Consider the following 72,089-nt stretch of genomic DNA (forward strand, 5'->3'; position numbering starts at 1 on the left):
CCTCCCAGTGTGAATGTATTCCCCAAACTAGAAGACCCCTCAATTCCAAACTATTGGGATTTTTATGGACGATTCCTCACATGGGCCTGGTCAACATTAACACCATTTCCAGCCCCTCTCTTCTCTCTGGAGAATAGAGCAAAGGGCTGAAAAATCCCAAGCCTCTAACCGTTGTCTTCCTGGAGACCAGCCCCCATCCAGGATGCCACCGGAGTCTCATCAATAGAACAGAACATCCTACCAACTGGGAAATTCTGAAGGATTTAGTACCTGCTGTCAAGAACCAGGTACAGAGACGGGCACCTGGCAAGCTCAGTCGGTAGAGCATGTAACTCTTGATCTTGGGACTGTGAGTTCAAGTCCCATGTTGGGTATAGAGATTACTTACAAAAATTAAAATAGATAGATAGGTAGATAGATAGATAAATGAGCCAGGTACAAAGGCCAAACATTAGATAGAACAAAAGATGCTCTCAGTGCCCTTATCACACAGGAAATTATGCAGGATTTAGGAGCTCTGTGCCAAGAGCCAGAGGACAGAGACCAATATACATAATTTTTATTATCCCACAGGAGCCAAGAATCATGAACCAGTTCTCAAAGATTTCCTTAGAAAATCTGCCGTTGATATCACTGCATTCATTTTGATATCTGCTGTTTGTTTATCTGGGCTTCTCTGCTGGAGCATCTAGAATAATCCCCTCTAACATCCAGCACTGTCCATGTCTAAAATCCTGACTGTTGTTCAGACAGAGTCCAGTGTTTCTTATAATAATACTTCAGTGGGTTCTTTATGAAGAACACACACACACACAAACGGACTGGTTGAGAACATCTGAACCCAGAACCTAAAATTTAATATAGATACATTTTTCTGGAGACATCTGTATAGATCTCTCTCTTTTTTTTTAATGTTTTGTTTACTTTTGAGAGAGAGAAACAGAGTGCAAGCAGGGGAGGGCCAGAGAGAGAGAGAGAGAGAGGCAGAGCGTGAGTGGGGGAGGGGCAGAGAGAGAGGGAGACACAGAATTCAAAGCAGACTCCAGGCTCTGAGCTGGCTGTCAGCACAGAGTCCAACTCAGGGCTCGGACCCATGAACCATGAGATCATGACCTTCTGGGTATGGGGCGTGGGGAGCCATAGTATCCCACTGTTACACAGGAGAGGTCAGAATGGCTGGTGGCCTGATCTCCCTGCTGAGCCGCCCGCCACACTTTCCTGGGTGCATAAAAGACAGACACAGGGGCAGCTCAAGGCTCCAGTCCCTCCTTGCTGGCTTACATCTCCCACACTCCACCAGGAAAGTGTCCAGGGTTGTGATATAATGAGGAAGCTGTTCATCAAATGCCTTCTGAAGAATTTTCCTCTAGTTCCCTGGGTTGTGTCTCCTTCTCCTCTTCCTCCTCCCCCACCTCTACCTTCTCCCCCTCGTTCTGGCAGCCTTTCCTCTAGGAAGAAAAAGGTTTGAGGCCAAAATAGGGAAGTCTCAACAGACCGCGTGGAGAAGGAAAGGGTCTTCACTGCTTCTTGGGATCAGAATCCCATGGGCAGAGGACGAGTAGAAACACCAAGGCAGGTGAGAAAAGTAGGGCAGGAAACGGCTGAGCAGAAAGCTTGAGGGAGCTCCCAGCGTCCCCGGGTGCCGCCTGGAGACCAGGGAGAACATGGAGAAGAGAGAACTTTTAGTGCCTGTAGCGTCCCTGAACCCGCCATCTTGAAAGAGAAAAGGGAAAGAGAACCCCCTTGAAGGAAACAGCCCTGGTCGAAACCAGGCCTTCAGATCAACTTAGTGTTTACCTCCAAGGAGAGTGAATTAACCCCCAAGCGAGCACCTCCGCGGACAGCGGCCTGTTACTTTTTTAAGGATGCAAAGGAAAGAAAAATCTCCAAGCTTATAGGACAGAGTAACACATATTGTACGACATATGCTTTTCTTGTCTTTGGCTGCTGACATGCTTTAAAAGACTTTGCTTCAGAGCAGACCAGTTAGAGCCACTGATGTGCCTGGTGTGGTGAACTCAGTTCCTCTCTGGTTTCCTGTGGGCTCTGCCGGGTGAGCCTCCAGGAGCGGGCACTCCTCTCCGGCTGTAAACCGAGCGCCAGGCTCTTCCTCTCTGCCCTGTGTTTTCCGTGGGGCGTAATTAGGGCTCTTTCCTGCCCCACCCGCCCACTTGTTCCATTTGCCCAAGCTGCTCTGCGGGGCAAAGGGCAGATGGCTGGGGCCGGACCGACAGCTTCTCGAGTGGAAGGGCAGATGAAGGTGAACTAGCTGCACGTGGAATCCAGGATGGATGCGTACAGATTTTAGACACACTACCTGCGAGGACGTAAAGCGTTTCTGGAGCCTCAGAACCTCCAACCTGGAGGATGGAAACCAGAGCTACACCCTCACTATCCTACTTGGGTCTTAAACTTACACCAGTTCCTTTAGATCTAACAGCAATATCTGAGCTATTAGCAGTCAGGAAAATCTTCGAAATGTAAAATACAGGACTGATGACCACAAAAATAGCTAACACTCATTGGGGACTGTCACACGAAGGGCCTGGGCCTCCGGCTTCACTTAAGTCAACCCCCAACAACGCTATGAGTAGGCACTGCCGTCGTTTTGCAGGGTCAAAAACCGAGGCAATCAAGAGAGTGAGTCACCCAGGCAAGATCTCCCAGCTACTGAGTCAGGCTTTGAACGAAGGCGCTCCCGATCCAAAGCCCTCCCAGTCTTCTCCGCGACAGTACTGCAATTTGCATGAGAACGTGGTTATATCAACCGCGCATTATCCCGTCACATCACGTGATCACGGCCACGTTACCGAATGCTTGCCACATGTCACGCCAGCTTTCAACCCTCCGTATACACTTCACTCCATCCTGCTAAATGCCAGCAAGACGGGTACTGTTGTGACCTTAGTGTTCCCGATGAGACCCAGGGACTCGGGAAGCCAAATCAGCGATTTGCCCCAAGGTGGCAGAGGGAGTCAGGGGTGAAAACAGGGTCCGCGCTCAGAGACTGACCCCTGAGTCTCCGGACCTACTGATGAAGTTAATATGGTGTCCACGGACCGAAACCTCCCCGATCGGCCTGTTTGAGGAACCCATCAATGTATTTCCAAGATGACCGACCCGGGGCGTATGAATTTTATTTCTCGTTTGGGCCCCAGGAATTCACCTGCACAAAGAGCAAGCTCACCCCTTCGGTCCAGGCAGAAAGCATTACCTCGCTGGCTCTTAAGCATACCGGAGCTGAAGCACGGACATGGATGGTGAAGGAGCTTTCTAATTGTCCTCTGATGAGGGCACTAGCGAAATGCATCAGCCTCTACGGGGTCCTAGTCTAGCCAACCTGACTGACACCTTACACGGATCACTTGGCCACACCGGACGCCCTAGAGAAAAGAAAAGAACTGTTGCTTGACTTGGCTTCAGACGTCACAGCCTCAGTCTCCCTGCGTGTAAAACGACATTACTTCCAGGGGCGCCTGGGTGGCTCAGTCGGTTAAGCACGTGACTCCTGATTTAGGCTCGGGAAATGATCTCACCATCACGAGGTGGAGCCAAATCACGAGATGAGCCCACGGCTGTGCTCCACGCTGAGCACGGGGCTTGCTCGGGCGCCTCTCCCACATCCTCTCTCTACCCCTCCCTCGCACTCACGAGCTCTCTCGCTCAAAATAAATAAATTGTTTAAAATGAGATTCCTTCCAGAGACCCCGTGCCCTGGCACTCCATGTGTCCCGTCCGCGTCACCTGTAAATCCCCACAAGGATTCCTTCTGGATGTGGCAGAACCACGGGACAGTTTTGCGCGGCGGTCACTTCTTGGTTGGCTGCGTGGACGGTTTGTCCGTGCTACTGACGGCCCCCACTGCGGCCGCGCACACCACCCCAAACTCGGTGATTTGAAGGCTGCACCATGTTCTCCTGCCCGGGCATTCTGTGAGCTGGGAGTTTGGGAAATGTCACGGCGGGGCCTTTCTCTGCTCCCTGACGTCTGAGGCCTCAGCCGCGAAGGCCCGAGAGCTGCGGCCCGACGACACCTCCAGGCAGGCTCCTCCGCGCACGTGGCGCGGGCGGGGGGCGGGGAAGACTGAGGCCTGCGGACCTGGCGCCGCTTCCGGCGCGGCCGGGGCTTCCGGGTGCCGGCGTCCCAGAGAGCGAGGGGCAAGCGCGTCACTTCCGGAGCCCCGAGGGCCGTGTAGTCCACCAGGTCACGGGCCGCCCAGGTTCAAGAAGAGCCCTCACGGCAGGGTGGCCGGGTGGCGCTGAGGAGCGGCACGGGATGGGGGGCGGTGGGTGGCCCCCCGCTGGAAATCTGCCCTAACGGGGCCGAGAACATAAAGGGGACATCGCAGGACCGACCTGCCTTAGAAGAAAGCCAATGCCCTCAGCTGTACCAAAAACGAATGAATAAATAAAAATAACGCCTTTGAAGACCAGCAGGCTTTCCTGTATTCCGGCACCTGCTGGTTTCTCGGTGAAAGCTCGCAAGGATACAGTAAGAGCCAGAGAAATGCAGGTAATGAAGTCAACTATGTTCTCGAAGCAATTGCAGGAGACCGAGTCATCTCAGGCCGCGGCATTAGTAGCAGAGAGCTCTGTGGATGGCCTGGAATATGCCCTTAGGAGCCTGAACAGGGCATTTGCAGAGGCTGCGGGACTGGAATGACAGACGGGGAAGGCGTGGAAGGCTCAAGACACACGCTCCCGGCAATGGGTTTCACCGACTCCGTCCGAAGCAGTGGTCATTACTTAATACAAGCGTAACACTCTATTAAATACGGAATTATGCTTTAGTCATTGTTAAGCTCAAGTTATATGTACGTATGTATATTTTAGGAACATGCAGTTTTATAGTTTCTGCCTGCTTATGTGTCCTTACCCCTTCTCTGGTAACAGATGGTCGGGTGCGCACTGGGAACTGTTGATCTCCTACCGGGTGGGGCTGACAAATCCAGAGCCCCCCACCATCCCTCCCCAGGGCTCATGACCCAGCATGGCCTCGTGCAAGATACGGGCAGTGATAGTTTCAGGAGAGTGTGTGCGTGTGTGCGTGTGTGGAGGGGAGAGGGGACCACAACTCATTCTCTAGGATTTCTGTGGCCACTGAAAAAGAGTCTCTTCCTTGGAGACTGTGTGCTAAAGATCACATGTGTGGGAGCCCGACAGTGACCACAAGAAAGCGCGGTTAGGGACGCGGGGATGTGCCTGCACACGGGGCTCCCTGCGTGGGCAAAGCATGCCTGCAAACAGGGTGCTCTGCCAGGAGGCCTGCACACAATATCCAAGTTTCATGGTCCGCTCGCAAACGAGGGAACATGCCGTCCTTAGAAACAAGGAGGAGGCTGGAGTTGTGAGCAGGCCTCTTAGTCAACATGTTGTGGTCGCTCCCTCCCTTTGCTCCCCGCTGTCCTTGAAATGTGTTTGGCTACTGGCCCTTAATTGGTAAAGGAATGCATCTTGTAGATTTCAGTTTGTATCCAGTTACCGGGGTATAAAATAAACCGCAAGAGGGGCTTGCGTAGAATTGTTCCTCCAGCCGGAGTTGTGTCTGTGTCTGTCTTTTGTGTGTGTCTTGTCCTTTGTGTCATTTCGTCCGCAACAACATGAGGCTGGATCTGGAGAGAGGGCGACAGACAGAGACAGAGGATAAGGACATGCCATTGACTGAATATTGGGAAACAGTTATGTTTGGAACCACAGCTACCCCTTGGACCCCCCCAGTTAGCAGAGTGAATACATTCTCTTTTTAGGACTCACTAGTTCTGACTAGGATTTTGTCACTCACAACCCGAGGTCCTGACTTACACACTAGAGTATAGATAACGCTGCATGACGTGGGTCCGCCTTTCTCATACAGATCTTTTGTCCTCATGTGGTCTCCGGATATAGGGCTCCTCCAGAGTCCTTAGAGATGGTGATCTAGACCAGAGGGTTCCCACATTACCCCCCTCATGGTTCTGAAGTTCAGCCTGGGCAGAAGGGCAGGCAGCAGTCCTCTCTGGTGGTTTACACAACTTCGGAATATTCTCCTGGCCTTCAGTGGAACTGACAGCATCACAAACATCCCATGCATTATTGGCAGGACTTTGGAGGACCGAGATCAAAAAGAAAGGGTCAGGGAGTCAGTCTCAGGATTGCATACAGCAAGAAAAAGGCCTCAAACTATCGAGCTCCTGAAAAATGGAAATTTCCTTTGTTTTTCCCTGGCACCAATTCACGCACACACATTCGTGCACACATGGCGATTGTTTTTAAGATGCTTAAAATTTTAAGTACTGAGATCTCCGCCCTGCCCTTGAATATGATGTGCTAAAGGGCTTGGGGAGAGCCTGGGTCCTCCCAGCTCACGGGCTGGCTCCCCTTTAGCCCCACTATGGAGATAAAGACCTCTGTTTGCGTTGCTCTGTTGCAAAGAGGTTGCTTTTAACGAAAACTCTTCTTGCCTTTTCCTCTCTCTATATCATTGTTTCTCTGTATTCACTGAAACTTATGTTTTTTTCTTTTTAAAAAATTTATTTATTTATGAGAGAGAGGGAGGCAGAGACAGAGAGAGACAGAGGATCTGAAGCAGGCTCCATGCTGACACACAGAATTTATGTTTTAAGGGGCATATGTATTTTGTTTCTTGTGCTTATAGCTGCCTTATTTTAATGCAGTAAGATAATTGGTTTATTTTGATGGCCACCACACAACTCACACTTCTGGTTTTCTCAGGGACTACTGATTAGGTCATATTTTTCCAAAACACATACTATTTGAGATATATATATATATATATATATATATATCATATGATATATGATACATATATATATATTTTTTTATGTAGACTCTGCATCCAACCTGGGGCTTGCCTGAGATCAAGAGTCAGGTGTTCTACCAGCTGGGCCAGCCAGGTACCCCTGAAATTTATATTTTTAATAAAGATATGTTTACATATATTCACTATATATATGTAAAACAGTAGTACATATAGTTGTATATAAATATACATTTTTTCTGTTGCTAAAAAAACAAATTCAACCAAGTAAATTTGAAAATCTAATGTCTTTATTTTCATTTCATCTTATCCAGCAAGTAGTGGGGAGCCCCAAGGGGCTACAGAAAGGGAAAAGCAGGAAAAGGAAGTCAGAAACAGAAAAAAAGGATTATTTGGGGGTAAGGTCACCTTCCTTTGGGGACAAAAGGGTCTCATTAGGTGGATAACTTCTCCCTTTGGGGGATGGAGAGGGTCCATGTTAGCCTATCGGTGCTGACTAGAAAATGCCTGACTGACCAGTTACAACTACATTTCTGGGGGAGGTTGAAACTATAATTAGGTCAAGCATTGAGCCTGTTTCATGACATGGCCCAACATAAGTGACGCCATTTTGGGTCTATGGCTTTCTTTTTTTTTTTTTTTTCCTTTTTTTTTTTGTAGTTTATTTATTTTTGAGACAGAGACAGAGTGAGCACGAGTGGGGGAGGGGCAGAGAAAGAGGGAGACACAGAATCTGAAGCAGGCTCCAGGCCTTGAGCTGTCAGCACAGAGCCTGATGTGGGGCTCGAACCCACAAACCACGAGATCACGACCTGGGCCGAAGTCGGATGCTTTAATCAACTGAGCCACCCAGGCGCCCCGATGGCTTTCTTTTTAACACGATATGTGTATTTACTACACATTAAAAGCTGTCAACAACACCAAAACTCCCAAGCTTCTTGATCTAAAATTTCAACTCTTATCCTAGTGCTTTTTGTATTTCTTTCACGTTTGTAAATAATATGCTTTTTCTGTTTATCATTTTAGACATTATCTTTTGACTTCCTGTTACGGTACATGAAAATTTGTGTCTGTTGTTCTCTCCCACATTTTTATCTCTTTCCATTCTACCAATATGGTATGTCACAATTTTTTGACCTTATTATGACTATGTCGGTATTGTTCTTTGCTGAGCCAAGGAGTGTGATGTGACGTATGTTTCCCTTCTTGTACAACTGTTTGTTCTTCCTGACGTTCATTGCCTTATTTTGGTCACTTGCTTGGTTTTCTATGTACCATACATACTTTTTTTTCCAAGTGTGCCATCAGTTCTACCGGGTGCCTACCATATTATTCTCCAAGTGCTCAAATGCATTAATACATAACCAATCCCTGTTTTCTCCCTGGAGCCCTCCCTTCTGGAATCCTCTGGTTTCCGGTCCTCACTAAACTGATTGATCTCCGGGCCGGTTGCATAGCTGTCATCTAGGGACTTCCCTTGGCCACATTCAGTGGCGTTATCAAGGTTGTCTGTCTCTTTCCATTGTCTGGGTTGTCCTCATTTCACACTTATACAGTAAATGGTTATATGAAGCCACCCTTGCCGTGGATCCTAACAAATGGAGGTTCCAGCATATGCCACCTCAAAATACGTTTCTTTGCATATAGATTATTTTGAGCTAAAGACCTTTGAGAGTCAGCAGATGCAGGAAAAGCTCCAAAAATGGGGCTCGAGTTGTCCTTTTGTAAAGGAAATGTACATTTATAAAGGATATTTCCATTTGTCAAGAGGTTATCTCCCTCAAGTACCGGGAGGAGGTGGATCTTAGCAACTCTTACTAGTGAAGAAGACACCAGCTTAAATCTGCATAACAAACCTTACTAAACCACCATTTTTTGTCATACTTTTCCTGGTCACCTTTTTATAATTCGCCTCCCTTGCCCAGAAGCCCCAACCTCCTTTCCCTTTGTTGAGCCTCAGGTGGTATATAAGCCCAAATCCTAACCACCCCCTTGGGTTACTCATCATTGAGTGCTTCCATGTGTGTTGGCAATACGTATTTGAATAAATGTGTTTGTTCTTCTCATATTGACCTGTCTTTTGCCTGTCAATTTACAGGACCCCAGCTGACGAACCTAAGATAAGTGAGGGAAAAAGATGTTTTCCCCTCTCCAATACTAGCCCTAGTGAAAAGTGACTTCTTTATTCCAGTGTCCATATTCCAAACCCAGGGAAGTTTTCGATTGGCTTTGTGTAGGTCATTGGCCCCTTATTGACCAGAAGAGATGAGGGTGCTCTAATGGCCTTGTGATTGGTGTCCCCTTTAAGACAACATGGAACCCAGGAGGAGTGGGTATTCCCTGAAAGGAGCCCATCCCACCCACCCAAGTGTCCACTGTAGTATTGAACCAAGTAAAGACAGCTGGAGAGATTACCTTGGGGGCCAGAGAACCAGAGCTCCGTTCTTGGCTGTACTTCCCAAGTGGTTGCATGACCCGAGGAAAATTGATTGGCCTCTCTTCATTGTCCATTCCCTTCAAAAGAGGGATCTAGATGAGAGTTTGTGATATAATCCAGGGTTCTAAAATCTTACCCTGTTGTCCAGTAAGACCTTATATTATAAAGGGTGCTCTGCCTTGAATCTAGACATAGATCACAAAACAATAATAGAAAAGCAAAGTAGAACCAGAAACTAGTCCAAAACAATAATTAAACACAGATTAAGTTTTTACTATGAGTCAGGCATTGTTAAAATATTTTATGTGGAGTATCACGTTTTTGTTTTTTGTTTCTTTTTTTTTTTTTTTTTTACAAATAGTTTATTGTCAACTTGGTTTCCATATAACACCCAGTGCTCATCCCCACAAGTGCCCTCCTCCATGCCCATCTCCCCCCTCCCCCCACCCCCATCAGCCCTCAGTTTGTTCTCAGCATTCAAGAGTCTCTCGTGGTTTGCCTCCCTCCCTCTCCCCCACTATTTTTCCCCTTCTTCTCCCTCATGGTTCTCCGTTAAGTTCCTCCTAATCCTCCTATACGTGCGAACATATGGTATTTGTCCTTCTCTGTCTGACTTATTTCGCTCAGCATAACACCCTCGAGTTCCATCCACGTTGCTACACGTGGCCAGATTTCATTCTTTCTCATTGCCATGTAGTATTCCATTGTATAGATGAACCACAACTCCTTGATCCGTTCGTCAGTTGATTTAGGCTCTTTCCATGTTTTGGCTATTGTTGAGAGTGCTGCTATGAACATTGGGGTCCATGTGCCCCTGTGCATCAGCACTCCTGTATCCCTTGGGTAAATTCCTAGCAGTGCTATTGCTGGGTCACAGGGGAGTTCTCTTGTTACTTTTTTGAGGAACCTCCACACTGTTTTCCAGAGGGGCCGCACCAGTTTACATTCCCACCAACAGTGTAGGAGGGTGCCCGTTTCTCCACATCCTCGCCAGCATCTAGAGTCCTCTGATTTGCTCATTTTAGCCACTCTGACCGGTGTGAGGTGGTATCTCAGTGTGGTTTTGATTTGTATTTCCCTGATGAGGAGGGATGCTGAGCATCGTTTCATGTGTCTGTTGGCCATCTGGATGTCCTCTTGGGAGAAGTGTCTGTTCATGTCTTCTGCCCATTTCTTCACTGGGTTGTTTGTTTTTCGGCCGTGGAGTCTGGTGAGTTCCTTATAGATTTTGGATACTAGCCCTTTATCTGATATGTCATTTGCAACTATCTTTTCCCATTCCGTGGGTTGTCTATTAGTTTTATGGATTGTCTCCTTTGCCTTGCAGAAGCTTTTAATCTTGACAAGGTCCCAATAGTTTATTTTTGCTCTTGATTCTTTTGCTTTTGGAGATGGGTCAAGTAAGAAATTGCTGCAGTGGAGGTCAAGGAGGTTGCTTCCTGCTTTCTCCTCTAGGGTTTTGATGGTTTCCTGTCTCACGTTCAGGTCCTTTATCCATTTTGAGTTTATTTTTGTGTATGGTTTGAGAAAATGATCTAGTCTCATTCTTCTGCATGTTGCCGTCCAGTTCTCCCAACACCATCTATTAAAGAGGTTGTCTTTTTTCCATTGCATGGAGTATCACATTTTCTATTTCCATGAATTCTTATTCTCTGATTGATCCAATTTCAAAGCATCCTGTTATATCTCTGTGACTCAGTTTCCTCATCTGTAAAAGAGGGGTAATAATCTCAGCTACTCAGTGAGGTTTTGGTGAGTATTAAGTGGGGTGATGCCCACAAAGCCCTGAGATAATATAATAATCAATCAATATATTAATCAATCAATATCATTATCAATCAATAATCATACGTGTTACCAAGATTATTATTAGCTGTTCTTTTTTTTTTAATATTTTTATTTATTTCTAGGATAGAGAGAGACAGTGTGAGCAGGGGAGGGTCAGAGAGAGAGGGAGACACAGAATCCGAAACAGGCTCCAGGCTCTGAGCTGGCAGTCAGCACAGAGCCCGACGTGGGGCTCGAACCCACGAACCGTGAGATCATGACCTAAGCGAAAGTCGGACACTTAACCGACTAAGCCACCCAGGCGCCCCTATTATTAGCTATTCTTCTTGTTGGTTTTCCCAATAGTGGGCATCTGTTCAGTTATCTTCCTCCATCTACCCTCTCTAACCCAAAAGTGTGATGAAATTTTTTTTTTTTTTTTTTTTTTTGCCTACTGGTATTTCTTTGATTTGATGTGTCATTCTTTTTAATTCCTCTGGTCACTTTAGGGTAGAAGTGACAATTAATGCACTCGGGCAATTTGCCACTGTTAACCATCATCTACCAGTTTTTGGCTTTTGGTAATTTAAATGTTCTTCTTTCTTTTTAATCTTGTTCTGTTTAACCCATGATGTTTCACAAAGGCTTACAATTCATTGTGTGAGCTTTCTCTTCCTCGTCAAATAAAGCGTGAATAATCAAATGTAAAATTCCCAGCACAGTGTGTGGAACAGAGGAAGGGCCAGATGAAGATGAGCCACACTTCCTTCCTTATTTTATCCTCTGTATCCTAATACATCTCGTGATTTCTGGCTCTAGGTAGCCATAAAGAAGCTCCATTCTTTACTGGACAGGATGGTAGAAACAGGGCACCTCCTCTCACTTTGTCTCTGAACAGGTAGAATTTCCGCAGGGTTTATATTGTGGATAGAGACAGCTGGTGGAGTTGTGTGTGAGGGTCTTCTAGCATATGGTGCAGCTTAAAACCATTGGTGAGGATTGCAGGGACATAAGTGAACCAAAGAATTCTTTATTGGAAGTGTTGTCCAAAAAAGGATAGATCAGGGGCCCCTGGGTGACTCAGTCGGTTAAGCATCTGACTTCAGCTCAGGTCATGATCTCACGGTTCGTGGGTTCGAGCCCCGTGTCGGGCTCTGTGCTGACAGCCAGCTCAGAGTCTGGAGCCTGTATTCAGATTCTGTGTCTCCCTCTCTCTCTGACCCTCCCCTGCTCATGCTGTCTCTCTCTCTCTCTCAAAAATAAATAAAACATTAAAAATTTTAAAATAAACAAAAAAGGATAGATTATATCAACAATGAGCATCTAAGAACTCTTATCATTGGTTCATTCATTCATTCATTCTGCAAATTTTCACTGAGTGATTGCAATGTGCTAGGAGCTGGAGATACCACAGTGCACAAGCCAGATGAAGCCCATGCTTCCTTGAGTGGCCTGTTCCACTGGTGTAGGCTAAAATAGCCTTGCCTACCATTGGGAACTATTTTAGCACTGTGTGTATGTTATGCCAACTTAACAGCTCTTCCTAACTCCCTTCGCTATTGCCATCCATCCCTCAACCCCCTGCCACAGCATAGAGACTGAGAGAGCCAAATCACGTTTCCCCGGCTTCCCCTGCAGTCAGGGTCATTAGCTGCTTGACATCATTTTCTACAATGTCCCTGAAGGAGTTGTCTGCTGGGGGCTTCTGGGAAGGATAATGTAGCCGGTGCTACCTCTTCTCCTTCTTCCTTCCCTGAACTTGAACACAATGCTTAGAGCCTCAACAGCTTTCATGTCGGAAGGACCATGAGAGTTGCAGGGATGAGAAGCGGAACCAAGACAACAATGCCTGCCTCTGCACTTCCTGTCACCTGACACTCTTATTCATTTCAGCCACTGTAATTTAGGTTTGTCATTAGTCATAGCTGGAAGCATTCTTAACTGACACACCAAGATAGCAATCGACATAACCCCCTTTACTTTTCCTTTCCTTCTGAAGATGAAACTTCACAAATGTTCCCACATGGAATATTCTTTTATAAACTCAAATTGCCATTGGATGGTCATCACTTAATATTTTTTACATAAACTTCTCCCGCTTAGGGATTTTTATGGAGTAGAAAAACCAATCTGGCAGCAAAAAGTCCTGTAAAGTTCTGTCGGCTTCAAGTTCAGATTCCAAAATAGGGCTTGGCAGTTCCAAGAACAGCACATGACTTGCTTTCTTGAGCAGTGGTGTGGGGGTGCTGCCTCCAGCATGGGACGAGAACGCAGGAAGTTTCCTTTAAGCATCTCGGTCAAAGCGAAGAACACAAATGCCCACCTAGATGCTGACATCATCATCAACTCCCAACCCCACGAGGTTTGCTGATAAACCATGCCAGGCCTTGCAAGATTATCGTTCCTAATGGACACTCAACTCGGAAGTCCACAGAAACTCCAAGTGCAGCAAAAACTAGCGTGATGATAGAAATCCCAATATTAGAGAGCAGGGAGTGAGCGCATTACATCCCACAAGCCAAATGTGACCCAGCGCCTGTCCTTGTAAAGCTTGTGAGTTAACAGCACCTTTTCCATTTATAAATGGTTGAAAAGTAATCGAAAAAAGAATAATATTTTGTGACATGTGAACATTATATAAAATTTCAATTTCAGTGTTCCTAAATAAAGTTTTATTGGAACGTAGCCATGCTTATTCATTTGCAAATTATCTAGGGCTGCTTCCACGACACAATGGCAGAGTTGGACAGTTGCTACAAAGAGTCTGTGGCTCACAAAGCCTCCAATATTTGCTCTTTGGCCCTTTACAGAAAGTTTCCCTGGCCCATCACAGAATTCAGGGCCTGAGCAACGACCTGTTCCACAAGAAACATCTATCATGTATCGAATCTCAACGTCATGGGGTGCCAGAGTGGCTCAGTAGGTTAAGCATCGGACTTTGGCTCAGGTCATGATCTCACAGCTCGTGAGTTCGAGCCCCATATTGAGCTCTGTGCTGACAGCCCAGGGCCTGGAGCCTGCTTCAGATTCTGTCTCCATCTCTCTCTGCCCCTCCCCTGCTCACACACTGTCTCTCTCTCTCTCTTTCTCAAATATGAATAAACATTAAAATAAAAATCTCAACCTCTGATAAAAGAGTCAAAACAGAGAAAAGATTCTCCACAACACAGAAAAGTCTCCTCAGTTTCTTAAGGCATCGTGTCAAAACCCTATTTAAAAATCATGCCAATAATATATAATTTTGGAAAATTTAGAAAATACTGACAAGTATGTAGATAATCTTATCACCCATGATAACAACTATTAATATTTTGGGCTTTGTTCTTCCAGTATTTTTCTGTGAATAAATATTCCTACAAAACCTGGCCACAAACTCTATACTAGTATTATTTCACTTGCAACTGATAGGAAACTTACCTTAAATAGGCTTATGCTAAAAAAGAGTAGAAGGAGGAAGGGGCGGGTTTTGGCTCATGTAACGGCAACATACAAGAGTATTACTGCTTTAGGTATGGCTAAATCCAGAGCTTAATGTAATAGGGCTCTTTCTCCATCCCTTGTTGCCACTTGCTCCATACATATCTCAATACTGGGAGAGCTCTTTCCTCATAGTGACAAAAGGGCTGCAGATGTCCCCACTATACTTCTAATCCACACAACAGCAGCTCCCTATGGGAGCAAAGAGCATTTCTTTCCCCCTGGAAGAAACAAATATGAGTCCTTCCAGTGTCATTCGATGTTTTTGACACCATGAGTTTTTTAAATTTGCTGCCTGATACATGATCCTTTAGACGCCCCACACATCTTTTAAACCCACCTGTTGGAGCAAATGCTCATCTCAGAATCACAAAAATAAGGTTAGATGGGGTCTGAGAAATCATCCAGCGCATTCTGTTCCTTTACAGGAAAGAAAATTGAGATGCATTAAAGATAAGTGGTTTCCCATTATCATTCCAGAAATCAATGGTGGGGAGCCAAATCTAGATAGTTCTGGGATTGACTGCCTTCCACCCGCTGCTTTCTCTCAGATCTCACCCCTGAAGCAAAATTTGAGGCTAGAAAAGCAGTTACCTAATGGAGTGGGCCTGCCCAGGTATCCTGAAAATTAAATGAGTCAGAGAAAAAGAGCAATCTGATTTTCTTCCCTAGTCCTCAATTTGCTTCTAAAAACGGGGAGAGGGTGGGGTAGACGAAGCCACAAAGGCTCCAGTTTGTTTGTTCCTCTTTAACTAAATATAAAAAATATGCCTTGCTCATTAATCAGAGCTGCAAGCCCAGTAAAACATCCAACAATGTTAGAGATTGTGGCTCTCCATAGATTTTTACTTAATCTTCAAATTACACAATTTGTTTTTTCATTTGTATATTTGTGTGGCAAGGCTCCCGTCGTCCCTGAAATCTTAAAAAGCTGAGCAGGCATGAAGGAGGAAGTGCCATCGTAGGAAGGCAAATTTACTGACAAGGGCATCGGAGGGCTCAGAGCCCATTTGCAGAGGAAGAGACGGAATCTGATTGCGGACTCCGTGAATCTGCTGATGACGCGGCCAGCGGACGGTGGGCCGTTGAAGGCACGCATGCTTCCTATATCTGGATCCTGCAAGCACTCACTCAGTGTCCGCCAGACATTGCACGGAAGACCCAGAGGACACGGATCTACGTCCCTGGCATTGGGAGCTTACAGTCAAGTGTGGAGAGAGATGAGCCCGTGGACAAGTAGCTTCGGGCACCCTGGGTGCCGTGGGAACAGGGGAACGCACGGCGGCGCGGAGCCTCGCTGCAACTCCCGGCGGGGCCTGTGCGGAGTTGCTTCCCCAAGGAGGCCGGGCTGGAGCAGAGCTGGGACGGGCGCGGCAGTTAGCCAGGGGACCCGGAGGGAAAGCCCGGCAGTGGTAACGACGCACAGCTCTGTGCACACTACCGGCGGGACAGGTGTCCAGAATTTGGGGAAGAGTGAAGCAATCTAATTTGCTAAAAATAAAAAAATAAGGAAATGCTGAGTTCTGGTCTGGACCTACACAAAATCGTGAAGTCCTTTTCCACACACACCACCTCCTCATCTTTCACTTCCCTTTACGGCTCTCAGCTGACCTCCTGTATCCCATTCGCCAGCTCTTGGCACTCTCCTTACCAACATCTGCTCTTAGAAAGATCCAAGGCTTGTTGATACTAAGGTGTAGATGACTGATAGAACAGTGCTGTGATTTCGTTGATTGGTATCATTTTTACAGTGGACACAATCCCAGACCAAGGAATACATTTTGCGTTGTCCCCATGGTTGGACAAGGTCATCCAGAGAGTGGAATTGCCTGCCGGTGGCCCTGGGCAATCAGAGGCTCCTCCCCTCCCCCGCCAACCCAGTCTTTGCAACGTGAGTTGGCCCACAGTGGGAAGTGTTCCAGGGACAGAGCCTGGAGAGAGTAAGGCGCTGTTGGTACCGTCTGGACCGTATGTGTGACTGAACTGAATTAAGGCCTTTTTATAAACTCTTAAGATTTAGCAGGTGGGGGGGGGGGCGCCTGGGTGGCTCAGTTGGTTAAGTGTCCGACTTCAGCTCAGGTCATGATCTCACGGGTGGTGGGTTCGAGCCCCACGTCGGACTCTGTGCTGACAGCCAGGTCAGAGCCTGGAGCCTGCTTCAGATTCTGTATCTCCCTCTCTCTCTGACCCTCCCCTGCTCATGCTGTCTCTATCTCTCTCTCAAAAATAAATAAAACATTAAAAAAAAAAAGATTTGGCAGGTGGGTGCAGAGATCTGATCGTCTTGCAGCCGCCCATGTCAAGCCTCGTAAGTAAGCTGTCATGCCTATTAAAAGTGCCGTGTGGAGTGGCCTCCCTCTTCCTCTGGCCTCTCCTTGCCTTCTGTGTCCGGGATCAGTGTGGGAACTAGCCGGAGGTCCCAGTGTGGACAGCGTAAAGGCCCCAGTGGGGGAGTCACAGGAGCGCCCCGTGCCCTCCAGACAGCATCAGGCTCTCTTGCTGCTACCATGTTGGCACCTCTCTCCAGGCCTCTCCTGGCTTCTCAGCCTGGGTAAGCGTCGCACCTTGGCTTCCCCATTCCTGCCTTGACCCTCTGGACCTCTCCGCACTGGTCGCGCAATGTCAGTTTGGGCCTTGGTTTAACACCAGTCTCTGTCCTCACAGCATTTACTCACCCTGTGCTGTGCCGGGGGACATGGGGCATCTCACCAGGGCCGGGAGAGGCACTCTGTAGGGCAGACCATGTTTCTCCTAGGCTCGGCTCATTTCGGAAGATCAGCTATGGCTCTCACAGACTCACTGAGTTCCTGGGAAATGATTTTTTTTAAGGGGATACTTTCCATATGGCCTAGAGGCTGGATCCAAGTTGCCATTTACTAGCTGAATGACCTAGTGCTGGATACTTTAAACCCTCTGTGACTCAGTTCCTTTGTCTGTACATTGGGAATAATAATACATATCTCAGATCGGTGTGTGTGTGTGTGAATTAATTAATACATAAAGAGCACTGAACAGAGCATTCTGTAAGTGCCTCATTATCACACCTCACTGTGTGTGATCTGCAATCATCATGATTAGACATCCTTGTCTTCATCATCATCATCATCACCATCATCACCACCACCACCACCACCCAGTCACGTCTTCACATTTCTTCTATTAAAAAAACTGATCTGGGCGCTTGGGTGGCTCAGTCAGTTAAGTGTGGGACTCCTGATTTCAGCTTCAGTCATGATCTCATGGTTTCGTGGGTTCAAGACCCACATCAGGCTCTGCACTGACAGCACAGAGCCTGCTTGGGATTCTCTCTCTCTCTCTCTCTCTCTTTTCTCTCTGCTCCTCCCCACCCTCTCAAAATAAATATAAACATAAATAAAAACTATCCCTACTTGATTTTGGAATAAAAAGTTTTGTGCTAATTCAAGGACTTCATGTAAATACGAAGCAACGTATGCTCAGATACAATGCAAGAGGGAAGCAGTCAGAGATAAGGATTTCTCAGATTTTAATTTTTATGGATATCAACAATGGTGGTGTAATGTTTGCAAAGACAATGAATAGTCAATGAACTTAAATGACATTTCTCCAAAAAAGATATACAATTGTTTAATAACCACGTACAAAGATATTCAGCATCCTTAATCACTTCACACCCATTAAGATGGCTATTATTAAAAAAAAAATAGAGGGGTGCCTGGCTCAGTCAGTTAAGCATCTGACTTTGGCTCAGGTCATGATCTCACAGGTCTGTGAGTTCGAGCCCCATGTTGGGCTCTGTGCTGACAGCTAGCTCAGAGCCTGGAGCCTGCTTCAGATTCTGTATCTCCTTCTCTCTCTGACCCTCCCCTGCTCTCTCTCTCTCTCAATCTCTCTCTCTCTCTGTCTCAGGAATAAATAAAACATTAAAAAAACTTTAACAAAATAAAAAAATAGAAAATGACTTGCTGGCAAGGATGTGGAGAAATTGGAATCCTATGCATTGTTGGTGGGAGTGTTTTCTGCTGTGGAAAACAGTGTGGCTGTTCTCCAAAAAGGTAAGAATTACCATATGATGCAGCAATTCTATTTCTAGGTTTACACCCAAAAGAATTGAGAGCAGAAACTCACAAAGAGGTTACTTACACACCTATGTTCACAGCAGCATTATTTACAGTAGTCAAAATGACGAAGCAGCCCAACTGTCCATTGATGAATGAATGGATAAACAAAGCGTGATCTTTCTATCTACCTAAAATGAAATATATAATTCAGACTTAAAAAAGGAACTTTTTTTTTAAAGTTTATTTATTTATTTTGAGAAGCAGTGAGAGCGAGACAGAGAGAGCGAGCGAGCATGAGTGGGGTAGGGGTGGAGAGAGAAGGAAAGAGAGAAAATCCCAAGCAGGCTCCACACCATCAGCACAGAGCCCGATGTGGGGCTAAAATCGCCCGCATGACCTAAGCGGAAACCAAGAGTCAGACGCTCAAACCTGACTGAGCCACCCAGGCACCCTTAAAAAGAAGGAAATTCTGGCATGTGCTACAACATGGATGAATCGTAAAGACATTATTATGCTAAGTGAAATAAGCCAGTCACAAAAAGACAACTACTGTGTGATTCCACTTGTATGAAGTCGCTGGTGTGGTCACATTCAGAAAGGAGCCAAAGACAGAAAGTAGAATGCTGTTTGCTAGGGGGCTGGGGATGAGGGAGAAGGAAGAATGGGGAGTTATGGTTTAATATTTCCGGGACGCTTTTGTTTTGTTAAGATGGGTAGTAAATCACACATGGGTAGACCAGAAAGCCAAAATCTCTGCATGTGGTCACATCCTTTATTTGGCGAATATGTATATGGTGCTTATTATGTGCCAAGCGTTACTCTAAGGGTTTTGGACATAGTTCATCACTTCATGGGGATTAACAACCTCATGGGGAAGGTACTCCCAGGAGCCCCCTTTTATAGGCGAGGAAACTGAGACATGGAAATGTTCAATAATCGTACAAGACCATGTGGCTAGTATGCAGCCAAGCCAGGCAGTCTGGCTCCAAGGTCTAGGTCTAGGTAAGTACATTACCATTTTCAGAGGCCTCCCACTCAGCTTTTGGAGTAACAATTAACATTACAGCAAACCACAAAATCCTGACCGTGGTGAATTATTTGAAAGGATCTTAGGCAGAGTCTGAACAGCTGTGTTCATAAATATTATCTTGTGGGAGTAGGTAGGGCAAGGTTACTGGCTAATTTGTTTCGTGGTTAAAGGACTTCAGTAAATTCTATTTTATTATACCACAAGAAATTAGTTTTGGTATTTTCAGCTTCTGGAATGGACAATTTTACTCATCGCTGCTCATAACCTTGTTTAGATTATAATTAGGCACAGCAATTTTAAGCCATTTACTTTGTATGAGTAACGTGGCTCAGAATACGCAAGTCATGGTCTATGGCTGCAGAAACTGCCCCACTAAGTTAAAATTTGATTTGGATAAAAGGTTGTTTGTTTTGTTTTGTTTTTAACACGCAGCAGAGTTTGGGAACATTTTTATTATCTTTTGTGAATCATGGGTTGCAGAATGATGGGGTCAGAATGATCTGACCCAGGTTCAACCTCTGCATTAGCATTTACTGAGCCTCTGTTTCCTCATCTGCAAACTGGAGGTAGTAACCTATCGCATGCGTGAGTGCGAGGATTAAGTGAAACGATATGCAAAATAACACATAAAAGGATTATCAAAGTGCCTGGCCTGATGTCAGCTGTCAGTAAATGCATTGTATTAATCACCGTGGCTCTTAGAATTTTGCTGGAATTCCCAAAGACCTGTGATCCTTTGCTCTGAGATTCAGAAAAGGGGAAAGTGATTCAACACTTTGACGCTGCCGTAAGTATACTGGAGCCATCTAAGATTCCAGAGTGTTTTCCACGTCTTTCTTTAGTTACGAATTTGTTTTAAAAGGTGCCAAAACATGCCACATACAAATCTGTTTCACTCTGGAATTGGGTATATTAGAGAAAAAAGTTCACCAGGACTTTGACTCTCTTCCTTTTTCTTCGGAAAAAGGGTCCCTCTGAATAGAAAACCAGGGGCAAAGAAACTTGTGAGCGCCTTTTTACTACTGGGCTGTTTATTTTTTCCTTTTGATAAACACTTTTATCAGAGGATTAATCTTGTCAATAACGCACATATTCCGGCTCCTAAAGTACCCTGTGACTTCTGAGTAAGCATAACCCCGTTCTGCTGACCTAGGGGAAAATAAAGATTTGGAAAAAAAAAAAAAATGTACCCAAGGTAGTGGAAGGGGCCCTGGGCCGGCAGCAACGTCTGGATTCCAGTCTCGCCCTCCCATGGCCATGGCCCATCCGCGGGTTCTCGTCCCGGCCAGAGATGGGGGTCCTTCTGCACCTTCGCCGTGGAAGGGGATCAGGCACCTGTCCCTTTCCCCCATCATCCCACGCACCAGGTTTCTGCGATTCCCACTCAAAGCGCTTTCGATGTAAAGCGCCAGGGAGGTGGCGGGATCCGTCCAAGCGCAATTCCTAGGGCGTCTCCCGAGGAGCAGCGCCGGGATCCGAGGAGCAGCTTCCCACGCTCGGCGCCGCACCCGCAGCCCGAAGCAGCAGCACACGGTAGACCCCGTCTGGGCGCGCAGGCCCCGCCCACCTCCGCCCGAGGCCCCGCCCCTCTCCGCCGCGGCCTCCCATTGGCGGACCCGCGCGTCAGTCGGCCCCGGGCTCCCGGGGCGGGAGAGCGCCGACCGCGGCCCCCACCCCGCGCCTCGCGAGCCAGCCAGCCGCGGGGAAGCGATCCCCGGCGCCGGCGGGCGGCCGCGGCGTCTGACTGACCCACGGAGGAGGCTCCGCGCGCGACCGCAGCGCGCGGCCGGCATGGCGGCGCAAAGAAGCCCCCCGCGGGTGCGCGCGCGGGCGCGGGAGCGGGAGGGGCCGCGCGCGCCAACCGCAGGTGGGCCCCGGGCCGGGGGCGGGGAGGGGGCCCCGCGGGCAGTCCCCGGGGCTGGGGTTCGAGGCCTGCGCGCTGAGGGTTGGAAGGTCCGGGGCGCCCCAAGGCAGGGGGCTGCCCCCCAAACACCCCCGGCAGGGTCGGGGCTGCCGTCGGGGACGGAGGTCGCCGCGCGTCTGAATGGGCACGCGCCCTCGGGAAGCAGATCTGAGTCGAGGCCGCGAGCGACCTGCCCGGGCAGGGAGGGCGGGTTCCTGGGAGGAGGGTGGGGGCTCAGCGCCCCCTTCTCGGTGTCCCCTCCGAGAACTTGATTGTTGCCGGGGCGGTGGGTGCGGGGGACGTTGCCGCGTTTCGCGCTTTGCCGGCGGAGGATGTGGCCCACACCTTCGCAGCGGTCGAGACGTGCTGAACAGCAGAGAAAAACTGGCTTTTGAACAGAAATGCCACCGAGGACAGGAGCGGCCGCACACGGTGGCACAGGTCGCGCGCGCAAGCCTGGCGGCCGGGGTGGGGGCGCGGCCCCTGTGTCCGGGCGTGTGGGCGCGTCTGCGTGGGTAGCTGGGGTGGGAGTGAAGGGGGTTTTCCTCCTCCCCCCCACACCCCCCTCCGGGTGCCCTCCGGGCCCAGCTCCGAGGAAGACGACCGTGGCCGCTTCTCAGCGCTGAGCACATTCCCCGTGTTTGTCTGGTGGCCCCCGCAGGGGTGTGACCCTCCCGGTGATGTGGGGGAGCGCCCCTGTTCACAAGCGCAGGGTTCGGGCTCCAGCCGCCGCAGCGTTTATGGGAGGCTGGCAGGTGCCAGTCCTGGTTATTAAATGGAGTGCTCGGTTCCAGCAGGAGCTTTTGATTCACACGGCAAGCTGCTGGGTGTGGTGGAAACAGTGCTGTTCTGGGAGTCTGGACATGAGTTCTAGACCTCATTCTGCCCAGGACGCTGTGCCCAGGAGCCACAGCCGTTGGGGTAACTGGTCCCTAAGGCCCCTCCCAGTCTAGACTTCTGTAACTAACTTACCTCCCAGCCTCAAAAGTTTGGAAATTGGACTCATTTTTCCACCTTTCTGCACCTTGAATTATTACAGAATTAGCCAAATATTTCCTGTGGGTGCATTCATTTGAACCTCTTATGATGTGGATTCCCCCCCCCCCCCCTTGCCGTATTTTAGGAGAGAAAGCAAAGGTGGAAATGGAGTTGGGCTCAGCAGGAGAAAGCTGGTTTGGGAGGCAGAAAGGTGCCTACTCTGGGCTTAACCTAACAACCAGGCATTTTTCCTTCCGATGCATCAAGTTCAAGGTGTGCCAGCACTGGGAGCTCAGAGAGAATTCTTTCCTCAGCTCCAGCCTGTGGGGACCGCAGTGCCTGTGCACAGGGCAAGAATGTGATTCAAGGATCAGGTTATGGAAAACTTTTTTTTCCCCTCCAAAACATAACCACATAACCTCTGAGGATTTAGGAGCATAGTTTCCCTTCTTTACCAATCATGTTTGGGGGTGAAAACGCTTTCGAGTCAATTGCGAAAGCTAGGATGGGGGCAAGTTATTTTTACCTACCCCTCTTTTGGTAAGAGGGAGTCGTAGACTCACTTCCGAAATCATAGCAAATGCTAATAAGTAATACTTGACAATGAAAACCAAATGGACAGCAACCAGAGGAAACCCACAGAACGGGCAGAGAATGGAAAGCATTTTGGGTAGCCATTTTTACTAATTCTTTTTCAGTGCTTGGTTATTGAGCATCATGAACTGAACATTTGTGCACCATATTATGGGAAAGACACTGTGAGAATTGGAATGGGAAGTGGCACCCCAGATCATTTGGTGCAATGCCCTGAGGCCCCAACAAGGCCCAGGAGGAAAGAGGAAGCAGGGGAGACCCACCCTCTGTAAGAGAAGCTCAAAATCCTTAGCATACCTTTGGCAGTCTGGTGTTTGAAGAGGGGATGTGTGCCCCACATTCTTCCTGGCTCCTGGTGCCTCGGGGTCAGCCTCAGGGTCATTAACTGTTACGACTGGTTCAGACTCTGTTGTGGGTCTTCACACAAAAGCCTGCAGGTTTTCAACCAGGCCACCTGGACCCGCAGGACCCCATGGTGGTCCCTAGGCGCTCGCCTGGGGTGGCAGGAACGCCCAGTGTGGAATGGGGGACCCATCAGTCATGTGCCCTCATTCTAGCGACACAGAGTGCAGCTCTGTCCCTGCCCCGTTCTTGTTTTATGTGCTGTTCTGAGTAAGATTTTGTTGGGGAAAAAGAGTCTAATGCTAAACAGAAAGTTTCCAAATAATGGTAATGGCCAATATGTTTGAATTTTGCTGTTGTCTTTATTACATGTAAATAGCTTAGTGCCATGCATAGTGCATTGTAAGCTCTCAAAGGTTAGCTCACTCAGAGGGTATTATTAGTGTCATTACCTTATACCATGAGGAGTTATTTTTATCCCTTTTTTATCGGAACCAAGTCATGTGCAAACCTGTACAAGATTTCCCACTTCCCACCTAGACCTTTCTACTAACAAAAAGATGTGTTCCTCAGTACCATGGAATACATTATTCCAAAGCCATTCAAGGATGACTTTATGTACAAAGCAGCTGCTTTTGATCCACCGAATTCTGTCTTTGCCTCGTTCCCTTGGGCACTCATAGGTACCACACTCGGTAGACAAGTGAGTTTACCTGGTGAGCACTTCTGTGTTTAAAGGGAGAGGGGGTAGGTCAGAACAGCTAAGGACCAGGCAGCTGGGCCCTGGCCGGGAGAGCGATGAGAATCGGGGTGGGGGGGCGGGGAGTGCGCATACATTCCCTCCTCAACTCAGACTACAGAGGGTGCTAGGAATTGTGATCTTATTCTAGAACCAGTGCCTTCCAAGCCTCTGCTCTCAAGGACTTAGACAACGAGCAGAGGGGGTGCTGGCAGTGGCCAGGGGGTGCCAAGGAGGAGAAGGGGTCCTTTGTGTGCTAGTTGTAACCTTAAAGAGAAATATTTCCCTTCTTTAAAAGATAGGTCGAAGGCCTAGGAACAAAAGCAAACAAACAAAACCCAAACGCTACAATTAAAAACACACGCGACAGAACGCCTAAAACCAAACGGTCCATAGTTGGTATTCTCTTGCCAGCCTGTTTGCCCCACTTTTACCCTGTTTGCCCCATCTGTGAGATGGATTAAATGCCAAATAAAATGTAAATTCTGGCACTGAGTGTTGTGGCTAAGTAGAAATCTTTGCCAATCTTTGATTGGCACAGTTATGCATTTGAAAATCACCTTTCCCCTGGCTCCCCGGAGTGGGTGGCCACCTGTGGCACCCCGTGGTGTCCTTGCCACGGGAGCGGTGGGCATTTGAGGTCTCCTCACGGTGCTGGCCACAGAGACACTGCCCGTGGGTAGTCTTATGTAATCTTTACAACCACCACTCTGAGGCTCGGAAAGGTTATGGAATTTGCTCAAAGTTTCCAGCTAAGAAGTGGTGGCCAGGATTCCAGCCCCGGCAGCGTGGCTCCACCCAAAACCAGTACTTAACCACCCGCCTCGTCTGCCTCCCGAAACACGGCTCAGGCTTACACCTACGAGTGCTCTCTTCCTGGGTCACTGCCCCGCATTGTGGCTGTTCTCCATTAAAGCTGGGTTCCCATTGTATGCCCTTGTCGTCGCTCCCATAACTCACAGGTCTGGGGTGCAGGAGAATTGAGATTATGACAAAGTCATCATGATCCAGCTGAAACTTGCAACATACACGGTTGCTTCTTTGTAGCTATTAAAGCCCCTTCACCAACGGTCTCTGAGCAGAGCGAGTTGGTCACTGGGCTGGTGTATTTGACCTTTGCCTCCGGTCCACTTGATCTTTTGGCAAATGTTCAGTTACTTAAAACAATCGTTCTTAGAACTGAGGTGGGACACACACTTACTGATGTGTAATTCACTTAATGCAAGAACATAGAAATGTTATTTCACGAGAAATCAACAGAGAAAAGTGTTTGTTAATGCACTCGTTTTTGACTGTAATCTCTTGTTCTGGTCATGCCACATTTTTGTACTTTCTCATTTAATTGGAGCCAGAAGAGACAGGTGGCGTCGTGTTTAAAATAAGACAGGGTGTTTTGTTCATTTCTAGGAAACTAAGGACTATCGTCTGTTTGTACTGTTGCTGGGATTCTCAGGTAATAAACAAAAATCTCAGACACTGTAGCATGTAAAATGCCATGCTTGATAAATCTCTGAATTAAGAATTTAATAGTGAGCCTTTTGTTGTTGATTTAGCCATATATCTATGACTTTGAGTCTATGTGGGACTGTGGATGATAGGTATATAGTAATTTAAAATACTGTATTAGCTCTCTCTCCGCTTGCCCTGTAATTGGCTTTTATGAATGTTAGGGTTAGTCTTCGAGCCAAGGGAATAATAATGTAATTGAAAATTGGTTTCTCAAGAGATCCCCATCTCACTCCTCCAATTCAGAGAGAAGTGGGATCTGATTCAAAGTCAAGGGTTAACTGTCAAAAGGAGAGGCATACTGCCCTCTCTAGTTCCCATTACAGTGGACATGAGCCCCCGCTCTCTCTCTCCTGGGACAGCCTCAGTAGGTACAAACAGGAAGGAGGTGGAGAGGGGAGTTGGTGGTGGGAGCTCATCGGGCAGGGGTCTTTGAACAACTTGTGTCTCTAAGTCAGGGCAGCGAGTTCCCAGAGCCTTTGGTCCCCCAAGTTTAGGAGAAGCGAACTGAATCCCTTCTTGCCTGGTAAAGAGAGAATCGTTCTCTTAAGTCTTAGAGTAACACCTGGTCCAATGTGGGCAGAATTGTGCACCTGTGACAGGAAGGCCTCACCGCTCCCGGGAGCGGCAGGGAAACTGCGTACTCTGTGCTTTCCTGGCCCCGTGTCCTAGGTCCTTAGGTAGGAATGCCCTGGAGGAAGCAGGATGGCTTATAGGAAGGGGGAAGTGGAAGAGATGGCGAGCCAGTGCCGGCGCGGATTCAATATAATCAGGCACCATCTAGATATAAAGGTCTGGATGGTGCTGACGCCAGCTCTTTGTCATTTTACTGGGCATTTGAAGATGAACTTGGGGTTCAGTTTGTAGCTGAGGATGAGGTTGGCCCCTTACCTTGAAAAGCAGTTGTAGCCAATGGAATTATGAATAGAAGGGGGGGGTGCCTCAGTTTTGCACCTGAAGCAGCGTCAGACTTGGGCATGTCGATGCCTTCTCTGCAATCTGAAGCAGAGAGAACAGTCGCTCGAACCGAGAGAGTTTATGAGGTTCGTTTCACCCACGATGTCTCCATTTTGTTTTTTAAATATTTGTCAAGCTCCCTTTTGGTAAACCCAGCTGACTGTTGGGACAGAGGCCTGGCACGGCAAATGCGCGTTGGCCTGTGCTGTCTTGTTGTTTTCGCTTTAACATTCCAGCATTGTCGCCCATTTATGCCTCATTGGTTCATTCATCCAAAATGTGGAGCCGGTAACCTGTGAAGGTACAGTGCTCCTTCTCGCTCCCTCCCAGGCTCTTCCTCAACCTTGCTTTAAAAAAAATCATGGCGTGTTTTAGAAACTGGTCACCTCCAGGGAAGTGCTGGCGTGAGAGTCTGTAGAGCAGAGCACGGCTTCTAAGGGTCGGAGTAGTTGCTGGCATTGTCACCGTCTCGTGTGACTTCTGTACGTGTTCAGGGCATCTTTCCTGTGGTGCAAGTTGTGAGTAATGTTTTTGTTTTTGTTTTAAGGTTTATGTATATTTGAGAGAGAGAGCGTGAAGGGGAGGGGCAGAGAGAGAGGGGACAGAGGATCCGAAGCAGACTCCCCACTAACAGCACAGAGCCCAATGCGGGGCTCAAACTGACAGAACCATGAGATCATGACCTGAGCCCACGTCAGACGCTGAACCGACTGAGCCGCCCAGGTGTCCCGTTTTGAGTAATGTTTTTTTTTTTTAAATGTTTATTTCTGAGAGAGAGAGAGTGAGAGACAGCGTGAGCACGGGAGGGTCAGAGAGAAAGGGAGACACAGAACCTGAAACAGGCTCCAGGCTCTGAGCTGTCAGCACAGAGCCCGACGCGGGGCTCGAACCCACGAACCATCAGATCATGACCTGAGCCAAAGTCCGACGCTCAACCAACTGAGCCACCCAGGGGCCCCTTGAGTAATGTTTTAAGTATAGTTGAACCCACTTGCTTCACAACTACTTAAAATCCTGTGCCTTGTGCCCCAACGTGCCTGTTCCTCCAACATAACTCGGAAACAAGTTAACATGAAGAGCCCTGTGGTGGATGACAGGAAATGGCAGTTAATGGCCTGGCCTCCCTATGTTCATTCACAGAGGAGGAAACTGAGGTGGACCAGACCATGGGCTCCTGACTCTTTGGTGCCTGTTCATCCCACTGCCCTGAAGCCATCCCACTAGGTGGCCACTTCACATTCTCATTTCCTGCTTCATATTTTCACAAGTGTAATTAAGGGAAGAGAAAACACACTGGTGGCTCACCGTTTCTGCACACGTCTTCCCAGTGGACCACCAAGATAGAGGCCGTTAGTTAGGATTAGGTATGGTGGAATAAGACAACAACCCCAAATAAGTGAATCAAGTTTATTTTTCTCATGTCACAGCTCAAAGGTGCACCCCCTCCCCCTTCCAGGCCCGGAATGGGCTCCATGTTGTCAGGGGCCCACTCCCCCATGTCATTTCCACCGTGCATGGCTTCCATGACCAGCTACCTCATGGTCCAAGATGGCTGCTCACCCCCAGTCACCGCACTTACATTCTAGCTAATCGGGAGGAAGGACAAGGAATACGCTCCTCTCAGCAGAGCCTTCTGAAAATTGCACATAATGCGTCTTAGTCAGAATTCACTCACACAGTTACACCTGGCACCTGGCGAGGAGGAAATGTAGCCCGTATTCAAGTAGCCATGTAGGCAGCTGAAAGTCAGGATTTTAGTTCTGTGGAGGAAGAGAGAACAGATACTGAGGGAAACTCTCAGTGTTTGTCATGGAGACGCATGGACCGGGTCCTGATTACATGGAATCCTTTTACTGATTCAACAAATATTTATTAACTGTCTCCTCTGCGCCTGGGCACCAAGAAAGCAGAGGGAAAACAGACACAATCCCAGTCCTTAAGACGCTTACCTAAGTAGGGAGACAGACACTGTTCAAACACAAACACGGTTGTGTAAACCGTGCTAAGTGCTGTGAAGGGAAGAGACGCTGTGTGCTGAGGGAGAGTAACGGGGACTTGAGCAAGCGCGGGGGGTGGGAAAGGGTCAGAGGCTTTGTCCCAGGAAGTGACATTGGAGCTGACAGCCAGAGAAAGAGTCGAGTGGAGGGTATGACAGGCAGAAGAAAGCAGGGGTGAAGGCTGGCGGGAGGCAGGGTGGGCTCTCACGGAGGAACTCCCAGCCAGTGCTCTTGAGCAAAAGCCACAGAGGGGACAGAATGGGGAAGAACCGGGGTCAGACTGCATGGGGCCCCGGAGGAAGGGGGACCGCCATGGCGTGCCGGCCTTGAGGATGTCCTGGGACGGGGAGTTTCAGTGCTAACACAGGGAGGGTCCCAGGCAGGCCGGGACAGGCTGGCCACCCTTGCTGGAGGCCACATTAATAATCAGGTTCCTTGCATTTTAATTTCAGCGAAGTCCCTTTTTAGACAGGCGTAGCTCCGCCGTGGAAAAACAACCAGCTGGTAAAACTCGCCCCCTCCTGTTGGCTGAAAGGAGAGAGGCACAAAACACGAGCAACACGTCTTTCTTTCTTTTTTTTCTTTTTTATGTTTACTTGCTTATTTATTTTGAGAGAGAGAGAGAGCACGCACAAGTGGGGGAGGCGCTGAGAGGAGAGACAGAATCCCAAGCAGGCTCCACATATCAGCACAGAGCCCGATGGGGGGCTCAAACTCACGGACCTCAAGATCATGGCCTGAGCCAGGATCAAGAGTCAGTTGCCCAACTGACTGTTCCCCCGAGGCGCCCCACTTCTTGTGACCAGTGAGACTTTAACCGGCATGATGTCTCCTAACGGAAACCTTGGGAAGTGATTGGCATGTGCTAATATGTGACTTGAGAGACCAGACCGGCTAAGGACGGAGGAGGCCTTACTCCCAGCAGGTCTCAGCGCCGGCAGTACGCTGGGGTCACCTGGGGACCCAGTGAAAGATGGGGGCCTGGGCCTCGGCCCACAAAATCAGAACAGGCACAGGCGGCCCCGGGGCAAGGGAGATTCTCTGCCCCGTCCCAGAGCCCCCGAGACCGGGCATGGGTGCGGATTGCTGGGCACCTCGCAGAACACAGACGAGGCTTGTGGGGGGCCCCGCGGATCTGTACCCCTAAGTGCCCCGGGCAGCAGGGACGTTGCTGGGCCAGAGGCCTGAGTACGTGTCTGTAGGGTCTGATGCGTTTGTTTCGAAGGTTCCTTTTGTGGAGAGTGGAGCTAAAGGGCCGCGTAAAGGTGGAGGGGGAGGTGGGGGGAGAGGAGGAAGACCTGGAGAGGACGGGGGGCTCCGCTTTGTGCCGCCGTCAGGGGTGCGCCCATCTCCGCTTCTCGGTTCCAAAGGTTTGTGGGTTACAGGGTGAGGCTGGTTCCTGGTTCTGGAAGAGCCGGCTCCGATGGCTTCTGGCTGGGATGGGGTAATGGAGAGGTACCCTGACCTCTCACACCTCGTTAGAGGCCTTTCCAGCTCACTTCACGGGCTGCTAGGATCCCGTAAGAAAAGCCAAAATAATAATATTAATAATTAATAATTAATAATAATAATAATGGGAGGAGGAGGAGAAGAGGGAGAAGAAAAGCCAGATTTTAAATAGGAGATGACACACACATTGCATGTAAAAAGGCAACAAAACTAACCAAGCAAACAAAAACCACCACTGGCTGTGGAGTGGAAAATGGCTTTGGAAAGGGAAGCCAATTAGAAGGATTAGTAACCATTAGCAACAGAGCCCAAAAGGTTCTGATTAATGGAAAAAATCACCTCAGGGCGAAAGTGAAAGGTGGCTTGTGTGAGTGTGCCTTGAGTTCTCTCCTGGTCACATTTCATAAATGCCTGGGAGGTGGAAGACAGCCTTCATCTTTAAGGGTCTAAGAGTTGAGGGGCGCCTGGGTGGCTTAGTCGGTTAAGCGTCCGACTTCCGCTCAGGTCATGATCTCAGGGCTCACGTATTCAAGTCCCATGTCGGGCTCTGTGCTGACAGCTCAGAGCCTGGAGCCTGCTTAGGATTCTGTGTCTCCCTCTCTCTCTGCCCCTCCCCAGCTTGTTCACGGTCTTTCTCTCTCTCTCAAATATAAACAAACATTGAAAAAGTTATAAAGGTTGAGAGTGTGCGATCAAAGCCCTGGCGGGTTGAGGCAGTGAACCAGATCCAGGAACATGAACTTGAGCAGGGTTACGTGTCTACTCCTAATCTAAAAAGCACAGAGCCTGCACGCAGGCTCTGTGTGCTTCCCTTGCCAGGTTCTGGACGAACTAAAAGGTGGCCATGAGGAGTCAGAGATTTTTAAAATGTCAGCTCAGTGATAAAACCTGCATGCCCCGCTTGTGTGGCCCGATGGGCTTGCTAAGCCTTGCCCGAGCTGAGCTCACGCCTGAAGGTCACTCCCTGCCGGCAATGGAAGAGGGGCTGACCTGAGCAGTTTCTCCCAAATCTGCCCTCAGACCAGGCCCTTGGGAAGGAGGCAGGTGAGAGAGGGCTGGGGCAGGGGCCGGAGCCAGGTGTCCAGGAAAGATGTCCGGCAGGACATCTGAGTTCAGTGGGATGAAAGAGCAGACCCCCCCTCCCCCTTCAGAGGTTGGGAGACTTACTCCAGCAACAGGGCTTTAAGTTGATGGCAGACTAATTGCGTCAGGCTTTTGTTTCTCAGCTATAAGATACTGACTAATACAGTCTCAGGCTGTGTGCCTACTGTGCATCATCTAGAATCAGGTTCAGCAAAGCACAGTCCATGGGGTGAATCTGGTTCTATGGCCTGTGACCTAAGAATGGTTTTGACTTTTTTTAATGGTTGGAAGGAAAAAGAAATCAAACATGGGAAACTTCTATGAAATTCGGCTCTCAGTGTCTGTAAATAAGGTTTTCTTGGAACTCAGCCTCACTGCATGTTGTCTAACGGCTGTTTTTCGGTCAGGGCCCATTTGGGTACTTGGGACAGAGACCAGATGGCAGACAAGCTAAAATGCTTGCTCTCTGACCCTATACAAGAAAACTGGCTGACCCCCGACCGAGAATGAGGGAGTCGTCATGTTTTTGAATTGTCTCCTGGGTGGGTCACGCCAGAACATCGCGTTCTGTCCTGTGGTCCCACTTTAAGTGTGGAATGGGTTCAGAGGAGAATGACCGGGACGATGAAAAGATCCCTCCCCGCCCCTCCGCCCCAGCCTGGGTCATAGGACTGATTGAGACAACGGGAATGCCCAACCTCGAAGAGAAGCAAGCACAGTGGAAATGATAGCTGCCTTCTACGGTTGTGCTTGTTAATTGTTTTGAATTCTTAGAAGAGAATTGCTCCAGGAAGGCAGTTATGAGGTTAATTGAAAGGGCACTGACCTTGAGTCAGAGCCTGTTGGTTCAAGTTCAGACTTCTACTTGCTTTCTCTGGGCTTCAGTTTCTTCATCTCAAAACTGATGGGGTGCACGTGACGGCCCATCAGATGACCAGGTCCACAGCGAATTAAGATTCCGCCTTCACCTCAGAGGTGTTTTCAGGCCAGCAGAGGACACAGTCACAAATATGCCTAACTGACCCGTGGTGTAGACCGAGTGTGGCAGCCAGGGGCGGGGGTGGGGAGAGCACTCTGTCTACACCCCTCTGCAGAGCGGCTGGTGTGAATCGACCTTGGAGAACAAGTGGAACTCCAGCCTTCGCCCAGAGCATTCTGTGATCCTGTGAAAGACTTGAAGTGTGTTGCACAGAAGAGCAATCTGACATGTTCCTCATGACTCCGAGCAGTAACGATTCGAGCTGTGGCTGCAGATCTGAGCACGCCCGCCTCCTGCTCAGGGACTTTCCCTGCTCGGCAGGCAGCATCGGCATCTCTAACGGGGTCTACAGGCCCAGCTGCGCCCAGCCCCTCACCTGCCTGGCCTTGTGAACTCCTGCGTCTCCGCGGGGCTCCGCTCTGGCTCCCGGGGGACCCGGTCAGGTACCCACGTGACCTCTGCTGACGGAGCCACGTTTCTGTGGAGCATTGGCTCCGTCGTGCCCCTGAAAACAAGGAGAGGTCAGCTTGCGTCGGCGATTATGACACCAGCTCTTGGCCTGGGTTCGGCCTGCAAGAGGAGCTTCTTCTATATTCATTGAGTAATGATAGACTTTGATCAATGAAGAGAGAAATATTCCAGAAAAGGAAGTGGTCTCCCACACATGGGAGCGAGTTCCCAGCCCCAGAGGGGCAGGGGAGATTGTCACAGGGACGCAGGGGGAGAGTTTCCATTTGCACTGTGGTTACATGCACACTTTCGTGGCTGGTGTTTAATTTCGTTCACCCCTCTGTTATCACTGATGGTCTCCTCCACTAGGGAGGTGTTTTGAGATTCTTGAAGCTCAGTGGTTTGGCTGAGGTCCTGCAGTTAGAAAATGGCAGAGTGAAGACAGACTTGCCGGCTGGTTCCGCCAGGTCAGGGCCAAGGAGAGTGTCTGGGTGGATCAGGTGATCCTGGAGTGTTGAGACTTTTCTCCAGAAGGAGTTACAACTTGCTGGTCCACAGAAGCCTATCCCACCTCACAGCTCTTGTATTTTTATAGTTGGGAGGGTTCAAAATCCCCTACGCATGATTAGAAGATTAAACTTCTCTTTTAAAGTGATGGATTGCAGTTAACTCCCCTGAACTTGTGCCCTAGTAAATGGAAAAACTCTGAGCTATGACATTGTTACACACACACGCACACACGCACAGCCCTGTGAGTGTTTGGCAAGGAGCAGTTTCCTGTTGTATTTACTGACATTCAGTTTAACAGGAGCCTTGGGTAAAAACATGCCCAGTCCCGTGGGGACTGTGCTCCGAGCCTAAGTGGGTTGCATGACAGGGTTACAGCTGAATGTCTCACTGGTCATGACTTTCTAGATAAAAACCTTCCCCTTGGTGGCTCTCTTCCTTAGTGATACAGATCTTGCACTTTTTGGTTATAGTCCTTTACTAAGTGGAAGATTGTCATTGCTTAATTGAGCAGAATTCATATTGAAATTTACAAAAGCTTACAAAGCCTTTTGCCCTCGCCCTTGTTAAGAGGGGTTTTTTTTTTTTCCCCTCTGTAACTGATAGGAAAACAAACAGCTAGCCTGTGAATTTTCAAGAAGCAAGACCACTTAAGCCTGGTCCTTTCCACCGCTGTGCTGACTTGTAAAGATTCTCCGGCAGTCCCCCCGAGCTCCAGATGACTGAGAAGCCTTGCTGCCATCCCAGGATTTGTTCTGTGTGTTTATCCTTGGGCTTGCATCCTGCTTAGTTTAGTTGTTTGGACTAACGTACATTATGTTGCTTTATTCGCCAGCCTCTCGGTTTCTCAGAATTAACCTCAGAGAGAGACGACCGGCTTGGGGATGGAGGCCTGCCTGCCACGTGGGCGTCGAGCTCACAGCAGCTGGCGTTATTTTGCGTCCCTGCAGCGAGACCCCCTCCCTCCCCAACGCCAGATGTGCTGACCCTGGGTCGCGCAGGTCGGGGCTCTGTGGGCCTAGACAAGCCGGCCAGTAGCCCTCCTGACGGGAGGGCATCTTGTCACTTCACCATGAGCTCCTTCAGGACAGAGCATATGACTTTCCGCTGCCTGCCAGCCCAGGGTGAGGGTTTGCGGGGAGAAAGTGTAACCAGAGAAAGACTAGCAGGAGAGAGGAAGGCCCTTCCAGACCTTCCTGGGTCCTGGCACCACTGGGCGGATGATCAGACCTCTCTGCAGTACTTCCCACCTTTGGTTAGAATAACCCGAAAGCCACATTCACTTTTTCAGAGCAGATGGTGCTCCACGACTCAGCTCAGAAAAGTGTGAAAAGCTTACCAACGCCTCTTTGTCCAGGTTACCCACCAACCGCTTCACTCCTCTGGCTGCAGAAAGTGTGAAGCTGTCCTGGGGCCCCACCTGGCCCCCCTCTGCTCCCTGATCCATCAGTCTGTTTCTCTAGGGCTCTGTCTCCCCTGCCTCCTGCTAATTAACCATAATGTGGAATTGACGCAGAAGGAGGAGCTGTTGAAGTCATTAAATTACATATAGTATCTTTTTTTTTTTAACAAGATGACATTAATGCATGTATTTCTTCACTCCTTCTGCTCTCAAACATCTAAATTAAATTGCCTTTTACGTCTTTTGGCTCAGGCCTCATCTCCCCCCTCCGTGGCCCACTAGGTAGCCCCTGATCTGCTTTCAGGAGAAAGTCAATAGCCGGATGCAGCTGGCTGTGTAGACGTATGGAGGGAGAGGTGCCGTGGTTGGCTGCACCATGAGTAAGATTGGGAGAAAAGTGGAGGCAGGGACGGATGGGCTCTCTGGGCCAAGGAAACCACTGGATGTTTTGAGGGTGAGGGAGACCCTGAGGAGTTTCCATGAGAAGGAGCCCAGGGCCCCGGGGTGGGGGTAGGGGAGGGGGGCCTGCCATGTGCATAATCACTCTGTTTCCGCTCTTCAGTGTCTTTTGGTTTTGTTTTCAGGGTTTGTTTTTTTTTCTTTCTTTTTGGTTTCCTGTGTTAATGTTTGAATTTTTTCAGCTTTGGTACATTTTAGGGAATGGAAAAAATTCTAAGTAGAATTTTACCACAAAAGGTGGCTCTCTTTTTTTTTTTTTTTTTTTTCCTTTTCAGTTCTAGTCAGTGGTCTCGTCTGCCATATACAGTTTGAGCGATGGCAGATCCGATTTTACTTTCAGGTAGCCCCGTTGTTGACTTCAGGACTCCGGTGCAATCACTCACGGATGTAACTACTGAAGGATAACTCCTTCCCACAGTGTGCGTGGGGGTCTTTCACGGGTCTTCGTGCTGAAGATCGGGGGGATGTGTGAGACCTAATTAATCCACTTGCCAGTAGGACAGAAATGTATGGCGGCCTCGTTGCAGTCACCACTTGGGTTGTCCATTCCAAAAGTACTAAGCCCGGGTCCTCTTGGCCGGGGGAGGGGAGGCTGGGCCCGGGCTGAATTCTCCCCGAATTCTCTCCCTGGGCTGGTGCACAGAGGACCCCCGTGAAGAGCCTGACATGAAAGACTTTATCCCCTGTCAGCTGTATTTGGGGAAATGAGATTTGACTCATGAGATCATCCAGGTCAAGTTCGTGACAGTGTTTGGCAAGGCACCGCATTTGTGGTACTGTCTACGTCTGTTGCTTTGGAGTTATAAACTGGTTATTGACACACGCGGGAAAAATTTTGATTTTCATTCTCTTTTTAAAGAGTCTCAGTTCCACATGCCGTAGCAAAGTTAATTTGAAGACTTACTAGCTGCCTCAGTGACAGACAGGTGGCCGAGTGACGAGGTACGCTCTCTGGCACCATGTTGCCCCGCCTTGGAATTCCAGCTTTACCACTTACGTATTTAACCTTTCTCTCCCTTGCACCCTCATCTGCAAAATCAGGGTGGTTAGAGTAGTAGCAATAAGGCTAATAATCCACACGGACTGGAGACTTAGGCTTTGTCAGGCGGCTTGCTCAGCGCTTCCCTAACGTTTCCACTCAGCCTCACAACCAGAGGCACAATCCCAGACCAAAACCGCACTGCCCCGTGTGACTGTGCAGGAAGGATCATGAGGGCCAGCGTGGCATTCCCTGTGTTCCAGGCACTGTCGCATCGTGTGGAGAAGCAGAAGCCCAGTGCAGGGCCGGGTGGGGGCCAGGGCCTCCTGACCACAGTGGGGCAGCCTTTGCAGGAGCAAGTGAGAGAATTACTTTAGTTTTTTTTAAGTTTATTTATTTATTTTGAGAGAGAGTGAAAGTGAGAGAAAGCGCACATGTGCAGAGGGGAGGGGCAGGGAGAGAGAGAGAGAAAGAGAGAGAGAGAATCCCAAGCAGGCTCTGAGCTGACAGTGCAGACTTGAACTCTGACGCAGGGCTCGAACTCATGAACCATGAGATCACGACCTGAGCCGAGACCAAGAGTTGGACGCTTAACTGACTGAACCACCCAGGCGCCCCAAGAGAATGACTGGAAAGCACATAGCATGGCTCTGGCTTATATTTTAATTATCAACGGAGCCATACTTTTCCCTTCTAAAACACTGCACTTCCTCTCCTTAGATGAAGAAGCCCCACTCCTTATGATATTTTCATATACGGTATGGACACAGCAGGATTGTCTGTGAGCTGCAGCCACTTACCCGGGACTTCAGGGGCCCCACTACCAGCTCGCTCCCTGGCACCCACACCAGCTGCCACGTTCATGCGCCCTGGTCCTTCTTTGGTTTGAGTCACTTGACCACGAACTGCCAGTTAGGTAGGGGGAAGCCAGGAGTTTAAGTTTGTATTCTAGGTTTGCACGGAAAAGGCGTACTGAGCCCTCGCATGTTTTTTTTTTTTTCTAATAAGTTGATCATATCCCTTTCCTGGGTTGGAGGTGTGCTTAATTTCGAGGATAAGGGCAGCAGGCTAAGGAAGTGTGTTGTGTGTGTGTGTGGGAGTGAGGAGAGCCATCTCTGCCCTGGAAGCCCTGGGCAGCAGCCATGGAATGGCCTCGTGCTCGGGAGAAGGCCTGGCTTAGGGACTCAAATCAAGTTCCCAGAAGGCGTGCCAGTAACTCCACAACTGTAATGTGGTGGTTAGTCTGTGACAGATGACAGCAGTGTGCCCCACGGAGGGCGCGGCTGCCAGACCCCACCTCAGTGACGGCAGGCCCGCCAAGTCCACACAAACACAAGCACCACCCAGTGGGAAATAGGCAGATGCTCTAAAAGGCTCTTCCTGGAAGAAGAAATGTGAATTGTTCCTACGGAAATGCACACGGCTGTGAGAAATCGACCAGAACTGGGGCTCAAGGACATAGGGACACTCGTACACGTGAAGGGGGTGCGGTAGGCGGTTTGTTTTGGAAGGTGCTTTGGCAATATCTGTCAAAACTAAAAATGTACACATCCTTCCTTGATCCAGGGTTTCCCTTCTTAAAATTATCCTAAAAGCTACTGGGAGCCCACAAGGACTACTGGGGGATAATGTCGTTCTCAGCAGTGTTTGTAAGAGTGAAAAACGGGAAATAATCCAGATGGTTTGTTGGTAAGGCAGTGTATTATGTTACATATATGATGCTCTTTCATTTTTAAATTTTTTTTTGAGAAAGAGAGTTGGGGAGGGGTAGAGAGAGATAGAAAGAGGGAGAGAGAAAATCCCAAGCAGGCTCCATGCTATTGGCACAGAGCCCAATGCAGGGCTCAGTCCCACGAACCATGAAATCATGACCTGAACCAAAATCAAGAGTCGGCTACGTAACCAGCAAAGCCAGTCAGGGACCCCATATGATGGGTTACATGTCTACTAAAATATTATGCATTCTTTAAAAAGAATAATGTAGATCTATATGTAGTTAAATAAAAAGATGTCTAATGTGTATGAAGAGAAAAAACAAACTGTAAATCCATGTGTAATATTCCATTTTTCTAGGAAAAGTTTATAAATACATTTAAAAATTATGTGTTGCATAGACAAAGTTCTAATTCTTCCTGAATTTAAGGAGTTACTAAAAGTATTTACATATGTCAGAATTTTTCACAGTTGGGAAATCACTGTGAATTAATAAAAATCTAAATTGTAGATGTAAAGGCAGCATAGCTTTACATTTTTAAACAACTTACACAAAGTTTTACTAAATATCTAGGCAGGAGTAAGTGTATAGTGAAGAGCTAATGAATTATTCTAAACAGATGAGTACGTGTTTTTGAAAATGTCCTTTTAAACTGAGAGCTTTCCCCCTGAGATCAGGAACACGACAGAGATGTCCACTCTGACCACTGTTTAACATAGTACTGGAAGTCCTAACATCAGCGTCAGACAAGAAAATGAAATAAAAGGCATAAAAATTGTCAAAGAGGTAGTCAGACTTTTACGTTTTGCAGCTGACATGATACTCTACCTAGAAAACCCAAAAGACTCCACCAAAAAGCTCCTAGAACTGATACAGGAATTCAGCAAAGTCTCAGGATACAAAATCAATGTACAGAAATTGGTTGCACTTCTATACACCAATAATGAAGTGACAGAAAGAGAAATCAAGAAATCGATCCCATTTACAATTGCACCAAGAACCATAAAATACCTAGGAATAAACCTAACCAAAGATGTAAAAGAGCTGTATGCTGAAAACTATAGAAAACTAACAAAGCAAATTGAAGAAGACACAAAGAAATGCGAAAATATTCCATGCTCATGGATTAGAAGAATAAATATTGTTAAAATGTCTGTACTGCCCAAAGCAATCTACACATTCAATGCAATCCCAATCAAAATTGCACTGGCTAGAACAAACAATCCTAAAATTTGTATGGAACCACAAAAGACCCCCAATAACCAAAGTAATGTTGAGAAAGAACACCAAAGTGGGAGGCACCACCATCCCAGACATTAGCCTCTACTACAAAGCTGTAATCACCAAGACAGTATGGTATTGGCACAAAAACAGCCACATAGACCAATGGAATAGAACAGAGAACTCAGAATTAGACCCACAAATGTATGGCCAACTAATCTTTGACAAAGCAGGAAAGAGTATCCAATGGAAAAAAGACAGCCTCTTTAACAGATGGTGCTGGGAGAACCGGACAGCAACATGCAGAAGAATGAAACTAGACCACTTTTTTACACCATATGCAAAAATAAACTCAAAATGGATGAAAGACCTGAACGTGAGACAGGAAACCATTAAAACTGTAAAGGAGAAAACAGGCAACAACCACTTTGAGCTCAGCCGCAGCAATTTCTTGCTCAACACGTCTCCAAAGGCAATGGAATTAAAAGCAATAATGAACTATTGGGACCTCATCAAGATACAGAGCTTCTGCACTGCAAAGGAAACAATCAACAAAACTAAAAGGCAACTGATGGAATGGGAAAAGATATTTGCAAATGACATATCGGTTAAAGGGTTAGTATCCAAAATCTATAAAGAGCTTACTAAACTCAACACCCCAAAAAACAAACAAATCAGTGAAGAAGTGGGCAGAAGACATGAATAGACACTTTTCCAAAGAAGACTACCAGATGGCCAACAGACACATGAAAGATGCTCAACGTCCCTCCTCATCAGGGAAATACAAATCAAAACCACACTGAGATACCCCTCACACCAGTCAGAGTGGCTAAAATGAACAACTCAGGAAACTACAGATTCTGGCGAGGATGCGGAGGAACGGGAACTCCCTTGCACTATTTGTGGGAATGCAAACTGGTGCAGCCCCTCTGGAAAACAGTGTGGAGGTTCCTCAAAAAATTACAAACAGGACTACCCAATGACCCAGGAATAGCACTGCTAGGAATTTATCCAAAGGATACAGGAGTGCTGATCACAGGGGCACATGTTTATAGGGCTGCTTTCAACAATAGCCAAACTATGGAAAGAGCCTAAATGGCCACCAACTGATGAATGTATAAAGAAGATGTGGTTTATATATGCAGTGGAATACTACTTGGCAAGGAGAAAGAATGAAATCATGCCATTTACAGCAACGTGGATGCAACTGGAGGGTGTTAGGCTAAGTGAAGTAAGTCAGTCAGAGAAAGACAGGTGTGTATGTTTTCACTCATGTGGAACTTGAGAAACTTAACAGAAGACTGTGGGGGAAGGGGAGAGGCAAAATAGTTACAAACAGAGGAAGGGAGGCAAACCATAAGAGACTCTTAAATACAGAGAACATACTGAGGGTTGGTGGGGTGATGGGGGGAGGGGGAAATGGGTGATGGCATGGAGGAGAGCACTTGTTGGGATGAGCACTGGGTGTTGTATGGAAGCGATGAATCATGGGAATCTACCCCCCAAACCGAGAGCACACTGTACACACTGTATGTTAGCCAGTTTGACAATAAATTATATTTTTAAAAAATAGCAACCAACATAAAAAAATGTCCTTTTAAGTAATTGCAAATATGTCTATTTTTATTTACTGGTAATTTTATTTCTTTGTTTGCCAGTAAATTCTTTACTTGTGAGAGTTTAAATGTATATCAAGTATCTGTGTGGTCAAAAATGCTAAAAGTTGGGCACCTCGCTGGCTCACTTGGTGGAGCATGTGACCCTTGTACTTGGGGTCATGAGTTCAAGCCCCACACTGGGTGTGGAGACTACTTTTTTTTTTTTAAAAAGCTAAAATTGTAGATTCTGAATTGCTGAGACTTTTGCTACCATTAATTACTGGAATTTTACTAAACCTTGTGCCAGGGAGAGAACGATTTCACAACGATCCCCAGGAGGTTTGGCCACTATTCAAAAGTTCTCTTCCTCATTTGTACTTCGGCATTTTACATGCTCAAGCATCATATAATTGGGAATGTGCTGCACATAGTAAGATATTGCAAGTATGCAGTTGGAGCTCTCGAGGCCCATTCATTCTCTCTGGTCAAGTCAGGAACTGCAGCATGGACCATATGCAGCACCTCCGTCTCTACCTCACAGGTCTGCTCAGAGCTCCACTTCTTGGAAATGATGTCATGTGCCTGAGGTTTGGACCACTCATTGTATGTGTTGAGGGGATGCCATCTGTCATGGATCCTAATAATTGAAGAATATCCAAGTGACTTTAGGGGCGCCTGGGTGGCTCAGTCGGTTGGGCATCCAACTTTGGCTCAGTTCATGATCTCACGGTTCGTGGGTTTGAGCCCAACGTTGGGCTCTGTGCTGATGCTAGCTTGGAGCCTGGAGCCTGCTTCAGATTCTGTGTCTTCCTCTCTCTCTGCCCCTCTCCTACCTGAGCTCTGTCTCTCTCTCTCAAAAAATAAATAAACGTTAAAAAAATGTTTTAAAAAAAAAAAAGAATAAGTGGCTTTAAAATTTCTAAAAAGGGCGTGGGAGGCACCTGGGTCACTCAGTCAATTGAGTGTCCAACTCTTGATTTCAGCTCAGGTCATGTGGGATTGAGTCCCTCACTGGGGCCCACACTGAGCATAGAGCCTGCTTGAGATTCTCTCCCCCCCCCCCGCCCCCATTTCCCCCTGCCTCCAGTTGTGCTCTCTCTCTCTACTTAAAAAAGAACAAAAACCCAGGTGGGCAGATGTACATGGTGATGGTATCACTTGAGGACCCTGGTGTTGAACAGAATCCCTCCTGGAACCATTCTTGGATTTAGCAGATACGCAGCACAGCGTGCGCTCTTAATTTCATTCCATCTTTCTCCAGGGAGATCAGTACTTTCCCCCAATATTACAGTCAAGGCCATTAGGAGTAGAGAAGTGAGGTTTCCCACAGTCACACGGCCAGAGTCATCAAGACACAGGTTTTGAACAGGTCTGAGGGATTCTGGAACCTATACTCTATGATTATTCCTCACGAATTGTGCGGAACAAAGACATTCTTAACATATGACATTGATTATAGGAGAAACGGGTGTTTCTTTAACTTTTAGACCGAACTTTTGAATGCTTTAAAAGCTGTTTCTGTAATCAATGACAGACACTTGGCAGATACAATTAGCAACATTTATCTCCCTCCCCCCTTAAACAAAGCAGATTTATATAATTATGATGCGTCTTTTTTTATTATTAAATTTTTGTAGGAAGTGACCAGGTTCACGCCTGGACACTGGTCACCAGCCACGCGTTGGATACTGCGTGGAAGATAGCCAAGGGCTCAGTGACACTGGCAGCGTCATTCCTGGTGGCCGCCCTCTGCTACGTGAGGCGGGTGCACTCCTATTTAGGGCACTGGCTGAAATGGTAGGTGGTTGTACTGCCCTCCTGATTCGCCAATAGACCCTTGCCATCCAAAGTAGATTTTTGATATTATTTTCCCTTTATCTTTTAGGTGGATCGGATATCTGGAGAGAAAATTCAAAAGTAAATATTTTCACGTCTTATTTGTAAGATGCAGAGAGGGTTCAAGAAGGGCAAGGAGAAGGGAAAATTAACTACCTCTCATGTCCGATTTGGTCCAGGGAACCTCAGCGTGGAGGCGGAGGTCGATCTCCTCAGTTACTGTGCAAGAGAGTGGAAGGGAGAGACACCGCGTGCGAAGCTGATGCGGAAGGTGTGTCTGTTTGTCAAGGTCACGGACGATGGAGAATTTGTGTGTAAAAATCAGGACATGAACATTCCACCCTGCTTTACTAAACCCAAAGATCTACTGACACCAGATATGCCACAAAGAACAATCGTGGCTTTTCATGATAGAGCCACGCAGCTGCCAGACAATGGCTTTGGGCTTTTACCTGGAGCGAGGGCCATGCGGGTGTGGACGATGACATACAGTAGGCTGTCACTTCAGGAAACTCGAGGGTGGCACTCTTTTCAGCTTTGCCCACCAAGCCTACGGGCTCTCTCGACAAGCAGGGGAGACGTCTGTCTCTGCAGGGATTAGGCACCTAGTTGTAAAATATTCTGAGTTTAAGAATTTTCCACAGGACCGAGCTTGCTAACTGTTCCCAGTGGTGCTATCCAACCTTGTCACAGCAGGAAATTTTCGTTTCAAGTCCTTTAGAGCGTGTCTTTAAAGTATATAGTTTTTTTTTTCAGTGTGGTCACGTTGTAGCCGTCATCACCCCTAAATGGCATTCCCTGGCTCCCGGGCTTCCAGGAAGTTACCAGTTGAAGGAGCATGACACAGACTCAATACCCACAAATGTCCCTTTAAAATGACGTGTCATCATAGGGCACCTGGGTGGCTCAGTCGGTTAAGCCTCTGACATTTGATATCAACTCAGGTCATGGTCTCCTGGTTCGTGGATTCGAGCCCCTCATTGGGCTCTGCACTAGCAGTGTGGAGCCTGCTTGGGGTTCTCTCTCTCCCTCTCTCTCTCTGCCCCTCCCCTGCTCACCTCCCCTGCTCTCAGAATAAAATAAGTGACGTGGTCACATTCATAACTTATAATTGTTCTTGTCTCTGTTGTCCCCTTTCTTTGGGAGTACACTTCGCTGCCAATACAGCGAATTCGCTTTCTCTATTCCCTTATCCAGGGGATTTGAAAACGCACTTTTTTGCTTTTGTGCGGACAGGCTTACGAGGAGCTGTTTTGGCGGCATCACATCAAATGTGTCCGACAAGTAAAGAGAGATAACTATGATGCGCTGAGGTCAGTGCTGTTTCAGATATTCAGCCAGGGCCTCTCCTTTCCATCGTGGATGAAGGAAAAAGACATTGTGAAGGTACGTCCGCTCCCTGGAATGTGGGGGAACATCATGTTGCCAAGAACTATAACGCAGGTTGGCTGGGTCCTCAGTGGGCGGCTTGTGCGTCCTGAGATGGAAGGAGCCTTCGAAGGCCCGGTAGCACCCCCCCCCCCATGGCAGAAGGACTGTCATACTCGGTTGTGTTTGTTTTTAATGCCACCATCTTTTCTCAAGAAAGGCATCCATTCTTCATAAGCAAGGTGGTCTACTGAAACTCACTTTTTTACTCTATACAGTTGTTCAAGTTTTAACACCTAGAACGCTCCAGAGATTCTCCACTGTTCCTCGGGGCACCTGGGTGGCTCAGTCAGTTAAGCCTCCGACTTCAGCTCAGGCCATGATCTCATGATCTCAAGACTTGTGAGTTCGAGCCCCACGTCGGGCTCTGCGCTGATGGCTCGGAGCCTGGAGCCCGCTTCGGATTCCATGTCTCCCTCTCTCTCTGCTCCTCCCCTGCTTGTGCTCTGTCTCTCTCACTCAAAAATGAATATATTTTAAAGAGAGAGATTCTCCATTGTTCCTTCCCAGCCCTTCTTTCACCCCTGCCCAGGGCCGTCACTGACAGGTCTTGAGACCCGACGGTTTTGCCTTTTCCAGAATGTCATAGAAATGGAACTATCCAGTGTGCAGCCTTTTGAATCTGACTTCTCTCGCTTAGCAAAATGCATCGCAATTCATCCACATTCTGTGAATTTGTAGGTCATTCCTTTGTACTGTTGAGTGGTGTTCTTTGATGTGAGCATGACATAGTTTGTTTATCTGTCCTTCGGTTGAAGGACACCTGACAAATTATTTTTGACCACAAATAAAGCTGTTATAAATATTCCCATACAAGATTTTGTATGAATGAAAGTTTTCATTCCTTTTGGGCAAATGCCAGGGAGTAAGATTGTTGGCTCCCGTGGCAGGTATAGGTCTGAGTTCATAAAAACCTACCAAACTGATTTCCAGAGTGGCTCTACCATTTGGCATTTCCACCAGCAGTGTGTAAGAGTTGCAGTTGTTCCGAATTGTAACCAGAATTGTTAGGCTTCGGGCTGTGTGTGTGTGTGTGTGTGTGTGTTTTAGCCATTGTGATAGATGTGCACTGGTGTCACTGTGCTTTTACTCGGCATTCTGCTAGCAAGGACGGATGAACGTCTTTCCATGTGCTTATTGGCCATCCGTTATTATCTTGTTAGAGAAGTGTCTATTCAAATCTTTTGCCCATTTTTATTTTATCATTGATTGAATTTTGAGATTTCTTTATATATTCTGAATACAAGTGCTTTATCAGATATGTTATTTGCAAATATTTTCTCCCAGTCTGTGCCTTGTTGTTTTTTCATTTTGACGGTATAAGGCAGTACATTCTTTTTTAAAATTCTTTTTTATTTTTTTTTAGAAAGAGAGAGAGAGAGAGCATGAGTGGGGGAGAGGGGTAGAGAGGGAGAGAAAGAATCTTAAGCAGACTCCACACTCGCATGGAGCCCGATGCAGGGCTCGATCCCACAACCCTGGGATCATGACTTGAGCTGAAATTGAGAGATGCTCAACCAGCTGAGCCACTGAGGTGCCCTGAGGAAGTACATTTTTTTTCTTTTTAACATTTTTATTTATTATTGAGAGACAGAGACAGAGCAGGAGTGGGGGAGGGGCAGAGAGAGAGGGAGACACAGAATCTGAAGGAGGCTCCAGGTTCTGAGCTGTTAGCACAGAGCCCAACGCAGGGCTCAAACTCACAAACAGTGAGATCGTGACCTGAGCTGAAGTCAGAATGTAGGATGTTTAACCTAGGATGTTCATTTAAGGGCAGAGGCACAAAGAAATAGAGAGTATATAAAGTATATGCATATATGTAGCTGCACACGGTCTATTTCCTTCCCAGTTCTTAATTGAGAGTTGTTTTGATTACTTTAATTTTATCTAGGAAGCACTCATCAAGTGTGCACAGTGTGCCAGCCCTGTGGCCAGCTGCCGGGGACAGAGAATAACAAGCCTCGGGGCTCCCCAAGCTCAGCCGGGTGGGGAGATGGATTAGATCCCTTCACTGGATCAGAGTCTTACATATTCTGTGATCTTATTTAATCCCACCCAGAGTCCTGTAAAATGGGTATATTGCCCTTGATTTACGGTGGAGGATGAGGCTAAGAGGGTAAATAATCTGCACTGGGTGAGCAGTCTCTTAGCTGATGAGTGACAGAGTGAGGTTTGGACCCCAAAGTACTTTTATTCTAAAGTCCATGTGCTCCCTGATGTGCTATGGAATTCTAGCATTGTTTGTGTAAAAATTATTTCTAAACAGATATACCTAGGCAGTTAAGGAAATGTTTTATGTAGAAAGATTGTTTCATAGACATACTCTTCATGTAGGTTTTCATCAGCTATGAAATTTGAAATTGTAAATTAAGAATACGATCCAGGGGGCGCCTGGGTGGCTCAGTCAGTTAAGCGTCCAACTTTGGCTCAGGTCATGATCTCATGGTTTGTGGGTTCAAGCCCCACGTTGGGCTCTGTGCTGACAGCTCGGAGCCTGGAGCCTGGTTCGGATTTTGTGTCTCCCTTTATCCCTCTCTGCCCCGCTCCTGCTCGTATTCTGTCTCTCTCTCTCAAAAATAAATAAACATTTAAAAGAAGAAGAAGAATATGATCCAGGGGCACCTGGGTGGCTCAACTGGTTGAGCATCCAACCTTTGAATTTTGACTCAGGTCATGATCTCACAGTTGTGAGTTTGAGCCCCACATCGGGCTCCATGCTAGGTGTGGAACCCACTTAAGATTCTCTCTCTCTCTCTCTCTCTCTCTTTCTCTCTGTGGGACACCTGGGTGGCTCAGTGGGTTGAGTGTCTGACTCTTGGTTTTGGCGCAGGTCATGATCTCATGGTTCGTAGGACTGAGCTCCATTTCAGGCAGACTGAGCATGGAGCCTGCTTAAGATTCTCTCTTTCTCTCCTTCTGCCCCCTCCCCCACTCATGCTCACTTGCATGCTCTCTCTCTCTCTCACTCTCTCTCTTAAATAAGTAAGTAAACATTAAAGAAGAAAAAGATTCTCTTTCTGTCTCTGCCCCTCTCCCCTGCTTGTGCTCTTTCTCTCTCAAAAAAAGAGAATATTATCTACGTCACTTAATCCATAAATCTAAAGGAAGAATCTGTAAGTTATTATTTAGTTACTGTTACAGTCTTTTTAAATGGAGGTTCCTAAGTGAGGTAAGACCACATACTGTGACACATTCTAAACTGTTCTGTTGTAAACGTTGAGGTACTAATCACAGTTGGCATCTCCTTCCTTTTCAAGCTTCCTGAAAAACTGCTCTTTTCACAAGGTTGTAATTGGATCCAGCAGTAAAGTTTTGGTCCTGAGAAGTATACAGGTTCCAACGTGTTTGGAAAATTACGTAAATGTGTGGAATTATTGAAAACGCAGGTGAGTATGTGGAGGGAGAAAAGACGAGGAATGAAAGCACACACCCGGGTGTAGTGACTCTTCCCTGTCACACATGTCACCTGATGCCTAGTGAGGAGGACATGCGGGCAGGGGGGCCTCTCCTGGGAACTGACGATGGGCTTTCCTGTTCTTTGTCTTTCCAAGTCATGAACGAGAGCAACGGCGTAAGTGCTAGTTAGGCCCGTTACGGGTGCAGGAGGCCTCTGGGCTGGCCAGGAAACCTTAACGGTCCTGTGCCTTTGTTTCCCCCAGAAAGATGTGGCCCAGGGCCCACTCGGAAATGCTCTTCTGGAATGTGCCCTGTTAATAACTTGGGGATGCCACAGATGCTATCGTTTGAACTAAGAGTTTTTCTTGCCTTTAATAGACGCAGATTTGGGATTGCTAAAATGAATCCTCCCTGATCAATACCAAAACATTTCAGCGCTGTGGTTTTCTGATGTGTAAAACTGCTATGTGAATAGTGTGTCCCCTGTACAGTTATCATGAGGATTGACTGAGCTAATACATGTGGCTTTAAACAGTGCTTGGCACATGGTGAGTGGGAAAGAATACTAGTTAGTACTGTTCGTCTCTGGAATATCTTCTGGGCCCACCAGTTACATTAAGCGTCTTAGGAAACTGACTTGCTTGGTATTTTACCTAATCGGTGGCGCTGTCTTAAAAAAATATTTAAGCTAGTTATTATAAAAGTAATATATACTTGTAGTTAAAAATATCAGGGTCAAAAGATATAAAATGAAAAGTTAACGGTCCCCTCTATTGATCTTTGGTTTATTTTTATAAGTACTTTATGCCGATGGCGTTGGTATTCACCTCTACCCTGTAACTTTCACTCCCACGTCTGTATTCTCAGTGGACTGAATTTAGTGGAATTAAAGATTATCACAAGAGGGGAAGTATGTGCAACATCCTTTTCTCTGATGCTATTCTGGAATACAAACTTTATGAAGCTTTAAAGTTCATCATGCTATATCAAGTCACCGAGGTTTACGAACAAATGAAGACGCAAAAGGTCATTCCCAGTCTTTTCCGACTCCTGTTTTCCCGGGAAACATCATCCGACCCTCTGAGCTTCATGATGAACCACCTGAATTCTGTGGGTGACACGTGTGGACTGGAGCAGGTAACTGGGGCCGAAGACTCGAGTTCCGGGCCGCACTGGCAGTGCTTAGACACCCAGCTGTGTGAGGTTTGCTTTCAGTGGTGGTAAACCCAGCGGCAGCGAGGTCGTGGCCTGATGGTACTGCCCCTCCAAGGGGGAAAAGCGGAGCGAAAACCTCACTGTGCCGTGCGGTTTGCTGTGTCCTTCCAACCCAGGGGCCACTGAGTGGTGCTGGAGGCCTTTTTTTTTTTTTTAGATGTTTTTTATTTATTTCTGAGAAAGAGAGAGAGAGAGTGTGAGCAGGTGAGGGTCAGAGAGAGAGGGAGACACAGAATGTGAAACAGGCTCCAGGCTCTGAGCTGGCTGTCAGCACAGAGCCCGACGCGGGGCTTGAACCCACGAACCGTGAGATCATGACCTGCGCCGAAGTCGGATGCTTAACCGACTGAGCCGCCCAGGTGCCCCTGCTGGAAGCCTTTCTAGGCTTTCACTCTGTTTCTCAGATGGTGGCCGGTTCTCCCACAGCTGATTTTAACCAAGAGAAAATCCAGCCGGAGAATGAGACAGTGTTGGGGAAAGCGTTCGGCTCCTTCCTGCAGATAGATAGACACGACTGGAAATTTTAGGGGCGCCCGGCTGCCTCGGTCAGAAGAGCAGATGACTTTGATCTCAGGGTCGTGAGATGAAGCCCCACATTGGGTGTAGAGATTATTTAAAAATAATAAATAAACTTTAAGTTAAAAAAATTATTAAAAACTTTTAAATCCGGATAAGACTTTTTATCCCCATAGAAAAGAGTTTTGGTTTTGTTTTCCTTTGTTCTCTTAGGCGGTGTGCAAAATTATCTGACATTTTCATTAAACTTTATCTAAAACCAGTTGGAAAACAGTGTTATTTTAATGTGAGCATCCTTTATTTTTTATTAGCTCCCACCCACCCCCACCAAAGCGTTTCCCCGTAACTTCTTCAAGCTAGTGTACAGAGATGTTTCTCTGCTTGTCCCTGCCTTACACATCGTGGACATTTGTCCCTGATGGTGGTCACTCGGTGGTTCACGTGCGGGTCTGTAAACAAGGGCGTTACTTCCTAAGCCGCAGGAGAGCACGCTCCCTTCTCTGGTGGGGCAGGAAATTGGAAATGTGTGTTCTTGACCTCTCTTTCATCTCTTTTCCAGATCGATATGTTTATTCTTGGACACTCCCTTGAAATAAAGATAAAAGTGTTCAGACTGTTCAAGTTTAACTCCAGAGACTTTGAGGTGTGCTACCCAGACCTGCCGCTCAGGGAGTGGCCCGAGATCTCCCTGCTGACAGAGAATGACCGCCACTACCACATTCCCGTCTTTTAAGTCTGGCACGGACTGGGCACCGGCCCTTGCCATTCACGGCGCTCACACTTTCAAGCCAAGTCCAGTTGGAGAATCAAAGCTGGTGTAACCATCGAAGGGATTTGGACTTTCTTCTCTGGAACTGCAGGGGCCCGGAGCACAGAGGTGCGCGGACGGCATGCCTTTGTTTTCCAGGAATTTCCTCCAGACCAACCTACGTGTGGCTGGTGACTGGCTTGACCTTGTTCATACCACCTCTAGTCATTTCACATGCCACACGCCTTTAAAGGCACCAGGACGGTGAATCTGGGCAGTTCAACAACCGGAAGAAACCGAGAGGAGAAAAGGACTAACCAGGAAAGAATTTGTCTCTAACCTTGATGTTTCCATTAGGAACCTTGTCTTTGACTGATTTGGGATCATTATAAACGTGGCCTTATTTTATAAGCATTACTTTTCCAGGAATCTTTATGGTATATTGATTTTCTAGAACCACTTGATTAACTGTAAAACTATGTGTATGGGGTATGTGTGTATACACACACATATTCACACGTGTATACATTGTATAGTTTTATATATACATATATGAGCACATACACACAAATAATCACTACTCTGTAACATTGTATAATTTGTTTTATATCGCTTTACAATTTTTTGTTACTATTGCATCTGGCCAGCTGAATATGTTTTATGATTAAAAAAAGATGAATTCTGTAGATTAAGGCTACTGGATATTATTGAACTATTATGAAATGTTAAACTGTGGTGTAGCTAATGTGTATTTAATGTGCGGTAGGCAGAATACTGCCACCGCCTGATCACCATGCCTGCGTCCAAATCCCCAGGACCTGGGAATGTGTTGGGTTAGAGGGCAAAGAAGAATAAGGTTGCAGGTGGAATGAAGGTACTAATCTGACCTGGGAGGCTGTTCTGGGTTCTCCAGGTGGGCCCAGTATAATCCCAAAGGTCCTTAAAAGAGGAGGAGGGGAATTGGAGAAGGTCAGGGTCGGAGGGAAATGTGAAATACAGAACAGAGAGAGAGAGAGAGAGATGTGATATTTCTGGCTTTGAAGATGAAGGAAGGAGCCCTGACCCACGGAATGTGGACGGTCTCTGACCACAAGAGGACAGAGTCCCCCCTAGCACCCTCGGAAAGGAACGCGGCCCTCCCCACGCCTGGATTTTAGCCCAGTAGAACCCGTGTCCGAGATCCAACCTACAGAACTGTAAGATAACACATCTGTGGTGTTTAAGCCACTAGGTTTATGGTAATGTGTTAGAGCAGCAACAGACAGCTAATACACTCAAGGAAGCTAGTTTTTGGTCATCTTTATTTTGGGACTACTTTTCTCGTTTATTTTGGTAATCTTTATTTTGAAGGTACTTTGCTAGGCTGTTTTGAACGTCCATAAATACCAAATAACTTTTAAAGTCTTGCCTAATGGCATGCTATGTCAAAGTTACAAATCCTTTCTAAGAGCGACTTAACATTTTTGATGCCAACGTTTTCGCCCATGTTCACACTGCTGCCAGAAATAAAATTAAATGCTGTAGTATATGATAACAACACCCGGATTCTTGTGTGCTGGGGATAATCTCTTGTGTGTACTACGTAAGCCAGGTGTCCACTGCGCTGTGCCTGCTGTCATTTTGTTTTTTGGTTGAAGAGTTGGAAAGCAGTTAGCTCAGACCAGGGGGCTTCGTGTCACCTTGATAGCCACACGAAACAAGAGTCTTCCTCCTCCTTCTTTTTTTTTTAAGCAGGAGTTCTTAATTGATGTTTATAGCACATTCCTGCTAGGAAGTGTCTATGGTTTTTCGTATGCCTGTCATATAATTGACCCCATTGAAAGTTATCCCCATGATACGTTACTGTGACCAAGAGGAAATGGACTCCATCCTTTGTGTTCACGAGCAGCTACAGCGACAGCCTGTAGAAGGTCACTGTGACTGATGCTCATGGCATGTCTGGTCTCACTCTGTCTCCGGTTGAGCTGGGCGGGCACCTACCCCACATTTGTCCATTACCACTCACCTGGGATTGCCTTGCTCCATGTAATGATTTCCACACCAGTCCAGGATTGAAAGGAAGAACTTTTCCACAGGGATTGGCAGCCTATGGCTCAGTGACATACTAATTATGTTTATCCTTAACCTTATGTTGGGGGTCAGGTCAGGGTGGGGCCAAACCAAATTGTGAAAAAGGGGCATTTCAGTACAAAGACAGTGAAAAAACAAAGACCTTTAGATAGTTGCTACGTTTTGGGAAGGCACTGAATCAAGATTTTGAGAGGAGGTATTGGGTGTTTTTAGTTTTGTTTTATTTTTAATTCAGTTTTATAATGAATAACAAACTGTGTATAAATTAGCACCACTTTTAAATGCCAACAGTGACCTGGAGGTGAATTTCCTGTATGATGCCAACATTTAATGTCTTTCTAACCTGTGTTTTAATGATGAGAAGATTATAGCAAAATTACAAACGTATGTCCTTGTACCTTTCTGACTTAAGGATAATTTTCTCTTAAATTTTTGCCACGTGTGTCCACCGAGGTGTTGTATGAATAGTAGTACCAGACTGACTTTCTTACTGTGGCACAATGTACAGAATATAAAACTTACCATTTTAATCATCTTAAAAAGTTTTTTTAAACATTTATTCATTTTTGAGAAATGGGGGAGGGGCAAGTGGGGAAGGGGCAGAGAGAGAGGGAGACACAGAATCCGAAGCAGCTCCGGACTGAGCTGTCAACCCAGAGCCCAACACAGACTTGAACTCAAGAGCCACAAGATCATGACCTGAGCCGAAGTCAGGCGTGTAAGCGACTGAGCCTCCCAAGTGCCCCTTAACCATCTTTGAATGTACACTTTGAATGGCATTAAGGACATTCACACTGTCGTGCAACCATCCCCACTGCCCATCCTCAGAACGTTTTTTATCCTCAAGATGGACTTTTTGACGGGGAGGGGAGGTTTCATTCCCCCACCTGGTACCTCCAGTTCTTCAGCTTTCCACATTCTTGACATCATGGCCTTCTAATCTCAGTATTCTCCCCTGACTTCCATGCAGGAGTCCAGTGTAAGGGAGGTTTAGGTGACCAAATGGATGAGGAAGATCCTGTTCTACTTCATCTCCAAAGTGAAGAAATAATAACAGGTGGCTTCTGGTTTCAGTCTAGGAACACCATCATTTAAAATGCCCCCAAAGAACTGTATTAATTCAGGCCACCATGATGACTTGAATTTCTTGGATGTGGGCCTGCACAATCTTGAACCAAAGTCCTTTCCGCCCATGGAGAAGGCCATAGAGTCTTCCCTAGTGTATGAGAAAGAGTCCCAGACCAAGCCAGTGTAGAATCTGCCCGGGCTCCCGAAGAGAAGGGCAGCCCGAATTGGGGCATTCACGTTGATTTTCCAAGGACTTGCCTGCAAATGAATGTTGCATGAAAATAATTGTTATTTTAGATCAGATGGTTTTCTCATATTTTAGTGAGACCAAAGAAAACCCATTTTATTTCTGTCGAAGCTAACCTTGGGGAGGAAAAATATCTAACTTCTGAGCACCACATTAAAGCAGGTAAATTTTTAGATTGACAACTAACCTCTTATGGGAAAACCTATACAAATATGAGTAAAGAAATGACTAATTCAGACTTAGTGTTAGTTTTCACTTAAATAGCAAGTTCCTAAGGTGGTGTGATTGTTTTTACAAGAATGTACTTCCCACTGCTTAAAGCTGGTTACTGTGTAAAACGTTAAACTAACAACATATATTTTTATGGATCTAAAACCTTAAGAGTCTATTGGGTTACCTGTCATTAGGTTGACTATTGTTTGATTCCCTAAGGACTGACCATGTTTATGTACATTTTTCTCTATACACATTCAGCTCCCTTTAAGTCCCATTTTCATCATAATGATTGTTTTACAGTCAGACACAAAATTAAGTGGGTCCAAACTGTACAATCACTTTTACATTATTTGTTCAAAATAGTTGGGCTTCTCTTAGTTCATATCAGTTTTACTCCCATCCCATCCTGTAGAGCGAGAAAACGAAAGCTTATCTAGATTCTGCTTTAGTATCAACATGGTTTGTAATAATGGAACACCACTCACTCCCATATCCGACATTCCCTAGACCAAAGTGCCTCTGGCTGTTCTACAGAGCATGTGCCGTGGGACTGTGCTTAAAGGTCGTAGACTGTGTGTGAGGAGTTGAAAGGTCTGTTGGAACAAGTGTCGTGCAAAGCCAGCCCAAGGGGGTGAAGGTTTAATCCTGGCTGGTGTCTCTGGAAAAATCCTACTCTCTGTTTAAAAAACAGCTTTCTGGGGGTGCCTGGCTGGCTCAGTGGGTAGAGCACGTGACTCTTAATATCGGGATCATGAGTTCAAAGCCCCATGTTAAGCATAGAGATTACTTTTAAAATAAATCAACAAACAAGAGCAAGCCCAACTTTCTGTATATAATTGATCGATTGGCTCTCACCGTCAGTGTCATCAGGGCTTAGGCTGATCTTGAAGTCCTTTCGCTTCCATCGGCATCACTTACCTGTGATGATGCTTGGAAAACTTACTCAAGAGGATTTCCGCACATTAAAAGAAATGCTTGCTTTAAGTATTTCCAGCTTAGTCCAGAGGGGTTGGGTTGTAAAACCCATCTGCACAGGTAGCTTATTTAAACCAGGGATGTGGGGGCACCTGTGTGGTTCAGTCAGTTGGGCGGCCGACTTTGGCTCAGGTCGTGATCTCACGGTTTGTGGGTTCGAGCCCCGCATCAGGCTCTGTGCTGACAGCTAGCTCAGAGCCTGGAGCCTGTTTCAGTTTCTGTGTCTCCCTCTCTCTCTGACCTTCTCCTGCTCACATTGTCTTTCTCTCTCTCAGAAATAAATTTTTTTAAAAAGTTAAAAAAAAATTTTTAAGCAGGAATGTGTCCCGAAAAGCATTCCTAAAAGTACAGAAATGTGGGATTCCCCACCCCCCATTTAAATAGCTTATTTGTAATCAAGGAATTTTTTGTTGTTGCTGTTCCTAACTTATAAACCCTCACATGGAATATTTAGATGGAAACAGATAGAGGTTGGGTGTTAAAACCAGGTACAAGCACAGCATTTTATTCTGTTCACCCTTGAGTCTGAAAAGGTGGAATTGGAGGTCAGTAATGCTAAAATGCTTCACGGACAGTCTATAGCTTTACTCCATTGCACCTTAGCATCGATCAGCAAATTTATCAGGATAAATGTGAAAGCCTGAGACTCTCCTGGCCCCAGTCCCTGTTATCACTGCCATCCCCAAGGTCAAAATCCGGGAAACAGCTTGGGAAATGCTTCAAGTGCCTATCAGCAGGAGCGTGAATTTCCCTTGGGCGCTGGCTTCTCTGCTGAACTGAGCTTCATGGAAAGGCCTCTGGGGCCAAGGGAAGAGAAGCGGCTGGTGCAAAATGATCAACAGCGAGAGCAAAGACCCCGAAAGTTGCTTCAGTGTTCTGGAACTTTCAGTATGTGATTCCAAGCAGACACATCGATGACTCCTGTACATAAAAAAGGAGCAGAGATGAGCTGATGGTGAAAATGGTGTTTGTTATAAAATATTCATCATTGTAGGTAAATAGGAAAGATAAATATATCTCTCTTATCTGAAGTGGCCTTTAGCTATAATTTATTTTTTTAAATTTATTTTAATGTTTATTTTTCAGAGAGAGAGAGAGAAAGAGAGAGAGAGCACAAGCAGGGGATGGGCACAGAGAGAGGGAGACACAGAATCTGAAGCAGGCTCCAGGCTCTGAACGGTCAGCACAGAACCTGACGCGGGGCTCAAACTCATGGACTATGAGATCATGGCCTGAGCCAAAGTTAGAGAGTTAACTGACTGAGCCACCCAGGTGCTCCTAATTTATTTTATTTTTTAAATATTTATGTTCAAGAGGGAGAGAGAGCAGGGGTGGGGCAGAGAGAGGGGGACAGAGGATCCAAAGCAGGCTCTGTGCTGAGAGCAGAGAGCCCGATGCAGGGCTCAAACTCACAAACTGTCAGATCACAACCTGAGCCGAGGTAGGATGCTTCACCAACTGGGCCACTCAAGTGCCCCCACCCCCCACCCCCACCTCTTTAGCTATAATTTAACATGCTGGAGAGATGAAAAGAAAAACTCAGCACTGGTGAATGTGTGATCTAGGTGTAATGCATTGGTCAGTGGTAGGCAAATAAGAAATTAATGTTTCCACTTGGTTTGTATTTCACAAGGTAACATGGAACACTTTAATCTGTGTGGGACCCGTGATATTTAGCAGTTGTATTTTATACAGCTGCCCTCCTGTATGCCCTTACGAGAACAAACAACTGTGAAAATACATCTCGCGCTGTACAAGAAAGGGAAACACTGCACAACTTTCTTTTTAGAGCAGGAAGGAAAGTGGCTTTTTCCCTTTGAAAACTGTGGCAGAGAAGTGCTTGTGAAACTATTCACCGGGAGGGACAGGTTTTTAAAGTTTCCAATCCTTTGCCCCTGGCACATCTGTAAAACACAGTAAAAATGTTACATTGAGATGTAGTTGCTATAAAAGTTTCCAAACGCTTCCTCTCCCTTTCTATATGTGTTACTCCAGATGACTACAAGGGTTCACAATGTGACACTGGCCTATAGAGCCATCCAGTAGCACCGAAATAGGCGTTTCAGGCAAGAATCAATAGATGCTGATGCTGTTTATGTGGGAACTTGGGATTTTGCCTAGAGTGGTGCGTTTGTTGTTGTTGTTGTTTTATGGGGTTTTTTTTTTTTTTTGTTTTGTTTTTTGCTGTTACTGGTCCAACCAAGGCACTGTGTAGAGTTGTACAGTGTGTGTCTTAGGACACCTGACTGAGGAGGTGAATGAGGGCTGGGATCTCCCTTCCAGGCTTTATGGGTCTCTATGCTCTCTTAGCAGAAACTAGCAAGAACCTCCTTTTGATTTCGGTTCTTTGTGCTAACAAAAAACTTCATCATGACATTGTAATTCTTTCCTGGGTTTCAAGCTCCTGTGGGAAGGGATATGGGTCTTCTATCATTGTAAGTAGAACAGAGCTCATACAAAAAATGAACTATTGGGACCTCATCAAGATTCAAAACTTCTTCACAGCAAAGGAAACAATCCATAAAACTAATGGGCAACTGACAGAATGGGAAAAGATAGTTGCAAATGACATATCAGATAAAAGGCTAGTATCCAAAATCTATACGGAACTCACCAAACTCCACACCCGAAAAACAAACAATCCAGTGAAGAAATGGGCAGAAAATATGAACAGACACTTCTCCAAAGAGGACATCCAGATGGCCAACAGACACATGAAATGATGCTCAGCGTCCCTCCTCATCAGGGAAATACAAATCAAAACTACACTGAGATACCACCTCACACCGGTCAGAGTGGCTAAAATGAGCAAATCAGAGAACTCTAGATGCTGGCGAGGATGTGGAGAAACGGGCACCCTCCTACGCTGTTGGTGGGAATGTAAACTGGTGCAGCCCCTCTGGAAAACAGTGTGGAGGTTCCTCAAAAAAGTAACAAGAGAACTCCCCTATGACCCAGCAATAGCACTGCTAGGAATTTACCCGAGGGATACAGGAGTGCTGATGCACAGGGGCACATGGACCCCAACGTTCATAGCAGCACTCTCAACAATAGCCAAAACATGGAAAGAGCCCAAGTGTCCATCAACAGACGAATGGATCAAGGAGATGTGGTTTATCTACACCATGGAATACTACATGGCAATGAGAAACAATGAAATCTGGCCACGTGTAGCAACATGGATGGACCTTGAGGGTGTTATGCTGAGTGAAATAAGTCAGACAGAGAAGGACAGCCACCATGTTTGCATGTATAGGAGGATTAGGAGGAACTTAAAGGAGAACCATGGGGGAGAAGAAGGGGAAAAATAGTGGGGGAGAGGGAGGGAGGCAAACCATGAGAGACTCTTGAATGCTGAGAACAAACTGAGGGCTGATGGGGGTGGGGGTGGAGGGGGGAGATGGGCATGGAGGAGGGCACTTGTGGGGATGAGCACTGGGTGTTACATGGAAACCAATTTGACAATAAACTATTTAATAATAAAAAAAGAGAACAGAGCTCATACAAATATCAAGTAAATTCCAAATTGCAAGTTGATCATGAGAGCCAAGTACAGCTGTTACTATTTAAAGAAGTAACGTGTGATTATTTTCCCCTGCAATTTCCTTTTATTGATCCAGAACTTACAGAGAGCAAGTTTTTAGATGCCCTGGGCAGGGAAGCTTCCTGAAGTCAATGATACCCTGACACACTCACCAAGTCACAGTGACCTATGGAATGGCCACAGTAGACATTAGAGGTCAAACCAAGTTTTGCCAACATTCTATCTCCAGTGAGGTTAAAATTAACCAAGGACCATGGCTTCACCCAGAAGCATGTGTTTAAGTAAATATGGCTAACGCGCCTGGGTGGCTCAGTCGGTTAAGCGTCTGACTTCAGCTCAGGTCATGATCTCATGGTTCGTGGGTTCAAGCCCTGCACCGGGCTCTGTGCTGACAGCTCAGAGCCTAGAGCTGCTTCAGATTCTGTGTCTCCCTTTCTCTCCAACCCTCCCCCACTCATGGTGTATCTCTGACTCTCTCTCAAAAATAAAGGTTAAAAAAAATTTAATAAAAATAAAAAGAAGCAAGGGCATGGGCAGCCTGCACATGCAAACCCATGGCAGGAACACTTGAGTGCATCTGAAATATTTTTTCAAGTCAGAAGCAGGATATGCCCACAGTGCAAGTAAAGGCCTAGAAGCTTATCACCAGTACAGAGGAAAACGTATCTTGGTGGCAAGTGAGATCGGAGGGTGTAATTAAATAACAGGTTTCCCACCAGACTGCATGAACCGGGTACATTCATTATACCTTGGCTCCTGACGATCTTCAGAGCTCCAAATGACCACCGCTCTGCTTATCTTTTGCAGGGCTTCTATGCGATGGACCAAAGAGGGGTCATGACCAAAATTTCTGCACTAAGGAAGAGCTTTGGAAAATCCATGAATTCCAGTTCTGCATGGGTTTTACTGTGAATGAGAAATGTCTAGCAGCTTAAGTTGCTGTTTTATGATCATTATCATATCAGTCTTGTCAGGAATGAGAGAAATAGGAGTTCCTAACATACTTTGGGTTCTGTTCAAGCCGTTTGGGTTGTGATGACAGAAAACCACTTAAGCGAGTTTGAGACCCAGAAGCCCACAGAGCAACAGGGCAGGAAGTACAGCCAGTTCCCTTGGAAGATGCTGGGCCCTAGAAAGCCAAGAATTAAGGGTTCCAGTTGTGGCTCTCATGGTTCAGATGAGATACGGTCTCATGGTTCAAGATTTCTTACATGTTTTCTCTGTTTCTCCCTATCCCTCTTGGTCTCTCTCTACCTCTGTCTCCCACTCCTCATCCCCCTGGCACAAATGGCTGCTACTACCACTGAGGCAAGCTGCATCTGAGTTCACCAGTTCAAATTCCCAAGAAGTAGAATCTGATTGGCTCAGCCGACCCATAGCCCTTGAATCACATCCCCCACTCTATCCAATCATCCGTGGCCAGGGCGTGAGGACAGCGTGTCAGCAGCACAGATTCAAAACTTCTGGGAAGCAGGTGTGAGCACGGTGTGCCTTGAACCATATCTATTGTTTGGAGATCTTCACAGCTCAGGTGCACACATGAGTGACCTTCAACAATGGAAGAAGAATCTAGTTCAGATTAGTGAATAATTAAGGATAATAGTCTTAGTAGTGAACATCCTCCTAATAAAAATATTAATGAATTGACTGGAGATGAGCAAAGACAAATGCCAGGTGGCACCAGAGTGTTAGGGTAACCGTTGCACAAGGCTGCCCTCCTGAAGCAGTTTTCTCAGTGGTCAGGTGAAGATACAAAGAAGACAAAATTGTAAGTGCCCAGAGTAATTCCCCTCCTGCAAAGGTTTGTTGCTATTGATCTGTTTAAATTGCTGAACAGGTACACAGGTGGTGTTTTAAAAGTGCAGAGCAGGGGTACTTGGGTGGCACCATCAGTTAAGCGACTGTCTTGATTTCGGCTCAGGTCATGATCCCATGGTTTGTGAGAAAGCGCTGTGTGGGCCCTGAGCTGATGGTGCAGAGCCTGCTTGGGATTCTCTCTCTCTCTCTCTCTCTCTCTCTCTCTGTCTCTCTCTCAAAATAAATAAACTTAACAAAACAACCAAAAAACAAAAACCACCCAGGAGTGAGTGTTATTCCCATTAACAAAAAAGTGCAGACCAAAGTTCTGGGAGCTTTCCTGCAGTGTTCTGATGTCAAGTGAATTACAGGTCCTCTGAACGTTCCCTGCGTGCATTTTCAGCAAACCTGCCAGTCTGCAGTGGGTTAGCTCTGTGACGCCTTCTGGCTGCAGTAGTTAAACTTCATGTTGCAAAGGTTGGATTTGGCATTGTCTACTTCCTCCAGATTCCATGACGACTTCCTGAATTTGTTGTTCTCTTTGTGCCACGAGTAGTAAATTTCCATGGTAGTGGAAATTGGCTCCGCCGCTCTTACACATAAGCACGAAGGTCAAATCTGATTATCAGGCACCTCTTGCATAGAATTCCCAACAGCTCTATCAAAAGCTAGTTTTATGTTTACTGTAATGAGATATTGTTTTCCTTATTCCTATTATGACTTCTACAGGATATTGTGTACGTTAAGACACAGCCTGGGGCCAGGAAACAGAGTACCCAGACCCTTAGAGGAGTAAACCTGGTGGTGGTTCTCATTAATCAGATTGCATTTGTGGTTTTCTAGATATAAGGTAAATAAAAACAACGGGAAATCTTTGGAGAAGCTCATAGTGGATATCAGAAAAGATAGTTTGGTATTGTAAATGGATAATCCACGAAATCTATTTCTGGACCCATCTGCGTTGAAGACATTCAGCTTAGCTACATTTCAAAGGTTAACAATACAGCTAAATCAAGCCAAGGGATGTTTGGCTTAAAAAAAGAAAAAAAAAAAAAAGCATGTGCTTCAGGAAGCACATGTACTAAAATTGGAACAATACAGAGAAGATTAGTGTGGCCTCTACATGAGTATGACATGCAAATTCATGAAGCATCCATATTTTATATAGTCAATAAGACTGTACTAATGTATGATGACTGATGATAACTACACATATCATGGTGAATGCTGGGTCACGTGCAGAATTGTGAAATCACTATGGTGTATACTTGTGTAATATAACATTGTATGTCAACTACACTTCGATTTTACAAATTTTTTGATGTTTTTTATTTATTTCTGAGAGAGAGACAGAGAGACAGAGAGACAGCATGAGCAGAGGAGGGGCAGAGAGAGAGGGAGACACAGAATCCAAAGCAGGCTCTAGGCTCTGAGCTGTCAGCACAGAGCGCAACACAGGGCTCGAACCTACGAACGGTGAGATCATGACCTAAGCGGAAGTTGGATGCTTAGCCAACTGAGGCACCTCTACACTTCAATTTTAAAAAACTAAAATAAATATAGGGAAGAGGAAATATTTCTTACAAGTTAATGATCATCAAGACCTAATGATATGTATAAATGTGCTGAACAGTGCTATGGAAATCATAGTAACAAAAGCAGTCAGACTTAAATCTTTATTCTAATGACCTCAGTCACCAAGTTGAATACCCATGTGAGAAGAAACAAGTACCTTATTAAACAAATATTGATGGTGCTGTACCCATAGTTATCTACTATGTATCCAGAGTTACTTACTCCAGCTCTAGAAAAATAAATAAATAGAGATAGTGGAATAGTTTCAAATGGTTCCAAACTGTCTTCCTTACTTTACTTCTAAACCACCTCCAGATAATGAGACTTTCTTTTTTTCTTTTTTTTTTACTTTTTAAATGTTTATTTATTTTTGACAGAGAGAGAGAGAGACAGAGTGTAAGTGGGGGAGGGGCAGAGAGAGAGGGAGACACAGAATCCAAGACAGGGTCCAGGCTCCGAGCTGTCAGCACAGAGCCCAACACGGGACTCAAACTTCTGAACCACGAGATCATAACCTGAACTGAAGTCAGGCACTTAACCAACTGAGCCACCCAGGCACCCCAGATAATGAGACTTTCAATGTCAGTTTTAGGTGTTTTTGTTTGTTTTGGGGGGGGTTGTTTTGTTTTGTTTTGTTTTGTTGGTCTATACAAAGCTTTGTATTCTTCACTTTGCACTTAATGTGTGTATTAGTCAGAATCCTGGCAAGAAACAGCATTCACTTGACGGTTCAAATGAGGAACGATTTAGTGAAGGATGGTTTACAATTTACAGAGATGCAGATCAGGTTAAGGGAATCAACAAATGATGCTTAGGCACCCAGGAACCAGCCATAGCATGCAGCTGTTACTGTCATCAGAGCCAAAAGGGCAAAGGGAGAAAATGAAGTGTGGAGCCCAGAGAGAGGACTGCCCAGCGGGAGCTGTAATCCTGGAGGAGCAGAGGCAAGAAGATACATCCCCGGCTGTCATCTCTCCTCCTGCCCTTCCATCTCCTGCTGGTGTCTCCCATTGTCTAAACCCAACCTGTAGCCAGAGGACAAGAGAATAGGGACAAAGTAGTGCACTGGGCTCCATTTCCTAGGGTGCAGAGCAGGGTAGAAAATGATTCTGGTTGGCTCAGTCTGTAGAGCATGCAACTCTTGGTCTTAGGGTCGTGAGCTCAAGCCCCATGTTGGACGCAGAGCTTTCTTTGCCCAGTTGCATGCACATCAGCATCCTCAGGCAGCACCTTCCTGGGATCTTGAATACCCCAGGATCTCGTAGACACTGGTGGAAACTTTAAGTGGCACACATATCGAGAAGCTTCCACTTTTTATGTCTGTTTTTATGTTGAACAAGGGGCGGTGATGAAAAGTTGTAACCAAAGGCATTTTCAAATGCACGAAACAAGATAAACATCTTCAAATGTTAACTGGAAAACAATCTCTCCACATAAAACCACTTAAAGAGGTTTATAAAGTTTAGGAATGTAAGCAAAGATACATAATGAGGGATGCTCTTTTCAAAATTGTAATAACACCTCAAAGTTCCTATTTGTAGATTGATGGTCCTCGGGAGATGCACAGTTAGATTAACACAATCTTTGGTACCATTGTCTACTAGCAGAGACTGGGAGGGTCAGCATCATCTATGTGGCAGGCCAGAAAAGCTATTAAACCCTTGTATACAGAGAGAACCAATTATCACACTGATCTGCTGTCCTTGTGATTAATGATTGAATACTGACAGCCACTTTTCATTATAGGAGCATTCTGTCTCAGCATTCAGCCATCGGTTTGGTTCTTCTGTGCACCTGCAGCTAACCTCATATCCCATGTTCCCTCTTCAAAACTCTTTCGTTTCAAGCTGGGCCATAGTGAAGAAAGGATTTTTTGAATCTCTTCCCAAGGTCAGGCCAGGGATATTCCAACATTATGCTTTCAAGAAAATCAGCTTCCAATTTGACTGTTCAAGAAACCCAGGGGAGAGGGGTGCCTGGGTGGCTCAGTTGGTTAAGCATCTGACTTTGGCTCAGGCCATGATCTCGCAGTTCACAGGTTCGAGCCCCATTTTGTGCTCTGTGCTGAATGTTTGCTCAGAGCCTGGAGCCTGCTTCAGATTCTGTGTCTCCTTCTCTCTCTGCTTTTCTCCGTTCATGCTCTGTCTCTCTGTCTCTCAAAAATAAATAAATGTAAAAAAATTTTTTAAATAAAAAACAAAGAAACTCAGAGGGTCACACCTTAGTGGTAGGGCTAAATTAGCTCAGAATTGAGGCGACTACAGGCCTACCCTGAAACAGTTTTTTAAAAAGCCATAAAAAGATCAAACCCATCTGGTCTTCCAAGAGTGTAACTTTCTTCCAAAACAAAGCCAATGTTCTTCAGAGCCAAATCCTTCTTCAAAGAAAGATAGCAAAGTTCAGATACTCAATAACCTAACAACTCAATATTCAACCTCCAGTAAAAAATTTCTGGACATGCCAAGAATCAGGAAAACATGACCCATAACCAGGATGAAAAAAAAAAAGTCAACAGAAAATGATCACCAATGACAGAAATGGTGGAATTAGTACACAAAACTTTGAAATACCTATTATAAATACTCTATATTTATGGATCTTTAATATGAATAAAATGGAGAGGGTGTGTGAGGATATAAGAAGAACCAAATGGAAATTCTGGAGATAAAAATTAAAAACACTTGAAATGAAAAAAAAATATATATATATAGATTTGAATCTATATATATATATTTATATATATATATAGATATATATATATATAGATATAGAAAAATAAATATATATATATATGTAGTATATATAGATACTATATATATATATTTTATATTTTATATATCTATATATATATACTAGATGAGATTAACTGCAGCTGAGACATGGGAAAAGAGAGAATCAGCAAGCCTGAAGATGTAGCAATACAAAAAATTCAATCTGCAACATAGATAAAAAGATGGGAAAAAATAAATGAGGCCTCAGTGACCTGGGGATAATATCAAGTGGTTTATTATACATGTAATTGGAATCCCAGAAAACTGTGATTTAGTGGTGAGGAGGAGAGGAGGACAGAAAAATATCTGAATAAATAATGGCTGAAAAAATTCCAAATTTAATAAACACTATGAATCCATGGATCCACAAACTTTAGTGAATCCCAAGGTGGGTAAACACACACACACACACACACACACAATATCATATCAAAGCACATTATAATTAAATTGTTGAAAAACAATGATAAAGAGAAAAATCTTAAAATCAGCCAGAGAAAAAAGGCACATGATGTACAAAGGAACAAAGAATGGGAGCAGATTTCTTTTCAGAAATGATGCAGGTCAGAAGACCATGGAATGGCATCTTTAAATTGCAGAATGAAAAAAATAAAATAAGATACAGTTAACATACAGTTCTATATCTAGCAAAAGTCTCTTTGCCACTTAAGGGGTGCCTGGCTGGCTCAGTCAGAAGAGCGTGCGAGGGTTGCCTGGGTGGCTCAGTTGATTAAGGGTTCGTCTTCGGCTCAGGTCATGATCTCACAGTTCATGGGTTTGAGCCCCACGTCAGGCTCTGTGCTGACAGCTCAGAGCCTGGAGCCTGCTTCAGATTCTTTCTTCCTCTCTCTCTATCACTCCCCTGCTCGCTCTCTGTCTCTCTCTCAAAAATAAATAAACATTGGGGTGCCTGGGTGGCTTAGTTGGTTAAGCGTCCGACTTTCGCTTAGGTCATGATCTCACGGTTCGTGGGTTCGAGCCCCGCGTCGGGCTCTGTGCTGACTGCCAGCTCAGAGCCTGGAGCCTGTTTTAGTCTGTGACTCCCTCTCTCTCTGACCCTCCCCTGCTCACGCTGTCTCTCTCTCTGTCTCCTAGAAATAAATAAACATTAAAAAAAATAATTAATAAATAAACATTAAAAAATTTTTTAAATATTTTTATTTATTTATAGGAGAGAGAGCATGAGCAGGGGAGGGTCAGAGAGAGAGGGAGATATAGACTCTGAAACAGGCTCCAGGCTCTGAGCTGGCAGTCAGCACAGAGCCCAACGCGGGGCTCGAACCCACAAACCGCGAGATCATGATCTAAGCAAAAGTCGGACGCTTAACCGACTAAGCCACCCAGGCGCCCCAAAATATTTTTAATTAAAAAAAGAAGAGCCTGTGAGTCTTGATCTTGGGGTCTTGAGTTCAAGCCCCACATGGGGTATAGAGATTATTTAATAAATAAAACTTTGACATAAAATAAAATGTTCAACTTAAGGTGAAATGAAGGCTTTATAACATGGGATGCCTGGGTAACTCAGTTAGTTGACCATCCAACTCTTGATTTCAGCTCAGGTCATGATTTCATGTTAGTGAGATCAACCCCCACTTTGGGCTCTGAGCTGACAGCACAGGGCCCGCTTGGGATTCTCTATCTCTGACCCCCCCCGCCCCGCAAAATAAATAAATAAACATGAAAAAAGCTGGGAGACTTTGCAATTGACCATCACTGTAAGTAATGTTAAAGGAAACTCTTTAGGCGAAGAAAAATAAAGCCAGATGAAAATTTGGATCTATACAAGGAAATGAAGAACACAAGGAATGGTAAATGTGTGGGTAAATATGACAGTGTTTTTTTATTTAAAAAATTCTTTGAAAAGTAATTAACTTTATAAAGCAAAAATAACATGATGGAGATTTCATAACTTATGCAGAAACAAAATGTATGATGATAACACAAAGGATAAAAGGGGAAAATAGAAGTATACTGTTGTTATTACATAACATTCCAACATTTAAAGTAGACTTGGTAAGTTAAGGAGATATGTTATAAGCATTAGCACAACCACGAGAAACTAGAATGTAGAAGTATAGCTAATAACCGAATAGTAGGAAATAAGAGGGGAAGAGAACAACAGCTCAGGACAGACAGGCAAGCTGGGAAATCACTAAGGATAGCAGCGGCAGACTGTTGAAATTCTGTGCACCACAAGAGAAGAGCAGCTACCTTTCAGATCCCCTTATAGTTGAAGAAAGCAATAAATTAATTACTAGAGGAACAGGTAAGGATTAAAGAATCATTATGGAACAGACATGAGAAGCTTTGCTTTTTGAAACATTTGGACTCAGGATCCATTTCCCAACTTCCTAAAGTATTAGGGTTTCTAGTTTGTGCCTACTCAGATTGATGCATTTTCTTTTCTCAGGCAGAGAAGTATTATTTACAACTTTTGTGTTAACAAACCCAAGAGTTCCTATGGAAATGTACTCTGACCTCTTATACAACATTTTTACTTAGGCCAGAGCAAATGAAATAGTGGACATTGAGAGATCAAATGGCTGCCTTCCTCTCTGTTTCCTTTGAAAAATCAATAATTACCTCTTTTTTCTTCTTAAGGAAGCTGCATCTGACCTTATGGAATTTGGCAAAGTTCCTGTGCTAGTGATTTTGATATTTAAATATGAGTGAAATAGGTAAATGGCAACTAAAACTAAACATTTTGAGTAAGAATGAAAAACAGTGAGACTGAACCACATACACATTTAGTTTGATTTAAAAAAATTTTTTTTAATGTTTACTTGTTTTTGAGAGAGAAAGAGAGACAGAGCGAATGAGGGAGGTGCAGAGACAGGGAGACACAGAATCTGAAGCAGGCTTCAGTCTCTAAGCTGTCAGAACAGACCCCATGGGGGGCTCGAACTCACAAACTGCTAGCTCATAACCCAAGCCAAAGTCAGACACTTAATCAACCAAGTCACACAGGCACCCCCAGTTAGACTTTTTATAGAGCATCTTATCCACACACTCCACTGCAGTCTTACAGATAAAGACATGCAGTTGCATGATTTGACACAATTTTGCTATTCAAACATTCATGGAACTTTTCTATATAATTTCTTATTTTGAAGTGTTAAATCTTACAGAATTCCTTTATAACAGTATTATATGGGGTTAGAATTAACATTCACCCTACAGATAAATTCTATATGACATGATTGATCATATAGAATTATGTGTAGTGGATGTGTATCTGCAATTATGTGCTGAAGATGATTGTTGGACTAAATTTCGAAAGGTGAAGTATTAGATGAATAGCTTTTTATCTATTCCTCATCTTAGAAATGGGCCCATTTCCAGGCCAGATCCAAGATTACTTATTAGAAATTTGTGCCCATCTGAAGCATACTTAAAAAGATAATTCTTGTCATGAAGGCTATTAACAGTATAGCCCAAGTATATCCAGGAAAATATTCTGGGCTTCTAATGTCATGAGAGACTATGTGCTCCCAAAATAAATTGCTTGATAATGCAACAGGATGGCTTGTTAAAGAATTCAGTAATAAAAATACCTTTCATGAATACAAATCATGTGAGTTATTTCACAAATATTAGCCTAGTTTATCATGCATGTGTAATTATTGACAAATTTTGGATAAGGAAATGAAGCTAATAGAGGCAAGTGACTTGTTGAAGAGCTCATGCTGACTGAGTACCTGCACATAACAATCAATCAATATATTTTGCTGGATGTACTAATGAAGTTGCAGATCTTTTGTTTCCTGTTCAAGTGCTCAAAAATGTATATGTAAAGGCAATCTGTCTGCCATAATACATACAGTGTTAAAAAGAAGAAAAGCGAGGTGCCTGGGTGGGTCAGTGGGTTGAGCGTCCGAATTCGGCTCAGGTCATGATCTCACAGTTCGTGGGTTCGAGCCCTGCATCGGGCTCTGTGCTGACAGCTCAGAGCCTAGAGCCTGCTTTAGAATCTGTGTCTCCCTCTCTCTCTGACCCTCCCCTGCTCACACTGTCTCTATCTCTCAGAAATAAATAAAACATTAAAAAAAGAAAAAAGAAGAAAAGCACAGTAGAGATGTCACTTCTAGGAAATATCTCCAGGACCTCGGTCGCCTTTTGAATGGTACCTTTGAAAGTATAGCCTATGCGGAGGAGCTGTCCCTGGTGCTGAACTTGCCACAAAGCAACTAGGTCAAAGAACGGCCTTCACTGATTTTCTGTCCATATTTTTTCTAGGCTCCTATTACCAATGACAATACTATTAAGAAAAATAATATTTATAAAATATTTTCCCATTTGAAATTTTTAAAGATTTTAAAATCTTTTTTATCTGTATAAAAATCTGTATTTTTTTTTAAAGTACAGCCTTGTTGTTACATAATACTAAAGTTACCTTTTTAAAGTGTATAATTCAGCATATTCTAGTATATTCACAAAGTTGCATCAGATACACACAAGATGTATACAAACACCGTATCATCACTATATAATTTCAAGAACATTTTATTACCACAAAAAGAAACTCATCCCCTCAGCCTTTGGCAACCAGGGATCTATTTCCTGTTTCTATGGTTTTGTTATTCTGGACTTTTTGAATAAATGAAATTATATAATGTGTGACCTTTTGCGACTGGCTTCTTTCATGTAATATCATGTTTTCAAGGATTATCCATGTTGTAATATGTATCAGTACTTTGTTACTTTTCATTGACAAACAATAATCCATTGTATGGATATACTACATTTTATTCATGTATTTATCAGTCAACAAACATTCAGATTGTTTCTACTTTTAACAAGCTTTTAAGTTTATTTTTTTTTGAGAGAGAGAGAGAGCATTTGAGCATAGGAAGGGCAGAGAGGGGTGTAGAGAGAGAATCCTAAGCAGATTCCACACTGTCAGCATAGAGCTCAGGGCTACATCTCATGGTTCATGAGGTCATGACCTGAGCTGAAATCAAGAGTCAAATGCTTAACTGACTGAGCCTGTTTCTACTTTTTAACTATGCTGCTATAAATATCCATATATAAGTTTTTTTGCGTGCGAGCATGGTTTCACTTCTCTTAGATATGTACCTAGGAGTGGAATTTTGCTGTGTTATATAATCAATATTTTGAGAAACTGCCAAATGCTTTTCCAAAACAGATGCACTATTTTATACTACTTTATGCACTTCATACACCAGCAATGTATGAAGATTCAAATTTCTCCACATCCTTGCCAATATTTGTTATTAGCTATCTTCTTGATTTTAATCATCCCTAGTAAGTATGAAATTGTATCTCACTGTGGTTTTTCACTTGTGCTCACATTTCCTTAATGACGAATGATGTTGAACATCTCTTTGTGTATTTATTGACCATTTGTTATCTTCTGTGGAGAAATGTCTATTCAAATATTTTGTCCATTTTTTAAAAGTTGGGTGATTTTTATTGTTGAGGTAAAAGAGTTCTTTACATATTCTGATCATGAGTCCCTTATCAAATATATCAAGTGCAAATATTTTCTCTCTGTGGGTTGTCTTGTCACTTTCTTAATGATGTAAAGGACTATTTTCAATACAGTGATCCCTCTCTGGTTCTTCCCAATGCTTCCCTCAGCAGCTCTACAAAGGTTTGTTAATAGAATATAGTAAGAATTCCAGGGGCACCTGCGTGGCTCAGTCAACTAAATGTCCAACTCTTGATTTTGGCTTTGGTCATGGTCTCTTGGTTCATGGGATTGAGTTCTGCATTGGGCTCTGTGCTGAAAGTGTGTAGCCTGCTTGGGATTTCTATCCCCCCCCCCACCCTCCTCCACTTGTGCATGTGATTTCTCTCTCAAATAAACTTTAAAGAATGTTTAGAATGTAGTAAGAATTCCAATATCTGTGCTCTTAGTAGCACATTATGAAGCAGGGAACTCCTTTACAATATAATTGCTGAGAAATGTCATATGAAAGAATATTTTTAGTGGTTCTCTGGTAAAAGACTTGTTTGTAAAACTGGATGATGACATCTGTCCCCTGAAGGAGAAGAGGCAATGCCTCAAATGCTGTACTTTTCTCATTATACTGAGCCTACTCGCCCCTTCATAACAAACTCTGCTTGAAAATGTTGCCAAGAGGGGCGTCTGGGTGGTTGGTTAAGTGCCAACTTCAGCTCAGGTCATGATTTCACAGTCTGTAGGTTTGAGCCCCACATCAAATTCTGTGCTGATAGCTTAGAGGCTAGAGCCTGCTTTAGATTCTGTGTCTCCCTCTCTCTGCCCTTCCCTCACTTACATTCTGTCTCAAAAATGAATAAACATTAAAAATATTTTTAAAAATAGAAATGTTGCCAAGAAAAAAAAGGAAACATAAAATTGGTTTCTATCCTAACAAACATTCAGCTCATGTTTTCAAATCCTGTTCTTTGGCAAGAAAATGCATTTTTATACAATCAGAGACTAAACTATTTTTCATGGGAAAACATTACCTTCTGCAAGAGTTTGTTTTTTCCCCCTTCATGGAAAGCAGAATAAGAAAAATAACCTAGTAAGTTAACTGAGGCCAGTTTTATACCCTTAAAACATTCTAAATACAGCATTTTCCAACACCTACGTTGAGTTGAAAAAAATATCTTCTAACCCTCATAGCCCTGAGCCAAAAATATATCTCCCCTATATTAGCAGTTCTCCACCATGTGCTTAAGTTAGGAGAATCTTTATCCTCCTGCTAAAATCAATAATTGCTACTAACATAATTGAAGAATCATTCAATTACTTAAGGTTTGATTTGTTAATAGGGTAAATTATATTTATTAATACTTATTTTTAAATGTTTATTTTGTTGGACAGAAATGGGAGTGATATAGTAGTTTCATCTACAGATATCTGAACTTCCCACTTAATTTACAGAGTTTTCACTCTAGTATCCCAAAGTCCTAACAATTGGAGGCATTTATACTTTATCCAAATAATTCTTGTGTAGATTGGCCTTTTAAAATAAGTACATATTGGGGTGCCTGGGTGGCTTAGTCAGTTAACCATCTGACTCTGACTCAAGTCATGATCTCACGGTTCGTGCATTCAAGACTCACATCTCACTCTGTGCTGACAACTCAGAGCCTTGGGGTTTGGACTTAATGAGACCACAAGGTCACAAGTTACATGCTCCACCTTCTGAGCCAGCCAGGTGCCCCCCAGAGGTCCATTTTTTATGTCGTCATCTCTAGAAGGCAATGGACTGTTGTTGCTTTACTTTTCTGTCTTTTGAGGATGCTGCATGAATGATTATGTAAAACTGTCTTTGAACTTTTCTCTAGTGCTCTCACCAGAATTATAGTAAAGCAAGAGTTCTTTGTTTTGTTTTGCATTGGGTGTTTTGTTTTTTGTTTGTTTGTTTTTTAACCACGGTTCACCACTGGGTTACGGGGAATTCATAATCAGCAACAAAAGACCCGATTTAAGAGTTGGCTCAGCCAGGTCACCACTTCAGTGATTAGTCTGTTCTACATAGCATCAGAGGGATAAGAGCATTCTAAAAACATGGGCTGTGTCCACCTCCACCCTCATTTGTCCAAAATTTCAGAGCAGACACAGAGCTGATGAAGTTCACAAAACAAACGTTTGGGAAAGATTCACTGGAAATTATTATGACCTCTGGGGAACAAATTTCCTATGCCTGGTGGTCTAGATAATGTCGCTCTGCTGGGATATCTCCAAGAGCAACAGTCATAAAGCGCTGGGTAACTGAGTAACAATTTTTAGAAATTCTGAAATTCTGCCAGAGCTAACTTCCATTAAGGGAACAAGGAGAAAATTAAATTTCAAGAAAAAAATATTTTAATTTCAAATGAGCCACGTAAATATTTACTTCTTACTTACTGTGTGACAGGAACTGGGCCAGTCTTTATCCAAGGAGTTCACATTATAATGGAGAGACTAATGGAAAACAAATACTGATAAAGCTGTTTTATACCTGCCTACATTTAGAACCAATGGAGATGGAGGAGTTAATTCTCACAGGCAACCGGAGAGTGATAGAAGTTATAGCTTAAAAAGTAGGGAGACCAAATTGTGAAGAACCTGGAATAATGAATAATAATAAATGAGGAACAGTCATTTGAATTTTAAAAGAATGACTCAGGTGGTGCCTCGCTGGCTCAGTCAGTAGAGTGTGTGAATCTTGATCTTGGGGTTGAGGGTTTGAGCCCCACGATGGGTGTAGAGATTACTCAAAAATAAAATCTTAAAAAAAATAACTTGGATGGAAGCATGGAAATAGAATGAGATGGAGGAGAGTCACAGAGGCAGGGAGACCAGCAGGAGCATTAGTTGGAGGCAAAGAGCGGAATTTAATAT

General features: G+C 45.4%; 1 protein-coding gene, 1 long non-coding RNA gene and 1 other non-coding gene across 3 annotated transcripts; all 3 read left to right on the forward strand.

Moving 5' to 3' along the window:
- The first annotated feature begins 4,684 nt into the window (after positions 1-4,684).
- Positions 4,685-15,935, forward strand: LOC120236185. The gene is made up of 3 exons (XR_005529589.1): positions 4,685-4,737; positions 5,605-5,725; positions 15,340-15,935. It is a non-coding gene; the product is annotated as an uncharacterized LOC120236185 (long non-coding RNA).
- A 4,153-nt stretch (positions 15,936-20,088) lies between these two features.
- On the forward strand, positions 20,089-49,917 carry OTULINL (OTU deubiquitinase with linear linkage specificity like). The gene is given in 10 exon segments (XM_039238826.1): positions 20,089-20,092; positions 20,955-21,133; positions 21,268-21,325; positions 42,002-42,161; positions 42,250-42,281; positions 42,380-42,471; positions 43,437-43,586; positions 46,886-47,014; positions 47,892-48,161; positions 49,315-49,917. Coding segments are annotated over 10 exon segments (1,248 nt in total). The 3' UTR covers positions 49,489-49,917.
- A 10,563-nt stretch (positions 49,918-60,480) lies between these two features.
- LOC120236204 lies at positions 60,481-60,584 on the forward strand. Its single transcript, XR_005529603.1, has one exon. It is a non-coding gene; the product is annotated as a U6 spliceosomal RNA (small nuclear RNA).
- The last annotated feature ends 11,505 nt before the right edge of the window (positions 60,585-72,089 follow it).

This window comes from Hyaena hyaena, unplaced genomic scaffold, assembly GCF_003009895.1.
Source record: "Hyaena hyaena isolate Hyena2069 unplaced genomic scaffold, ASM300989v1 scaffold_148, whole genome shotgun sequence".
Taxonomy (NCBI): Eukaryota; Metazoa; Chordata; class Mammalia; order Carnivora; family Hyaenidae; genus Hyaena; species Hyaena hyaena.